At 34.8% G+C, this 72089-nt stretch overlaps 1 protein-coding gene, 1 long non-coding RNA gene and 1 pseudogene across 2 annotated transcripts; 1 reads left to right on the top strand and 2 right to left on the bottom strand.

Moving 5' to 3' along the window:
* Positions 1-22261: 22261 nt before the first annotated feature.
* Positions 22262-23054, bottom strand: LOC111718658. The gene is made up of 2 exons (XR_004231722.1): positions 22820-23054; positions 22262-22355 (listed from the first exon to the last, which is right to left on the bottom strand). It is a non-coding gene; the product is annotated as an uncharacterized LOC111718658 (long non-coding RNA).
* Positions 23055-23189: 135 nt separating this feature from the next.
* Positions 23190-29169, top strand: TMEM17 (transmembrane protein 17). Its single transcript, XM_003758244.4, has 4 exons — positions 23190-23384; positions 25572-25675; positions 25835-25948; positions 26636-29169. The coding sequence occupies exons 1-4, from the start codon at positions 23285-23287 to the stop codon at positions 26939-26941; spliced, it is 624 nt and encodes a 207-aa protein (XP_003758292.1). The 5' UTR covers positions 23190-23284; the 3' UTR covers positions 26942-29169.
* A 2081-nt stretch (positions 29170-31250) lies between these two features.
* On the bottom strand, positions 31251-65080 carry LOC111718655 (annotated as a pseudogene).
* Between the last annotated feature and the right edge of the window lie 7009 nt (positions 65081-72089).

Below are 72089 nucleotides of genomic sequence, written 5' to 3'. Positions count from 1 at the left end.
TATCATGAAATATCACTGGAAATTCCTACAGGATCTTTCTATCTGCTATGTTTAATTCTCAAATCCGTTTTATTAAAAGAAGTCTATTTACTCTTTTATCTGAGTACCATATTACACCATTTTTCATCAAAAGTGGCTTAGCTTGGAGGAAGAGGAAACATATGGCATCTCAGAATTTTCAGATATTGGACCATTTCTAATATTTGACTCTGGTATTTGTCAGGTGTATTGATAGTCCTAAGCTTAGAGAAGGGACCTATTCCACAAGATACACCTTCTATTTCCCATAAAAATGTTCCAAGGTTATTCCTATTTGTTTTAAAAATCATTATTGTAATGTATATGCCAAAGCATCTAGTCAATTTAATCCCAAAGTTCAGTCCAACATGTTTGATATCAAGTAGAAAATTTATAGGATGATTTAGATGATCTCTGAGGTCCTTTTCGACTTTAGCCATCTAAGAATCTAGGACTGACCCAAATGACCAGATATTTTGGTTCCAGAGAAAACTATCAAAATCTCTTCTCCCTTCTAAGGTAAAATTTGATCTATTATAAGTTTTTGCCAATTAAATTTTTAGCTGCCAAATTAAGCTACTGTCCTTCACCCCCCTTCTTACTACTAATCCTGTCATTTTATCAGTGTAGGGAGTGCCTTATGAGGAACTTCTTTTATGAATTCAGATTGACACCTCCTTCAGTCTTAGAAAGACCATTAGAGATTTACAATCTTAGAACCTAGGATTGAGATGTTAATGATCACTTGCCAATGATCATAAAGATAGTAAGTGTTAAAGAGAAAATTAAAACTTGGGACTTCCCAGCTTAGAGACCATCTCTCTATACTATGTTTTCTCATGTAGTCCTCAGAAGCCAAATATTCCTTTGATAGTCAAACACACACACACACACACACACACACATGAATCACATTTACTGGCAACAGAGAATTCCAAAATAGAATGTTCAGTATTTTTCTATAAGTTCTTACATGTTCCTGAGTTTTTACAATGAATTCACGAAGAGACATCAATAGATAGAATAATCCATAGAGATGATTCATTATGTAGTATTTTGTAACTTCCCTAAATTACTAGTTTAAAAATTTCTCTATTACACTAATACTTGATCTTTGTAGTCCTCAACTCTAAAAGCACTTACAAGTGTATTATTTCATTCGATATTAACTCTAATTCTGGCAAAATAATGATAATTATAATAATAGTTAGCACTAATATAGAGTTTTAAAGTTTCCAAAACACTTTTACAATATTATTTTATTTTATTCTCACAACAACTCTGGGAGGTAGGTGTTTTTATTATTCTCATCCCCATTATACATTGAGAAAACTGAAGCCTACAAGATTAAGATTGCCCAAAATCACACAGCTAGTATCTGAGGCCAGGTTTGAACGGAAGTCTAAGTCCAGATGCAGCCAACTATCCATCATCATCCTCACCTTAAGGGCAGAGTTCAAGGTTCTGGTAGGAGAGGATTGAGGAGATGACAAGAGGCAAGATGGCAAGTGGCCAAAAAAGAGGTGGCTGTGATTTTAGCAGGTGGAACAGAACCGTCTAAATATCATAGTAAACAGTGATGGACCTAGCATCAGACCTGAGTTCTAAAGAAAATCAAACAGAAAATTAAAAACAGTAATAGCAATAACAGTTATTTATATAGTTTTTAGAACAGAGTGCTGGATTTGGAGTCAGGATCAAATCCTGCTTAATTAAGTTGCTTAACTTCTGTTGTGATCATATTTCTCTTCTGTAAAATGAGGATTATGAAAGCATCTACTTGACAGGATTGTTGTGAAAAACAAATGAGATAATTTACATAAAGTGCTTGTAAACCTTAAAGTGTTATTTAATAGCTGTTATTCTTATTATTTTTTAATTTATTTCCCATTTGGCTTTCAGTTCTGTGGTTCAGGAAAATAAAAAACAGGTAGTAGCCATTGCAACCTAGTTCACTGAACACATTCTCTTTCTTCACAGAGTAGTAATGTTCATCTGAACCCCTCCCTTGTACTGAAAGTAAAAAGGAAAGAAAAGAAAGGAATATACCTGCTAGGTTTGAATGATTGAACAAGGGAAGAAAGGTAAATATTAACTAGCTTCACTTCCCTCGTCTTCCTTTGTGACAAGCAGATGGTAGAAATCAAGCCATAACCTGCTTTGACAAGAACAAAAGCTGTTCTACTTAGAAAAGTTTTTGCTAGCAGAAGGAATTATACTTCTTTGGGGTTTGAGGAGCTCTGCAAAGTTATTAATGAGAGAAGGAAGAAGTTTATTCTGGAAAAAAAAAAACAACCTTTTTTTTCCCCTTTTTCTTTCTCCCTCAGAATATGGTGGTTGAAAATATACAAATAAATATGGTATTCCAAAAATTCACTGACTTACAGAATATTAGAGCCAAAAGGAAATCCCTTCATTTTACAGATGAGGAAGCAGAGGCCCAGCCAGATTAGGAAAAAGATGTGCCCCAAATCAATATTCGAGTAAGTAGCAGAGCTAGAATTCAAACCCAGGTCTCCAAGATTTCTATCAAGCTCCTCACTAATAATGGAGAAGGCATACAAGTAAGTTCCTCTCACTTTCTTCATGAAGGAAACCCCCAGGGTACATGAGCAAGAAGAGTGCTGATGAAGAACAGAAAGGGAAATATGCAGACCAAGAGGAAGAAAAATCACATTAAGACCTAGTTAGAGACTTGTGTGTCCATGGAGTCCTAAAAAATGCTTGTTGGCTGATTTGCACTGAGTGGTTGGTGCCTTATAGACATTGAAACAATAATAAATATTGAATGTACTACGTGGACCTGGATCAGAGACAGAGTAAAAAGAGAAAGAAGGGAAGAGAAGTCCCAGAGAAGAGCCAAGATTGCTGAAGTTACAAAGCCCTAAATTATAGAACAAAGAAGGTGCTGAGTTGGGATTCAACAGCCAGCCTATATGTAGCCAAAACCATTCCATCTTGTTCATTGGGGAACCCTAGTGTGCATGAGATATCGGAAACAGGGAACCATGTGTATAGAGGAACAAAAAAATGCAGAAGTGTGATTGTATTAAATAAAATGCATCTTATATTTGATGTCTGGAGTACTCAAATGACACGTAAAGACTCTTTTGGTGAGAATGAAATAACCCAGATATTGATGTTCTCAGGATTTTTCTCTCAGGCACAAGTGAAGATTTTTGTGAGAGACTTCCCAAAGTTATAACACATAAATTGTATTAAATCAGAATTCAGAATCCAAAGGGCAATGAATTATTATTCAAAATTATTTTGTTTTATATGCACCTAAACTTTTTGAAGTTACAACACATTATTGTTGTTTATTATCCTAAAGCACTTCAAAAGATATTACAAACTAAAACAAAAACTGATATTGTTTGAAGAATTTTAAGATATTCCTTTAATTGGAAATAGCCTGATGCAGTATAAGAATCATTACTTTAGATAAAAATAAGCTATAATAATTATGAATGAAGAGTCACAGCTTTTCATAAAAATTTTCATTCCAGACCACTGTTAGCCATTAGCAGAGTAAGCCTTGAGAATTATATGACAGATAGCAGCAATGGCAGTAGCAGTAGCACCGTGGAAGAAATCATTTGTAATTTTCCATAAATGTGAATAACAATGGCAACTGATTCAGTTTCAGTCCAGGACTAGTCTGGTGGTTAACTCATAGATAAATCAGTCAATGAATATTACACAGGTGGGAGGAACCAAATTGTCCAACCTATACCTAAAAGGCATGTCCATAGAGAATATATGGAACTGTTAATCTCACTTCTGTCCTCCACCAGAAGAAGGAATACATCACTTCTCCAGGCAGGCCATTCCACTTTTGCCAAGGTCTAATTGTTTGGAAGGTTTTTTTGTTTTGTTTTGTTTTGTTTTATGATATCAAACCTAAATAGACCTCTTTGCATCTTTTACTAATTGCTCTTGATTCAATGGGGGGCCAACAAACATAAATCTAAGCCTTCTTCCATGACAATCCTTAAAATACTTAAACATATGCATTCTATCTCCTTCCATTTAGATATCTTTTCTACAAGATAAACATGTCTAGTTTGTTCAATATTCATTTCATATGGACTAAGGTCTTTCACCATTCCAATTACCACCTCCTAGATACTCTTCAACTTAACAATTTCCTCCTTAAACTATGGTACCCAGAATTGAATGCAATATTCCGGATGAGATCTGATGAGACTGAGTGCAGTGAGAACATCACCTTCCTATTCCTGGAAATTATGTCTTTTCTTAAGACAGAACAAGATCACATTAGCTTTTTTGGTTGTTATGTTACAGCACTGACTCATATTGAATTTACAGTCTACTAAAACTTAAAGATCCTTTTTTAGGATAACTGCTGTCTAACCATGTCTTCCCCATATAATGCCTCTAAAACTGATTTTTCGCTAACACAAGCATAAGATTATACATTTATCACTATTGAATTTCATCCTGTTTTATTTCAGCAAATACTCCAGTCAGTCAAGACCCTTTGAATAGTGATTTCTTTTAGCCAGTGTGTTAGCTATTCCTTCCAGCTTCTATCATCTACAAATCTGATTGTATTATTTGAGCCTTTACTCAAATTTTTGATAAAAAAAAATGAAATAGCACAGATCCCAGGGGTACTGCACTGCAGACTTCTGAATCCATCTGACTATACTGTCATCAGTATATGTCATCAGTAGATATTCATCCAATCTATATTTCTCTATTTTCTGAATAATAATAATATGAGATACTTTATTAAAAGTTTTACTAAAATCTAGGTAAATTCTATTCATAGCATTTCTCTCATCTTATTAGTTTAGTAATGTTATCAAAAAGGGAAATGATATTAGTCTGCCATGACCTCTTCTGGATAAAGCCATGCTAACTCCCTGTAATAAACTCGATGTTCACCCAACATCCATTTAAATGATCCTTCTATATGCCGTGTACTGTGCTAGGCAATGGGAGCACAAATATAAAGAATGAAACAATCATTACCCTCAAGGAGCTTACATTCTGGGGGGAGGGGGGGAAACCAGTACATATGTAACTGTGTAGTAAAGGGAGTAAATATAAACGCAAAATAAGAAGCATAGGACCTATAATCAGGAAGACTTAAGTTCAAATCCAACCTCAGACAGCTCCTTGACCCTGACTGGGGAGGTTACTTTAACCTCACCATGACTCAGTTTCCTTATTTGTAAAATAAGAATATTAATTATATTAATAAGTATATTAACCTCCCATAGTTATTGTAAGGATCAAATGAGCTAACACCTGTAAAAGGTTTTACAAATCTTTGCATTCCTTACTTTTGTTGTTCAGTCATTTTAGTTGTAGTCAACTCTTTGTGATCTCATTTGGGCTTTTCTTTCTTTTTTTTTTTTTTTTAATAATTAACTAATCAAGGTTTATAAACAAGTATAAAATGGCTCAAGATCTCCTTTGCCTCCCAATGGGAAGGGTCTAGTGACCGGGGCAAGATATGGTCACTTCCATGGTCTTTGGAATCCATTAAGTCTGAAATCCCCAGAATGAGACTTCTTATGTCCTTAGGTGACCAGAAAGTTGGCATTTGGGTTTTTCTTGGCGGTGATATCAGAGTGATTTGCCATTTTCTTCTCTAGCTCATTTTACAGATGAAGAAACTGAGGCAAACAGGATTAAGTGACTTGCCAAGAACACAGAGCTAGTAAGTGTCTGAGACTGGATTTAACTCAGATCATCCTAACTGCATGTGCAGAGCTCTATCCACTGTGCCACCTAGCTGCACCCCCAAATGCTATATATGTTTTAGGTACTATTGTTGTTGTTAATATATATAATATATAATCATATTATATTATATAACATATATAAATATCTAAAACAATATGTAATAAAATTTTTATTATTATAATGAAATACAAAGTGGTTAGAAAGGGAGAACCCCATTTCTGATTTTGTACCATGCTACATAACCAAGTTAAGGCTCTTCCTCTCTTAATCATACACACAAAAAAAGAGAGATGACAAGATCCAGATCCACAGAAATATAGGGACCAGCTGGCAGAACAGGTGTCTGGAATAGGAGAGTAGAAGTGTGAAAGAGAATGATGGTTAGGTTTAGCAGTAGAGAAAGTCAGGAATGGGAATGAGTCTTTTAGAAACATGCTTCTGGACACTGCCTTGGGAGAGAAATGAAGGGCAGTAAGGAAAACCCTGACTGCACACAGAGAAAGACTTCTTTTCTTTTCAATCCAAGGGGGAAAATGGGGGAATATACCAAATAAAGAACTAACAGCTTTTTTTGTTTTCTCTTTTGCATTTTTTAAAGTGTAGAACTATGAGGAAGGGAGCAAAAGAAAGGTCAGATTAGCTTCTGAAGAGCAGAATTGTGATGAAATGAAATGTTTTTGCCCAATCATCCACTGATTCTGTGTGCAAGTAGACCATTTTTAAAGATAATAATGCAAATGAAATCCAATGCAAAATTTTAAGTAAAGAAAACAAAACTATCAATACTTGTTTTTCTTCTTACTTCATTTAAAAAATTAGTATTGCAATGGAAGAGTCTAAATGAGTATGTGTATATATAATATATATATATATATATAATATCAATAAAAATGTTAAAATCCCAGAGCCCATAAAGTTCTTAGGACTTCTTTTGTAAATTGAACAAACTAAATGTATATTTCCAAGATTTGGAAATCCCACAAATTTAAAAGAAAGATTTTTTGATGGAAAATTGTACTTAGCCCATAATTGTAATACATTATATTTGATTCTGTAATAGGAGATTAGGTTGTTCTAGAATCAGTAATTATTTTGTAGTTTTTGCCCCTCAACCACTGTTGGAAATTTTACTCAGTGGTCTAGCATCATGATAATTATTTGAATTGCTTTGATGAGCTAATCTAGCTCTACTTAATTGTACCCAGATAGAGAGCTAGACTGAGTCAGGAAGACCTGGATTCAAGTACCACCTGTAACACATACTACTCATATGACTCTGGGCAGTTCACTTAATCTCTCAGTGCTCTAAACCAAGACTTTTTAAACTTTCTCCATTGGAAAACCCTTTTTGTCCAAGAAATATTTATGTGACCATGTCTCTAATCTGAGCTGAGGTGTTTCTGGTAGTGTTCGTGCATGTGTAGTACAAAGTGCTCATGTTGTGTGTTGTGAAATCATGCAATCCAACATGGGTAAATGCTGTCAGATTCATCACAATTTGATTTTGAAATTTTTGTTTGGTCATTGCATCCAGGAACCTTTAACTCTTGCCAGTTTTTTTGTGGCTACCACATTCAGTTATGCGACCACATATGGGGTTGTGGCCCACAGCAAGAAGCCTTGCTCTAAGCAACTATGATTATAAATTTCAGAGCAGGTGCAGATTTGCATGGATAGAGGAGTTTTCTTATCTAATATTCTAACAATCAAATCACAGATTCAGATCACCTTGCCCTATCCCCCCAAAGAAGAAGCATTTCCTTCTCAGCTCTGTAGGTTAAGGGAGTACCAGAAGTATTGCCACAGAATATCAATCTCAGAATCTAAGAACTGGAGAAATCTTTAGAGTTCATCTAGTATTACTTTAAATCACAAGAATTCAATTAATTGAACTTTCTGTCACACCATACTGTTATGGACAGGGATAGGAACTGGACTTGTGATTTCAATAGCATAGAGATCTACAGATAAGGAAATTCTTTCTTTGAAAGAGGGTTGTAAAGAGCTGCTTAGGGTACTTTTACAAAAGAATATTTACTGTAAATGAATAGCAAAAATAGAAGTTACCAAAAAAAAAAAAAAATCCTCCTAAACTAGAAGGCATATAGGATTTCCTAAGTTTTAAATCTTGTGGAAAGTAAGTGTAAGTTAAAGATTGTTGGGACAAAACATTCTCCCCCAAGCCAAAAGCATAATCTCCTGCTCACCTACACAGTCTTTAGAGAGAGTAGGCTCACAAACAGCCTGTGGCACACAAGTAGGCAATATATGGAGCCAACAGGTATTTTAAGACTCCTAGTTCCAAGGTGGTTTTTTTTTTCCTCTTTGAGGGGTCCCCATCAAGTTTGCTTTTGGGAGATGATTAAGTCAGTTGCTCATCTTGTTCAGCTGACCCAATTCTTTGCAAAGCTGTGTCTCAGCTGACAAGTAAATCCACTCCTCAGCTAGGTCAAGCAAGTTGGTCCTCAGAGTTAACTTCTCATCATCCTTAGCTACTATAGTTGCTACTGGCTCTAGTGATTTCTGTTATCAAAGTCAGGCATTGAAGAGACTTCTGATATTCTTCCAATCCTTTCATAAGTCTAGTACATTGGTCCATTTTGTCTTCAAATACTCATTCACTAACAATCAGGCAAAAGAATAAACACCAAATGGAATTGTGAACCGATCCCCATAAATGTTTGTGGCAGCCCTTTTTGTAGTGGTAAGGAACTGGAAACTGAGTGAATCCTCATCAGTTGGAGAATAACTGAATAAGTTATGGTATATGAATGTTATGAAATATTATTGTTCTATAAGAAACAATCAGCAGGATGATTTTAGAGGGACCTGAAGAGACTTACATGAACAGATGCTAAGTAAAGTTAATAGAATCAGAAAATCATTATATGTAAGAACAGCAAGATTATATGATGATCAATTCTGATGGAGGTAATTCTTTTCAACAGTGAGGTGATTCAGGCCATTTCTAATGGTCTTATGATGAAGAGAGCCATCTACACCTAGAGAGAGGACTATGGGAACTGAGTATGGATCACAACATAGTATTTTCATTTTTTTGTTGTTATTTTCTTGCATTTTGTTTTCTTTCATTTGTTTTCCTTTTTGATTTTATTTTTCTTGTGCAGCATGGTCATTGTGGAAATATGTATAGAACCCTAACTGATGTGTACCCACTTTGTTTCTATTTTTTGTACCATATATTTTCATTCTAAAAGAGCTCTAACAACTTCGCTGAGGAAAGAGAATGAGAAAGAGTGGTCAGATAGATAGAAGGAGAACTCAAAGAAAGCAATACCACAGAAACCTAGAGACAAATTGGCGATACTAAAAATTGCAGAGAGGTCAAGAAGGGTAAGGATTGAGAAATGGTCATGAGATTTAGCAAGTAAGAGATAAATGGTAATGTTAGAAAGCCTGCTTTCAGTTGAATTAAGTGTCTGGAAGTCAGATCATAGTGTTAAGAAGGGAGTAAAAGGAAGTAAAAACACCTATTATACATATAGCTTTTTCAAAGAGTTTTGCCTCAAAGGAGAGGAAATACATGAGATGATAAAGAAGGAAGATGATTAGAGTATAAGGGGTTTTTTTGTTTTTTGTTTTTTTGTTTTTTTTTTTTTTTTGAGGATGGGGGAGACATGAGCATGTTTGTAGGTAGTAAGGAAGTAGCCAGTAGACAAAGAGGCCGATTGAAGATAAGGAAAATAATAGGAATGATAAGACAATCCTCTAGAAAGATAGACTGAAGTGGAACAACTTGTGTTTGTAGAGGGTGTTTGCCTTGACAAGAAGGACATTTCTTAATGTGAAATAGGTGAATGAAAAGATAACAAGTGAAGGCAATTAGGCAATAGGAGAGAAGAAGGAGTTCTTGGCAAATAGCCTTGAATTTTTCAAGAGCAAAGTTCTCAAGTGGAAAGATGAGAGTGGGGATAGGAGGGGATGGGGGGAGAAGGAGCTAGAGAAAGTTGGAGGCTAAATAAAAAGGCTAGGAAATATAAAAGAATTGCCCTACTGCAGTTAGGGACCAGTGGAGATTATACCACCTAAAAGTGTACTAGATCCATTCAGTACAGTTTCATGATTTTCTCCAGTTTTGTCCAGTTGCACATTAGTGAGAGTGAATGCAATGGATGGTGAAAGTGATCCAGGATTGAAATTTAGCTGGACAAGATCACCAATGAACAAAGGGGATAAGGAACTTAATAGACGAGGACAGTATAGGGTCAAGCTGGTGAATTTCTGGCCAGTTTTCTAGAAGACAGTCAAACAAATCTTAATTATAATATACAAACTAAATAAATATACCTTGAAGAACATCTTGCTATATGTGGATCAGCTGAAGGAATTGAGAATGATTACTGGAAAGACTTGAGGGATTATTATAGCTGTCTTTGAATGATTGAAAAGCTATCATGATGAAGAGAGAATTGACTTGGGGGTAATAGATGAAAATTTCATAGTGGCAAATTTTAACTTGACACATATGTAGTAAGGTTCTGTGGCTTGAAGAGAGGCACAATATTCATCTCTCACTACTTCTCCTCTTACCCTTCTCTCTTAGAAGAGAGACTTTATTTCCTGTCAAGAAAAGAAGCTAGAAGTTAGATCCTGGCTCCATTGCTCTCCCCATAGACAGAGAGGGGACCAGGTCAGAATTATATCTATCTGCTCTCTTAGATATCAGGATTGTGATTTTTCAGATTCAAGTTAAACTTCTAATCACTGCTTGTTAATAATGGGACCAGGGTCCCAAGTCTTATATCTAGAGTATGATCCCTTCTTATCAAATACAAGTTTCATAATGAATAACAGAAGGTAGCAAAGAAATCCATGTAACCAGATTGATAGCAAAACAAAAGTCAAGTCTTCATAGGAGAATATATGCCCATAATATATAGTGGAGGACGTCTCCAAGGTAACTCAACCAAGAGAGAGAGAAAGTCAAGAAGCTTTCTGAAGTCTTAAGGGTAGAAATCTGAGGATAGGGACATGATGGAGATTGCCAGCTTCTCTCTGTCAGCCTATTCCAAGTCTTTTCCTTCAGGAACCTGAAATGGAGTTGACATCTTCCATCTTCCCTCAAAGAAGGTAGAAGCCAGAAGTGTCCAAAACAATTTTCAACTAACTCTACTCTGCCTCTATTGATCTCTATCAAGAAGGAGAAAGTTCCTTACCAATGGGCTTTGGAGTCAGGTTTTATAAAGATGTAATTCCTCACATTTACAACGAGCCAAAAGAACAATAGAATGTTGTACAAGGTAGTGGATTCTTCCTCACACAAGGTATTTAACAATGTCTGGATGTCCATTTATTAGCTAAGTAATGACCAGTAGTGTAATGATAAGTTTATCAGATATAGATTGGATTAGTCTCTGAAGGCCTTTCCAATTCTAAGATTCTGTAAGTTGTTCATATAGGAGCATTGTTGAAAGACATGGCCTTTTTATTACTCTCTAAATCATAATATGTTATTGAGCTAAAGAAGAAGTTCAAAGTTAACAAAAGATAATACAAAAGAAAAAAAACCTGTCACTAACAGATCAACTTAGTTCTGAACAACTGCAACTATTCTTCTGCATTTAGTGATCAGGTACAAATTTGTCCTTGCTTTAGTCCTTTGTAAGATCTTCCTGTTTGCTACTCTGTGCTGACTTCTCTTGCCTTGCAAGTTTTACACTGTGGAAGGAAAAATTTGATAGACACCCTTGAAAGGATAAGACAGCAGGATACCACTCAGATTTGGATCAAAGTCTTCTACTTCACTGACAGACTGTGAAGTACTAGAATTTATCAGCATTGTGTGCTTTTTAAAGATCAGCATTCCTCTTAATTAAATACCAGAAAACCTGCAGAAATAAAGAAGAAACTTATTATAACAAAGCAATTTGAAATTCTAGTCACAATCTGGAAAAAGTAAAAAAAGATCATTTTTTCTACAGGAACTACTATGAGTCAATAAGACAGGTCGAGAAAACTTTACTAAATGTTCACTATGTACCTGTCATAGTTTCAAGTCCTGGGAACACAAAGAAAGATAGAAATAGTCCCAGTCCTCCAGGAGCTTACAACTTAATGGAGAAGAGAACATGCAAACAACTTTGATAAACAATAAACATAATATTGATGGTAAATTGGGGGTTATATCAGAGGGAAGAAATTAAGATTAAAGAGGTCTGAGAAAAGCTTCTTACAGAAAGTAAAATTTTAACTGGGACTTGAAGGAAGTCAAAGAAATCAGGAGATAGAGATGAGAAAGGAGAGAATTCCAGACTTGGAAGACAACCAGTAAAAATTCCCAGAGTCAGGAAATGGAGTTTCATGTTTGAAGAATAGCACCACCAGTATTGATGGATTATAGTATACATGGAAGGGATTAAAATATAGAAAGAGTGGAAAGGTAGAAAGAAGTCAGATTATAAACGCTTTTAGAAATCAAACAATAGATTTTATATTTGATCTTGGAGGAGATAAGAATTAGACAATGGAGTTACTGAAAGGTGATATGATCAGACCTGAGCTTTAGGAAGATCACTTTGATAGTTAAATGGAATTGAGGAGAGACCTGTAGAGAGTCCAACAGAAAACTAATGCAATAGTCCAGGTGTGAGATGATAAAGATTTATACCATGTCATTGTCCAGAAGAGGAAATGGGAATTTGAAAAAGTAGAAATGACAGGACTTGGCAACAAATTGGAAAAGAGGAGTTAGAGAGAGTGGCCTTTATGTTGTGACCCTGGATAACTGGGATAATGGTGTTGCCCTTGACAGTAATAAGGAAGTTAGAAAAAGGGGAGCATTTTGGAGTTCAGTTTTGATTTGAGATATCTACAGAACATCCAGTTATAGCAGTTGGAGATGTAAATCTGGAGGTTGGGAAAAAGATTAAGGCAGGAGAAATAGATCTGAGAATCATCTGTCTAGAGATAATAAGCGATACCTTGGAAGATGATGAGATCACAAAACTCAAAACTCTTGGGATGAGGCAATTTGTTCCGTGCTTGACTTCTGGGAAGAGATTCACAAGTGAATGTCATTCAGAAATCCAATCTGGTTTGAATTTTGTTTGTATATTTCTACACTGTCACACTGATTTTGTGGTAACCAAAGTCTCAAATATCTACCCTCTTTCTCTCCTTCATTTTCCTTAAAAGTGACAGATATCATCCTTTTGATGATATGCCTCTTATTCACAGGTTGAGGGTCACCAGAGGACAATTGACTACTAGTAGTCTTAAGATTCTAAAGATAGGTAACCCTGAGGAACTATACCTTCTAGTGCTGTAGCTTATGAACCCCCATTATTGTGTTCCCTATTAACAACTGACTCCATTAGCTTTTAGAAAAAAGGATTTACACAGAGGGAATGGGTTCAATAGGCAATACTACATATGTGCCATAAAAGGTATAGCACCTTCCAAAGTCTATGAAGAGATAGGAGGAGATAGGTGAATGGGTGAAGCAAAGGTGAGGGAAGAAGACAAAGGAGGGATCCCTGGAGTGGGGGTGGGGGGAGGTTAAGTAATAGTAAGCCAAGTTATGGAGCAGAATTTAATGGAAAAGTAAGCAGAGATGGAAGATATGTATGTAGGATATGTGTGTGTATATATATATGTATATATCTACATATGTATACATAAATATATCTTTTCTTAAGTATAGCTTCTATGGGGTGGGGAGGATGAAAGGGAAATATGTGTGTGTCTATGTGTCTATGTATGTATGTGTATGTATATATCTACATATGTATATATAAATATATTCTTAACTATAGCCCATGGGGGGGATAAAAGAATAAAGTAAGAAAGGTGTGCAGCAGAGAACAAAAGAATGATTTACAAAGAAGTAAAGAAAAGACAGACACTCATAATATAATTTCTTCTACTAATATATTTACTTTCTTAAATTGGTATTTCTTGTTATATAATTTGAATCCTTCCTGATGTTCTGCTGGGCATATGATAATGTTCTCTTTTCTTTTGTTTAATTTTGTTTTGTATTGCTTTTCTGTTTTTCTTTTTTTCTTATCTGTTTCTTCAAATGTAATAAATTTGGGAAAAAATTTAAAAAAGAAAAAGGATTTAATGAGAAAGTATAGCAACGATAATTGGAACAAAATATTTCCTCTCCTACCAAGCTGAAGAATACTTTCCCCTTATATTTCTCTTATATGTGTATGTGTGTGTGTGTGTGTGTGTGTGTGTGTGTGTGTGTGTATTCCCCCTCTAAAGAGAATAAGCACAAACTTAAAGTAAAAAAATAGTTAAGACCTGTGTAGTGAATACATGGGGCTAAGAAATATTTCATAATGGAGAATCCTTTCCTCCTTCCATGGAAAATTTATCAAGATCCTCTTAGATTTCATTCTCTGCCAGGTAGGCAACCCAGCTAAATTCTGAAGGTCTGTGCCTTTGTTTAATCAATAGCCGGAACTTCTTGAGAAGCTACCAGGGGTCCTGTTCCCATCATTCCTGTTTATTATTGTTGTATACCAACTCCTAATGCATATGCTGTAGTTGACCCCTGCATCTTTGATACACTTTTCAGCTGACTTTTAGCTAAAACCACTATTAAGCCCTTTGATGGGAGATCTGTATCTCTCCAAATCTCAAAGTCTCTTGGGCAATTTCATCTTGCAAAATTCATTTATTTAAAATACAAAGAGAACAACTATATAAGAAAGCTGGCCCAGTCTCATGGGCAGGACATGAGAGGACATATGTTCAAGGTCAAAATTTGTCAGGGTGGGAGACTAGGCAGTCACCCTTCCCTTGGCTGTTCCTTTTGAAGGAGAATTCAATAAAGCCTTTCTACTTAAAAGATAAGAAACAGAAAAAGTTAGAAAGATTGACCATTTTGCATGCAGCCTCAGCTCTGGCTCAGCAGCCTTGTGTCATCAGTTGCCTCACTTCCTTGGGCAATTGATAACTAACATCTTACAGTACAAAACACTGAGTCATCATAGTCAGAAGTAGGCTCATCCCAACTTTCCATGTGGTCATTTGGATGGCGCCCAGGCAAGAAATATCTGCACATGCTTCAAAAACTGGTCATTCTTGGAGTCAACTTCCATTACAAAGAATGAAAGTTTCCTACTAGCACATTCGTGATTTGTTTTTTTTATTTGACTGCTTTTAATTAGCTACAAGATAAGTTTAAAATGTTACCTTCTTTTTTTAAAAAAAAAAGTCCCCATTTCATTCTATTCTTTCTTATACAATAGATCCACTTGGGGGAAGGGGAGGAAACAATCTGTCCACAGTTAATGAACTCAATATTTCTTAAAAACTTAATTTTTAAAAAAATAATTTTTATTTCCAAACATATTTCTTTAAATCCATTACCTTTAACACATATTTTTTTTAAAAAAAGGGAAAAAGTAGTTTAATAAAATTAACACATCATTAAATCTTATAGTATATCCAGTATTATATATTCAGTCTCTACCTAGTCAATGCACAAAGAATAATTATTATTCCAATATGCTTTCCTATAAAAATTAAACCAAAATCAAAGAAGTAAGATGGTAAAGTGAATTTCATTTGTTGTTTACAATGATTGTTTTAAGGTTATCCCTAGCTTTGTTAACTTATGTGACATTAGGCAAATTATTTCATCTTTCTGGATCTCTGTTTCCTTATCTACAAAACAAAGAAATTAGGCCTGGTTAGGGATCTTGGCCAAGTCTCTCTATGTTTTCTGTCCTGATTCTTTTTTTTAATTAATTTTTATTTTCTGTCCTGATTCTTTTTTTATTAATTTTTATTTTCCTCAGTTACATGAAAAACCACATTTTTTGTCATACATGAACATCCTTTTAAAATATATATTTTCTTATGAATAATGTTGGGAAATAAAAATCAGAGCAAAAGAAAAAACTCATGAGAAGGAAAAAAAAAAAAACAGAAGAAAAAGGGGGGAAAAGTGAACATAGCATGTGTTGATTTACATTGTTTCCATAATTCTCTCTCTGAACGCAGGTGGCATTTTCCATCCAAAGTTTATGTACTTGGTTCTGCTTGTTTTGTTCAATATCAGTTCATGTTAATCCTTCCAGGCCTTTCTAAAATCATCCTTTCATCATTTTTTATAAAACAATAATGTTCCATTATTTTCATATATCATTACGTTTTCAGCCATTACCTAATTAATGGACATCTACTCATTTTCTAATTCTTTGCCACCACAAAAATAACTGCTACAAACATTTTTGCACATGTGGATCCTTTTCCCTCTTTTATGATTTCTTCGGGATACAGATCTAGGAGTTGTCCTGATTCTTAGAAGCCACTTTATCCTCATCCCAAATAACTCTCATAAGCACAGTCTCTTTATAATCTTCCTCTCCATCTATAGTTTCTTCCTCCTCAGCTTTATTCTCTTCTTCCTATACCAGTTCCTTTCATCCTATCTGATGTATTTCTTCTTCATATCCTTGGCATTGAGATTGGTCACACTTCCAGTTTCATCAGAATGGTGAAGGAGATTAAGACTTGGGGATATATATGACTTGGACAATAGAAACTAAAAGGAGATGATGATGATCTGCCCTTCAAATATTTGAAGTTACCAAGGAGAAGAGAAATTAAACTTGTTCTACTTGGACCTAGAAAACAAAAACAGAACAGTGGGTAGATGCTACTGGAAAATATATTTCATTTATTGTAAGAAAAATGTAATAATTAGATGTATCCCAAAAGAAGATGGGTTGCTTTGAGACACAGTGAATTCCTTGTTATTGGAGATCCTTAAACGGTTATGAACTCTTGTTGGGAGATGCTATAGAAGAAATGCATGCTTCCAGATCTCTGACTTGCATTCAGGCTGTAAGATTTGATAATTTTAGGTCTATTATTTTTGTTGCATTGTGTTCTATCTTATCTTACCTTCCTTCATGTGACAGAGTTGTTATTCAGTTGTGTCCAACTCTTGTGACCCCATTTTGGGGATTTCTTGGCAAAGATACCAGAATGATTTGCCATTTCCTTTTCTAGCTCATTTTTGAGATGAGGAAACGGGGATAAATAGGGTTAAATGACTTAGTGTCTGAGGCCAGATTTTAATTGATTCTTCCTCTATCTGCTGGGCCATCTAGCTGCTCCATGTGACAGAGAGCTGATTTTTAAATATTAGCTGTTAGTTAGCAAAGATGAGAGATGGTGTGATATAGGAAATATAAAGCTGGTCTTGAAGAACTTCATCCTGGAAACAACTCTTCCAGAGCTTTTAGATAATTCTTAATTCTTAGGTAGTTTTTCTTAATATCAAGCCAAAAGCTTTAATTTCCAATCCTCCCTTTCCTATATGGTAATCCTTTGAATATCTAAAGATTGTACTTATGACTTTCAAACCCATAAATTTTCTCTTCAAGCTTTTACTCTTCAGTTCCTTCAACTTATCCTCACATGGCATAATTTCAAGGTCTTTTAACATTCTGGTAAAGTGGGTTATGTGGCTCAGTGCTGAGAATCTTAGGAATAAAGAAGTTAGAAAGAGAATTTCCAGCAAAGGAAGAGAATGGAGCTGAAAAGGAATAGAAAACAGGTAAAAAGGAAAAGAAAAGTATGAAAGGATTCCCCGTAAATTGTCTTTTTTTCTAAAATCTTAAACATCTTTGTTTATTACAACCAATTTTCATATAACATAGTTTTCTATCTCCTCAGCATCCTGCTTATCTTCCTCTGGATGTTCTCCAAACTGGCAATTTCTTTCCTAAAATGTGGCACCCAGAAGTGGATATAATACTTGAGATGTAACATAACCACAGCAGGATACAGTAAGACGATTATCATCTCCCTTATTCTGGACATGATTTTTTTTTAAATAACTTTTTGTTGACAGAACCCATGCCAGGGTAATTTTTTACATTATCCCTTGCACTCACTTCTGTTCCAGTTTTTCCTCTCCCTCCCTCTACCCCCTCCCCCAGATGGCAAACAGTCCTATACATGTTAAATAGGCTACGGTGGATCTTGGATACAATATATGTGTGCAGAACCGAACAGTTCTCTTGTTGCTCAGAGAGAATTGGATTTAGAAGATATAAATAACCTGGGAAGAAGAATAAAAATGCAAGCAGTTTATATTCATTTCCTAGTGTTCTTTCTTTGGGTGTAGCTGCTTCTGCTGGACATGATTTTTTATTAATATGACAAGATCCCATTTGTTTTCTATCTATGCAATACTTTTTAGAAAAGTATTTTTAAAATAACATTCTTTACTTTTCTTTCATTCATTTATCATACAATAATGTTCAAAGTATCATAAATTAATTTTAAAATGTTGTTGCAAATACTTTTAATTATTAGAACTCTTTTCATTTCATTTTCAAGGGGATCTTATTTATAAGATTATATATACACACACATATATAGATTTGTATACATATATATCCATATACATAGATATACATCTATGTATACACACATATCAGTAACATGGTTAATCAACAATATTTAACTATGTTTTCACATTACTCCCTCTGTGTTTATGTTAAGACTAGGACAGCTCCAAGTATGTATTATTATATGTAATAAGGATTGTTTACCAACTGAAAAACCCTGCGGATGCTAAATGTGCACTTGGGACTAGAGTGTCAGTAACATAAAGAAAAGCTTGTTTAAGTGATCTGCAAGGCAGGGCCACAGCTGTAACTTTGCCTTGGCAGAAGCTATCAAGTAAATAGCATGATCTTTTCAAACAGAGCCATATTATTTCCTTCATGGCATTTGTAATTTGTTAAAACTCTCACTGTGCCATGCCTTTCTTCCTAATAACAATGGCAAATGGCCAATCTCAGTACTCATCTCTTGCATACACAGTCCCTCTATGTGTATTTGATCTATTTTTTAATCTTCAAAGGAGGTATATATTGAAGAATGTGCTGAGCTGTGAATGATTTAAATGGCATACTGCTATTGGTAAGATATTCCTAAGGCTGTGATGTAACACACAAAAAAAGCAGGATAAAACAATTTTGTTTCAGAGTGCAGTAACAATAGTCCAGGTGAAAATATCAGCTGCTGGCTCTGTTAAAAAAAAAAAGAAAGAAAGAAAAGAAAAAAGACCATGTTTCAAAACTGCTGATATTTGATTTTATTAGATACTACATCTGGTGTTTATAGCCTCGTCTCATTTGCCAGGGCCCCCAGGAGCATCAGTCTGGGAGCATAGCCAGTGTCTACCAACTAACTTAGTGTTGAAACAGAGATCCAATAGCTTTCTAATTTCAAATTCAAAGGCAAATTTTTCAGTAACTTTGTTTTACCTATTGCTTATATATGTATATATTGAAACAAAGTCCTTTGACATTATAATAAAATTTGTATTTGATGTAATTTCTTTTAATCATGTTTTTTTCAGAGTATAATGAATCAGACTATCTCTATACTTTCTGTATATGCCACACAGGAAAAAGCTAAAGTGAGACAAATGTTGTAATAATTTTCTATTTTTATAGCAAATTAATTTTCAGAAAAAGTGGGAAACTTATAATGATCATACCAAATAATATATGTTATTTTAAGCTTGTCTTATGCCAGTAAACATTTTATCCTAGTATGATGGGTCCTCAGGTTTCTGTTTATTAAACCTTTCACATGTGTCTGGTAATCAACATTTAAGATGTTTTTGCATTGCAAAGCATACTATATAAGATACATAGACCTAGTGTTAAATTCACAAAGAAGTAAATCTATAGGGGAAAATAAAATTTACTTGCTTTCAATAAAAGGTGAAAGAAAAGAGATCGCCTTCTATATAAGAGGAATATAGCCTACAACTCACATAGCACAATAACTTAATATTAGTGTAGTTTAAAATGCAACTCAATAAGAATACTTATTGCTTGTGAAGATTAATTTGCTGGAATCAGACATAATTCATTTGACAAAGCTAAACTTTTTAAAAAGCACTCTACTGATCCTTCTTTGTCAACTTTAGTGCTATTTTTCACATAGTTTGATATGCAACAAAAGCTCAGCAACTGATTGATACAGAAAGTGAACAGCATGGTAGGTAGGTGCAAGAATATACCACAGATCACAGAACTTATAACACAAAACATTTTAAAGGGAATAATTTTCTAATAAAATGTTCAATGGAGTAGTCTTTGAAATCAAAACATTAAAGAGGTTCTTAAACCACCTAATGTGGTGTGAAAAGATTTTTATTCTAATGTGGTTTGACTGTGTCTGTGATTTATAACCTGACTTATTAGTCTTTGTATAGGGTTGAATAGCAAATATTTTGCCATGATTTAAAGTGTTGATAATTATCTCTTGCTAATTTGAAGAATTTAAGGTAACTCAAGATGAGTGAGCGCCATTATAATGTGTATGATGTGAATCATTTCTAAAGGCATTTTACTAAATTTATTCAAGTTATTTTCAAGATTCTGAAAAATAATCTACAACTACAATTTCTACAACTATCCATTTTATAGTTGTAGTTGGGAGATAGATCATACTTTTAATGTTATTCTTCAATTAACTTTTAAAATATGAATTTAAAAGTATCTTCATTTTAGCATTATTTCATAGTAATGAACTAGGAAATCAAAATTTTAGAGCTGGAAGGGAACCAGTGAGACAATTTAGTCCAATCCCCTCATTTTGTAGATAAGAAACTGAAATGCAGAGACTGAAATGCAGTGACCTGGCCAGTCATTCAAGTAGTAATAATAATCATAGGTAGCTTTTATATAGCATTTTGATGTTTGCAAAGCATTTTACAAGTATTATTTTATTTTGTCCTCACAACAGCCCTAGAAGGTAAATGCTATTATTACTCTTACTTTATAGATGAAGAAACTGAGAGAAGGTAAATGACTTTCTCAAGATTACACAACTTGTTAGTATCTTGGGCAGGACTTTAATTCAGATCTTCCTTTCTCCAACTCCGATGCCTTCTTCATTATACCAACTAGCTGCCTAACAATAGACCTGGGATTTGAACCAATCTCTGAGCTCAGGTAAGCACCAGGAGGCCTAGACATGAAGCCCTGCCACAAACAGACTTTTTGTCATGAGAAAACTCACTGTTGCTGTTACGCCTCACTATTGTTGATACACTGACTCTTTGTCTAGCCACAAATATATATATATATACACATCAAAGTTTAGCCACATTAAAGCAGGTTCCTCCATTGGGTTGGGATGGCATGGGGGAGCGCACATGTGTCTAATTTCCCTTCTTGTTTGCAAATCTTTTCCCTCATTTTGAAATTAAACTTCTGTTTGATTCCTGACTCTCCTGTCTCTAGCCTACTCTGTTCTGCTCTGACCACGCATATGTTAGAAATGGTTTGCTCCAGTTGACAACATAAAGCTACTGTAACACATTGCTTCCTGGGGAGGGGGGAAGATTTTATCCACTATACACTGCCTCTTAGTGTCAGTATTTTCATTATATCGAATAGCCTAAATAATATTTGGACATTTTAAAGCAACTTATACTTTTAGAGTATAAATTTTTTATCTGATCTGTAATTTTAAAAAATATTTTTTATTTGCTTACATATTATAAAGTGTTGGGTGGAGTGTTGTTTATTGTTATGTATATTCACATAGTTCTGCTGAAATGTTTTTCCACAAGTGGCAAAAATAGAAATCTCTAGCATCTCCCCTCCCAACAAATAATATTAGTAGACTAATGTTAGTAGATTAAATTATATTAGCAGGTTAATAAATAATAGTCTAGAGGAAGCAATTTTTAAGTTTAAACCAAGATCCTGATGACCATTCATTAATTGGGAAAAGAGCTTTATAACTAAGGCTTGATTCTTTTTCCACCAAATATCAGTCCCATAATAAACACCATATAAACCCATTTATCCAACTTGATAGCTAAACAGAAATCAAAGTAAACATAGCACAATATATGCCATACAATATAGACTGAATGAGCTCTTCCTTTGGGAGTCATATAACTGAGTTCAGCCTAGAAACAGAGACTGAGATCTTACCCAAGGGAAAATTCTCCAAAGTCTCTAGTGTAGTAAGTTGGAAATAGGGATATGATTGAAATTCTACACACTGGCTTCTACTCAGAATCTTTCTCCCTTCATGGACTTGAAGAGGGTTTGGAATTATATAACTTCTTTCTCGAAGCTAGAAGCAGAGGAGACTCACGTTTCCATAGTCATGGAGCGTCAGTAGTTAATCTCTACCAAAGAGGAGACTCATGCAATTGGCCCTATACTCAAGGCTTCCGAATATAATTGATTTCCTTTGCAATCTTATGTATTTCATTTTAGGCATTTAAAAGAAGAGTACCATGGGCTTCGCCAGAGAGTTACACAAAAAGGTCAGGAATCCTTGTTTTAAAGTAGCATTATAGGCTAGTACAGTATTATAGTAGGCATTATTTCCAAATAAAGATACCACAGTAATCTCAAAAGATTGTAAAAGCACAACTTTGGCAAATAGTAAAAGCTCTTTTATGTCTCAAATGTTGAGCAAACAATTCTTATTATTGCAATACACTTTTCCCCTAAAATATTAGAATACTAGGACAGCACCATTGGCATAAAAAAGCAAGACATTTAATTTGGTAAGGTCATTACTCTTCTGCAAATGTTTCCCCTTCTCTGTTGCCCATCGTTTTCGTGTTCTCTCTGTAAAGAAGTACAGTGGGGTCCCATGATTAAAATGCTTCCATGCTTTTTGAATTCCTATCCCCCAGGCTTAGAATGATGTCTGGCACATAGTAGGTGCTTAATAAATGCTTATTGGCTAACTGCCGATAATAACCCTTCCCTCCCCAATTCCCAGCGTTTCTGTCCTTTCCTTGTATTTTCACACCGTTATGGAGTTTACTCCCCCGAGAAGCCTGTATGGGGAGGAGGGAGAGGGAAAGAGGAGGGGGGAAGGAGGGGGGAGGGAAAGAGGAGGGGGGAGGGAAAGATGAGGGGGAGGGGAGGAGGGGGGAGAGAAAGAGGAGGGGGAAAGAGGAGGGGGGAGGGAAAGAGGAGGGGGGAGGGAAAGAGGAGAGGGGAGGGAAAGAGGAGGGGGGAGGGGGAGACGGGACGGAAACTGCTGCTTCTCCAGCCTGGAAGAAGAAGGGGAGAGGGACGCGTACGGGAGCGAGGCCTTCCTCCCGGCCCGAGTCCAGGAGGCAGTTTCCAAGGCCCGTCACGGTGGTTTTTAAGGGGCTGTACTGGGCTTCTATTCACCGAGCCTGGACTGAATAGGGAGCATCTGATGAAGGAGACAACTGGCCTCCTAGGACGACCCAAGGCCTCTTTATTCGCCAGAGACTAAATGTAGGGCCCTACAGGTGACGGTGAGAGAGTAACATGTCTGGCCCTCGGTTTCCTCATGTATAAAACGCATCGAATTAACTAACACAAGACCGCCGATCTTCCAGAGTCCGACCTAAGGAGACGGCGGACCCTAAGTGCGCAGGCGCTAAATCCCGCCTGTGGCCCCGCCCCACCTGGGTTGCCATAGGAACCACTACCTGCTGCCGTGGGGGAAGGGAAAGTTTCCGAGGTTCCACTGGGAGCTAAGGGCGTGTGGGCTACTGCGCACGTAGAGGGAAGCAATGGAGTTGCCCAATCAGGTCCGGCAGCGGCTGGCGAACTTCAGCCGGACGGTGTTTATAGACACAAACCGGACCGGACCGGAATTCTACGGCAACCCCGGTGAGTGGCGAGATCCTTAGAGAAAGAGGCTGTGACCAGTGAAGAAAAAGTGGGTGGGGAGAAGGCTAGGGCGGGAAATGACGTCAGGCGCTTGCCCTCACTAAAGATGGCGGCTCAGTCTTCAATGAGGTCTGGCAGGGTCGGGAGAGGAAGGGAAGTAGGAGAAATCTTTTCTTCCAGAACTCTTCCCCATCCGTTGATAATGGGGCGTAGACCACTGGAGGCGCCCTTACTGGGAAAGGAATAAATTAATCAACCAACCAATCAATTAATGATGCCCTACGGTAGATGGAGTCCAGTGGTACCCGACTCTCCCCTCACCTTCCCCCACACACGCCTCAAGAGAGAGCCCAAAGACTCCAGGTTCAACTGAGGGACCTTGGACAAGTCCCCAGCCAATTCTTTTTTAAAACTACAAATTATTCCCTAGCGCACGCACACAGATCCCTGGAAGAAGCCTCCTAAGCAGACTAAACCCTAAGTATGCGCCAAAAAGGGAAAATCACATCTCAAAACTGCCCTTCTGGGAAAAGATGTTTCTGGCTTGGTAAAGTCGGGATAAGAATAGCACCTCCCTCGCAAGCCTGAACCTGGCTTTTTTCTGCATCATGGGTTGTTTGCCGCGCTCCCGAATTCTTCGTTTTAACAGAAAACAGCTCTTTCTACCTTTTCTAAGTTTTCAGTGCTGTGAGAAGTCGCTATTAGATGTAAAAAAATCTAAGCGTCTAAGTTGTTATCACCACAGCTTTTTAGCATACATCCATGCAAGTCCAAAGGGATTATTAGATTGAGCTCATAGTAGGTTATTGATACATGAATTTTTTCAAGGACTGAAGTTCAGAAAATATTTTTGTTGTTAAGACTAGAAATGGTATTGTTTATTTTAAAATATTGTTTACAGTTATTTAAAAGGTTCCCCTATGGAAATATACTTCGGAGTAGAGGATATGGAGCCAGGTTTAGAGCCAGAAAGAGTCAGATTCAAATCCTACCGCCTACAAATCCTAGCTTTGGTTCCTGGGGCAAGTCATTATCCTAAACTCTCAGGTTCCAGGACAATCTTTAGACTTTAAGCTGCAGATCAGGAGCTGATCCAGCACTGGGAGAGGAAATTTCCTCACTGAGGGGTTCCTTGTGCCAGTAAATTGATAACTAGTGGAATGGTTTTTGCAATTTGTTTCTCCAGCTTTTTTGACCGATGAGGAAACTGAGGCAAACAAGGTTAAGTGACTTGTCCAGGGTCATATGACTAGTAAGTATCTGAGGTTGGATTTGAATTCAGGTCTTCATGACTCCAGGTTAAGAGATCTATCCACTTCACCACCTAGCTGATAGGAACAGTCTTCTCTGCACCCCACCTCCCATAAAAAAACAAAACAACAAAAAAAAAAAACTCATAGAAATATAATAAAGGGGTAATACTTTATTTTAAATGTTTTAAGCCTGTAGAATATTAAGCAACTAAGGAATATGGATTATTTCAAAATATGAACCTTTTGCATATGAAATATGGCCTCATATTCTGGAATTTAAATAACTTTGTACTGGATTCTATGTTACCTCCTTTAGTACTTCCTTTTTTACAAAAATGAAAACATACTCTATCAAGTGATACAGCCAACATAGATAGTTTTTGGGAAATGCAGTAATTTCTTGTCAGAATAAACTTATCATTGGTATAATCCTTATAACAATATGGGAATCAGGACAACTACATTATGAAGAGCTTGGTTTTATCCAGTGATGGTATGTATTTCTCACATTTTTCCTTCATATCTTATATATATGAAGGCCACACATTGGCTACATGAGCAGTGAAAGACCCAATAGACAATAATTACAAAGTGATAGTATACTATATTGAAAGACATGTTATTCCATTTTCTTGGCACTCAAGATAGCCAGCCTTCTTTATGTGGTAGATGCTTAATATGTATTTATTTAATTAATAGTAAGGCCAATATTCCTTCTTTTGATAGTAGTTCAAAATTAGCACAAAATTTGAAATTTAAAAATCATAACCACTTCTGCTTACTATACATCATTTTGGTCATCTTCGAAAAGGAGAGACAACAATCCCTTATTAATAATGTTTATTTTGTGGAGAAAAGAGGGCATTTATGAAAGTTTCTGCAATATTGTAGTTGAGGTTTTTTTCTTTTTCTTTTCCCTTCCTTTCTCCTGCAGATAATGAAATAGTCTCCAGTTTGGCATTACAGATATCTCTTTATTTCAACATTTATTTCTTTCCTTTTTGGTGGGTGTGTAATATCATCATGCTCCACCTGAAGGTGAGTATAAAATCTGATTATGTTGTTAACAAATATTAAGGTCTGCATCCCTATATCTTAGGCTGAAATGTCATGGGCTTCTGTGAATTAGTTATAACATTACTGCCAGGATGATGTAAAATAATAGTAACATGTTGTCACTTTGGTTTTTGTCTGCAGTATCCCATCTTGCCTGATTATTATAAATTCATTCTAGTCACCGTCGTTATACTAATAACCTTAATTGAGGCCATCCGGTTGTATTTAGGATATATGGGTAACCTCCAAGAAAAGGTAAGATCTTGTTTCATACTGTTAGTCTTATTATCAGTGCTATATTTAAATTCAAGTAGACTTTCCACTTTGCCAATAAAGCACTATTTTTATACCAAATGGAATCTTTGGAACCTGGATCTAAAAACGAAGAGAAAAAGCTTTCATCAATTTTCCCCAGGTTAGATGAGACTCTCACTCATTCTAGTTAAACACTTTCTATCCAATAGTAATAATATTGGACATTTATAAAACAACTTAAGTTTTATATAAAATTGCTTATTTGATCCTTAAAAAAACCCTCTACAATTTATTGTCACTATTTATGGAGGAGAAAACAGGCTCAGTTTAAATGACCTGCCAGTGATTACACAGTTGCTAAGTGTAAGCAGTAAGATTCAAATCCAGTTCCTTCCTAAGTCTATTGCTTTTCCTGCTTTGTTGTTATATTAATTGGATATACTTTTATTTTAACTTCTGTGCTATTTTGAGCTCTTCTTAAATGGTTTAATTTCCTTTCACTTTATCTTTCCAAATGAATTATAAGTTCCTTCAGAACAAATTCTCCACCTATACTATTTTTCATCCTTCATATTGCCTAACATTGCTGGTCCAGAGTAAGTTCTAAATAAGAACTTATTGGCTCATTGTGATTATACTCTTATTAAAGGAGTAAAATTCTTGTTAACAATATTTTTACTGTTGCAGGTTCCAGAGCTGGCTGGCTTTTGGCTCTTGACCCTTCTGCTGCAATCGCCCTTAATTTTCTTCTTGCTTTTTAATGAAGGTCTGACAATTCAACCCCTGGAACGAGCAGTCAACATCATCTTCACTTTCTTCCTAACTTTCCAGATTGTTGTAGCATTTCTTGCCTTAAAGAAAATGGCAAACCAGTTGGCCGCTAGATTCCACCTCCAAGATTTTGACCATTTTGATAGAGAAAAGAGGAAGACACATGATTCTAGGTTTCTATCACAACATTTAGAGGAGTTTCATCCCACAGCTGTTGAGTAGGAGTCTATAAAAGAAACAGGACAGATTGTACCAGAAGATATCAAGAGCTGGGAAAATAATCCTTGTTGAGAAGAAAGAACAAAGCAAATGCTGTATTATATTTTTGTCTTCCTTAAAGAAATTCTGTGGTGTGAGAAAACAGGCAGCTCTAGGCTGGCTTTATTTCCACAATGCCAGAAACACAGGTAAAAAATGAAAACTAATTCTAAAATATAATTGTTATCCAGATCATGCCAAATATTACAGTTTGAAAACAGATTTTTTTTTTTTAGTTAACATTTTTAGTCTTGCCCTTCTTATATATTTGACACATTGTGGCTATAGCCTTAAAAAAAATCTGTTCAATATCCTGGAGTAGTAGAAGGATATCTCTATAATCCACATTTCTATCATATTTATCATTTTAATATCAATACAGTTTTGTGCTTTTCTTTGGGACTTCTCATTTTCTATGGCACATCTACTAGTATTTCAGCTATCTCTTTGGGCACCGTTTTTTCTTTAATGAAGCATACAGAAGTACATATGCTTGTCACTATTCTCTGCTTTTAGAATATTTGTAGGGAAGACAATAGATAGGGTTTTATGCCCACAGTAATGTTGAGTACTGGCTACAATGCCCATCTTATATATAAGAAGTGCTTGGGGGAAAGAGGACAGCATTAATATTGTAGAATAACATTTATGATAATGTTATTATTTTCTAATTATGTCATGTAAGATTTTGTCCAGTGTTGTGAAAATGTTTTCAAAATAATTTTAAATATTCTTATATTAAAGCATCAGCCAACATTCATTCTCTAGTGTAATTCTTTAGGTGTTGAGATATTGGTGACTTCTTAAGATTTCATTTTTTTTGTCTTCATAGACTAAGAACTCTAATGTTAATTCACCCAGGATTAGTTAATTAAGAATTAGTTAAACCAAGGATTATTAATCTGGGATCAATGAACCTTCAAAAAATATTTTGTTAAGTATTTTTTAATATAAGTTTTTTCTTTTGTAATCCTATGTATGTGCTTTTAAAAAACAATTTTTAGAAGTGTCCATAGGCTTCCCTGGACTGATAAAGTAATATATGACAAAAAAAGATTAATAATCCCTAGGTTAGTCCTAAATGAACTTAATTATGCTGTATGAAGAAGCAGGAAATTTGATTTGTGAACTAGGATATCTGTTTGTCAATTTTTAGTTAAATGAACCATGCTTATATGACTAAATCAGCATATTCCCTTCTCACTTGAAGAAATCTACTTGATAAATCCAATTAAGATCATAAAATTGCTTGATGACTATACAACTAAAAAATGAGAAATTGATGATTTTAAAGAGTTATTATATTTTCATCAATGCTTTTATAAAAATATAAAGTTGCCTTTCTTTATTAAAGGAAGCAGAGCCTATTATCTCTTTCAAAGACAGGGTTATGCTTACACTGACAAATTTTTCTTTGAAAATTTTTTAATGTAACTCATGCAAACTCATTTAATTCCAAGATCTCATCTCATTTATTGTTATTTGCTTCATGGTTTTCAATTTCTTCCCCTTCCACTAAAAAAAAAAAAACTTTAGAGTTTCTGGGTAGATATATTAATTTTTTTATCTGCATCATTTTGCTTGAGATCAGTTTAACTCATGCAGTCTCCCCCTCAAGAAAGAGGGGGAGGACTGCATTTATCTTTGTTTTTATTCTTAAAGTTCATTTTTAAAAATTTATTGAAGCCTTTTACATTATAGTTATTTCTGGAAAAATTCTTCCTCTAGATAGAACAAAGGAAAAACAATTATGCAAAAGTACCTGACAATGCATTTTTCCCTGATAGCCTTATTCCTTTACTGTAAGAAAGGAGATATTTATGTTTTATTATCTGTTCTCTAGGACCATTATTTTTTCAATTACTCAAGAGTTTGGCCTACTTTTAATGACCTTTTCATTTATATTGTTATAGTCAGTATCAAATTGTCAAATATTATCATACATTCCACATCATCAATTGATAGGATTTTATCAGTAGAAATGATATTAAAGAGGAATATCACCATCTGTTTTACTGTTGTACTCTAAAGATCCATGGATGATGGAATCTTTATATCTGACATGCAGCTGAAACCATATATAAGTATTCCATTAAAAAATAATCTCCTTGAGAGAAAAACTCTCTTACTTCCTATTTGTTTCACAGCACTTTTCATATAACAAATGTTTAATAAATGCTTTGTTTATTGGATATTTTATGCTTTTGGTTCTATTTATTTTAGTCCACATCAATTCAAGCATATATTCAAATTATGCATATTTGTCATTTCTACTTGATAGTGTTTCATTCTGTTTATTTGCCATGTTTTTTTTTTTTTCAACCATTCCCAAACTGATGTTTTATTTCCTATTCTTTTCTAAAACAAATTTTGATATATATTGAGTCATTTTTTTTTCTGACATTGATCTCTTTAGGAGATCAAATATATATGACATATATTTGTAGTACAATTTAAATACATTACTGCTAGACATTTCTACTTTTGTTTTTCATTGTTTCTTTTAAGAATCTTAATCTTTTGCTCTTCTAGATGAGTTTGTTATTTTTTTTTTGCTTTATAAATCATCCTTTAGTAGGCTGATTTGTGTTCTGAATTAAGAAAATCAGTTTAGGTAGTATATTGGCTCAACCTGCTCATAAGCAATTGATAACTCTCCATTTATTTAGGACTATCTTTATTTCCATAAGTGTTTTGTAATTTTATTTTTATAATTCCTCTGTTTGTCTTAGCAAATAGACTTCCAAATATTTTACATAGTGTATATAATTAAATTTCTCTATTTCTTCCTGTGGAGTTTTGTTGCTAATATATAGAAATGATGATAATTTATGTAAGTTTATTATGTCTTGCAACTTATTTCAATTAATTTTTAGTTGATTCTCTAAGCAAACCATATTTTCATAAAGTGAAAATTTTGTTTACTCTTTTGTCTATTCAATTTCTTTTCCGTACTTCTTTGTTAAGTTAAATTTTATTTTTTTCAATGAATAAAACTAATTTTTCTACTTTCCTTTTACCCCCACCTCATTCCCCACTTCTGGCAGAAAAACTCTTGGTACAAAGCTTTTTAGTCAAAGAAAGACAAATCTTTGCATTAGCTATATCTAAAAAATATGTTTCATTCTTTACCCTAAATCCTCCACTTCTCATTTGGGAAGTATAGCATGCTTCATCATTAGTATTTTTTGCCCCTAGTCAAGGGACAAAGTTTATTCTAATAGTAATGCCATTATAAAGCAGACTGGAATTCTAAGAGAATTCAGCCGAGAAACAGAAGCAAGGAAATACATTTATCCAGCTTTCAATCATTGATATGCTAATTGTATGGCTCATAAGTAGGAAAGAGGAATGGTTTCTGGAATTTGGTTTTTGTTGACAAGATTACCAGTATGTATAATAATGCATCATTAGTATTCTTTAAAAAAAAAAAATTAACATGTATTTCAACATATTTAACATGTACTGGACTGCCTGCCAGCTTGGGGAGGGGGTAGGAAGAAGGAAGGGAAAAATTTGGAACAAAAGGTTTTGCAAGAGTCAATATTGGAAAAATTACCCATGCATATGCTTTGTAAATAAAAAGTTTTAATTTTTTAAAAAAAATGAAGGTGAAATAAAACAAAGTTATTCATGAAAAAAAAAAATAAACATGGCTTCAAGAACCTTGAATTTTTTTTTGGGGGGGGGGAGGGGAGAAACAGACATCTTGAGACCAAATTAAATGGTACATTGGCCCTGGATTCAGAAGACCTGAATTCAGATCTAGACTGAGACACTTAGGTGTGACTCTAAGCAAGTCACTTAACCCCAATTGCCCCCCCCACACACACACAAAAACCTAAAAAAATCAATCATTGTTGATCAAAGTTTTTAAATCCTTCAAAATTGTTTTGCAAGGGTTTTATCTAAAATCTTCCATTATGCATTAGTTTATACAAATATTCCAGGTTTCACTGACTCAAACTAATCTTCATCATTTTTAAAGTATGATAATATTTCATTATATTCATATTCTCTAATTTGTTTAGCCATTTCTTAATTGACGTTTAGCCATTCCCTTTTTGTTTCTTGTTCTTTGATGTTACAAAAAGAGTATAATAAATGTAAAAATATTTTGTATTTATGGAGTCTTTTTGCCTTTTTTTGCTTGTTTTTATTAACATTTTTAAAAAAGTTTACTGATCATCATAAAAAATACTAGTAAGTAAGAGATCTAAATGACCAGGGCTAAGGGGAGACATAACATTGTGCAGCACATAGGGCAGATTGATGCATACATGCATCAGATAGCTGCACACAGAAACAAGAGATAAAAAGAAAGTGTGAGACAGGAGGAGAGGAGGAAGAGGACCACTGAAGAATAACAGCATTGAATGGATTGGCTTCCTTCATGGTCTGGCTCTCATCAGCCAGTTCTTTTCTGAAAGAACATGGTCATAAGGACAAAGGTCAGCTGCCATTACTGGCTGGGTTTTGACAATGAAAAGCTGGATATTACTGATTCTATGATGAAGGCTAAATTTTTGTCCCAGGCTCCTGCCATTAGCAAGCAGGATTTGGATGTTGACCCCTGACTCATCAGTGGTGTCATTTCCACCTACTGAGTTGGAGGACTTGTGTTTAATAGCTAGGGGGTAGTAACTGCCCAGTTTCTGATCTCTGGACAATGAAAACTTTGAAGGTTCCCTTGAGCTTTACAAAGTCCTCATGTTGTTGCTTCTCCACAACTTGAACTCCATATGAAAAACTTTCATAGCTCTGGGAGTGCTTTACTTCTGCAGGTAGATTCCAAAACTGGGCATGGAGTGGGTCTGGGTAGCTTCTCAGCTCATCATTGTCCGTGCTGAATCTACTCTTCTAGAGCCTCAATACTATTTGCACATCTTGGCCAGAAAATTGTCATCTTTCTCCTGCTACCTGGTCAGACTCCTACTCTAGGGCTAGTCCAAGATGGTATCCACCCTCTGCAAGTGGTTTGGGTTTGCTAGTTTCATCAGAATTCTTGGCCTTTTGGTTGGCAGCCATGTTCCTTGGTACGCTTGAACAGATCTTTCACCAACTCACTGGGACTTTTTTTTTTTCAACAACAATTTGTTATCCACATCTTTCTGAACTTCTATTATAAAACCTTTGACCCTTTTCATTATCTTCATCTTCTTTTTGGACATGAACAAGGTCTCTGAATAATGTCATCTTATCACAAGGAATTATACCTTTGGATGATGAAACAGGTACTGACTAGGCAAGTAAAATGGTGTTCATCTCTTCCATCAGCATAAAAGCTGCTGAGGGCAATCTGCAGGTCCCATCCAACTGACTAGAAGAAGTGAACCTGATTCTCCGTGGTCTATGTCATTGCCACAAACTCCTTCAGTTCCTCCTGCTACTCTATATATTTCCCTAGCTTCTAGTATTATAGCAATTTTGATTGACTAGTGAGTTTGAAATTCAGTAGCTGGGTTTGGGGATTTATCAGATAGGATCTGATTTTTTTTTTTTTTTGCTTCTCTATGATATATACTTAATCTATATACCTTTTCTATTTCTTAAACAGCCGTTTTGATGATTTCTGCTTTGTAGTATGGTTTGAGGTCTGGTAGTGGTAGGCCCTTTTCCCCCTCTTTCCCCCTAAAAATATGATTTCCCCAATTGTTTCAATTACCTTCTTTGTTGATATTACATAATTTTTAAAAATAACACATCATGAATCAACAAATGGATGGTTTTATCTCCATTTTGCCTATCTTTATACCTTCAGTTTATTTCTTTTGTCTCTATTGTTATTGGCAATATTTCTAACATGTCAAATAAAAGTAGGGAAAGGGTTCATACTTGCTTTATTGTTATATTATTGAGGGAATATTCTAATATATTCATATTTCATGCAATGCTAGCATTGGTTTTAGATACTTTTATTTCATTAAAAATATCGTTCTAGATCTGCATTTTGCAGAAAATTTTGGCATAAATTATGATTACATTTTAATGGCCTCTGGATCTATTCTAATTTTGCAATTTGGTATCTAAAAATAAATGTAATTATATTAAAAAATATATGATTTCCCTTCTAGATGAATTTCATTTTTAATTTAGCCTTGTATCCCAAAGAGATCTTAAAGGAGATAAAGGGACCCACATGTGCAAAAATGTTTGTGGCAGCCTCTTTTGTAGTGGCAAGGAACTGGAAACTGAGTGGCTGCCTATCACTTGGAGAATGGCTGAATACATTATGGTAAATTAATGTTATGGAATATTATTGTTCTATAAGAAATGATCAGCAGGATGATTTACTGATGCTAAGTGAAGTGAGCAGAACCAGGAGATCATTGTACAAGGCAACAAGATTATATAATGATCAATTCTGAGGATATGGCTTTCTTCAACAATGAGATCATTGAGGCCAGTTCCAATGATCTTGTGATGAAGAAAGCCATCTACATCCAGAGAGAGGGATTGTAGGAACTGAATGTGGATCACAACATAACATTCTCACTCTTTGTTGTTGTTCGCTTGCATTTTGTTTTCTTACTCATTTTCTTTCCTTTTTGATCTGATTTTTCTTATGCAGCAAAATAATTGTATAAACATGTTTACATATGTTGGATTTAACATATATTTTAACATGTATAATATATATTGGATTATTTGCCATCTAGAGAAGGGGATGCAAGGAAGGGAAGGAAAAACTTGGAACACAAGGTTTTGCAAGGGTCTGTTTTAAAAAATTATCCATGCATATGTTTTCAAAATAAAAATCTGTAATAAAAAATAATAGAAGTAAAAAAAAACAAATTCATCTTGTTAATACTTTGTTCTAATTCTGTAAAGTAACCCTTTGATAATTTGCAGGACATTGAATAAGCAGATTAATTTAGTTAGTGTTAATCATTTTTATTATCCTGGATCCACCAACTCTTGAGCAATGGATATTTCTCCAAATTACTTGGTTCTATCTTTATTTGTATTGAGAGTGCTATTTTTTTGTTTTTGTTTTTGGGGAATTTTTTTTTTTTTTTTTTTTTTTTTTGGTATTTATGTTGTTCCTGTGTTTGTTGTAGCAGATAGACATCCAGGTATTTTATACATTCTGGAGTTTATTTAAAGTGGAATTTCTCCTCTCTCTTTCCGATAGATTTTGTTGATAATATGTAAAAATTATTAAGATTTATGTGCTGATTTTCTGTTCTATTACTTTGTCAGTTATTATTTCAATAACTTCTTATTTGATTATCTATTGTTCTATAAATAAAGCACCATATCATCTTCAAAAAGTGGTCATTTTGTTTACGCTTGTGTTTATTCTCCCAATTTCTTTTCCTTGTCTGGGAGAGCTAATTGTGATGTGTGATGATGATGGACATCTTTGCTTTACTTTTCCTCTTACTGAAAAGGCCTCTATTTTATCTCAGTTATATAAAATGCTAGCTTTTTTGTTTCAGTAGGTACTATTTATCATTTTAAAGATGAGCCTTTTTTTTTTTTTTTTTTTGCTTTTTAGCGTTTTTAAAAGACACAGGAATTTTATTTCATCAAAAAAGACAATATCTGTTGATACAATCAATAGATTTGGGATTTTTTGTTGCTAATAAATAATCTACTATAGTTATAATTTTCCTGATATTAAACCAACTCTGAATTTCTGGTATAAATCTTAACTGGTCATAATATATTATCTCTTTGATGGGTAACTTCTTTATTAATATTTTATTTATAATTTTTGCTTTGATTTTTATTATTGATATTGATCTATACAAATAAAGAAATTCAGAAAACAGACATATTAAATATACCAGTTACCAATCAAATTTTTTTATGGTCCAGTTGAGGGGCTGACAAACTGTGGCCTGAGGAACAAAACTGACTTGCTGAGTACTTAAAAAATTTTTTTAAATATAAAAAACACTCTTTGTTTATGGGCCATACAAAACCAGGCCATTGGCCAGATTTGGCCTATGGGCCATAATTTGTAGGTACCTGGTACAGTATATTGGCATTCTTTGTAAAGATGCCATGTATATTTGAAAAATCCTTATTTTCCTTTATGTTCTCATTCAGTAATCACCAGAGATCTGTGTTTGACTCCTTCCTCTCTCACCACCCCTGCTAATTTTACCTTCTTAATCCTTCTATTCTTCTCTCTATTTCTGCCCTCTGATATTGCCACTACTCTGGTACAGCCCCACATCATTTGCTGCCTGGACTATTCCAGTAACCTGCTGAGGGTCTCCCTGCTCTATGTTTCTCCTCACTCTAATCAGCCTGCCACTCAGCTGTCAAAGAAATCTTTCTAAAGCAGAAATCTAACCATATTATCTTCTTATAGAGTAAACTCCAATAGCTCCCTCTTATCTCCAGGATCAACTATAAAATCCTCTCTTCAGCATCCAAAGTCCTCATTCCATCTGTACTGCCAACTTCTCCAGTCTTCTTGTATCTCCTTCACTCCGTGTCCTCCATAATATGTTGGTAACATTCTCCTCTTTGCTGTTCCTTGAATAAGACTCTTCTTCCTGACTGGGCATTTTCACTGGCTGTCTCCCATGCTTTGAATACTCTGCCTCCTGTCTTCTCTGGCTTCCTTTAAATTAGAATCCTATCTTATTTAAATAGAAAGCTTTTCATGATTCCCTTTATTTCCAGTGTCTTTTCTTTACTAATTATCATATATCTATATATCTTGTTTGAATATATTTATATGTCTACTCTTTTAGATTATGATCTCCTTGAGAGCAGGAAACTGTCTTTCATCTTTTTTTTTTTTTTTTTTTTTTTTATCCCTACCCCTTCCCACAGTGCCTGGAACATAATAGGTGCTTAATAAATATTTTTCAAATGACTGTCTAAAAATTTTAATCATATCCTTAACTTCTTTCCTGTTTATCTTATAGTTAGATTTATCTGGGGATCTAAGACAAGTATTTTGAGAATTTTACTTTAAGAATTTAGTTAATATATCATTTGGAACACATATATTAAGTATTAATATTAACTCATTATTATTGGTGTTTTTAGGCATTATATAGGTTCCCTTTTTTAACTTTTTAAATTAGATCTTTTAAAAATTGTTGCCTTGTCTGAGACCATGATTACTTTTTTGAAAATTCTTCTTTAAAATTTTTTTTGAAAATATAGATTTATTTCATGAAGTATTACTCAATTACATGCAAAAACATTTTAACATTCATTTTAAAATTTTTGAGTTACAAATTCTCTCTCTCTGTGTCCTTTCCTCTACCCTTTGAAAAGGCAAGCAATATGATAATGGATATTTTCATATTAGCCATGTTGCAAAAGAAGCCACATACACACACACCAGGCATACACATCCAAGAAAAATAAAGTTAAAATGTATGTTTCAATCTGCACTTAGAGTACATAAATGAGATCATGATTACTATCCCTGCTTTTTTTAGTTTACCTGAAGCATGAGGTTTTGTTGTAATAAATTTTAATTATGTAAGACTTTTTGTTTCATTCTATTGCCTATAAACAATATATTGTTGGATTCAACCATCCTCCCCTATGTGGTGAGTCTAATCCATTCACCTTTACAATTGTTGTTATTAACTGTGTATTTTCTTCCATTCTATCCTTTTATCTTTCCCTCCCTTTATTTCTTGCTCCTTATTACAAGAAGATATTGAGAGGTAATGTTGTATACAACACCATTCATCTGCATTTGATGTAATGGACTTCTGTCTCTATTCTTTTCCTCTCTTCCAGTCCACTATCACAGATTATTACCCTTTATTTCTTTCCTTTTATCCCCCCATTGATGTTCCATCCTATGAAGATGGAGTTTGTTTTGCTTCTGACTAATCCCCTCCTAAACCTATCTTCACTTTTAATCTCTGTCTCCTCTCCCCATCCTCATCTGATTCCCTATGTTTAATTTATTTCATACCAAATGCTTTGTGCAAGTGTGTGTGTGTGTGTGTGTGTGTGTGTGTGTGTAGCCCTCTTTTGTACAGTTCAAGTAAAAGTAATGTTTATGTGTACCTTATCTCCTCACACCTTCCTTTATAATTGTATAGACTTCTCATACATCCTAATTATGTGAAATAAGTTCATCCGTCTCCCTCCCTCCCTCTTTCTCCCTTAGTGTATTTCTTTCCCTTCCATTTTCTTTTTCTCTTAAGAGCATCAAGATTTAACAAAACTGCTCCCAAAACTTCTTTTTTACACTCCCAATATGACCCTCGAAGACAACAGAATTCTATGGGGCTCTTTTTTCTTCTCCTTCATTAGAATACTAATCCTTTATCATCATATTATCCTTTCCAATTGCTCAAAGCTATTATTTTTTTGTTTGTTTGTTTCACTTGACTTCTGTATTTTCATTTCTAAGTATTGTAACTCTTGTCCCTTCATCAATAATACTTGGAAGTCATCCACTTCATAAAAGATCCATTCTTCTTCCTTTCTCTACTTCCTTCCTTTCCCCTCCTCCCTGTCCCCCCTCCAGCCCCCCTCCCATTGTATTTAGCTTTTGCTAGGTAAATAATTCTTGATTGTAAATCTTTAAAATTTTCCTTCTGAAATGCTGTTTTGAAATTCTTCTTTCATTTATAGTGTTGGCTGCTGCAAGTCTTTTGTGATTCTTGACTCTGTGTGTGTGTGTGTTTCATCTTTGAATTCTTTCAGTTTGCAGTATTTTTCTTTCACCTGGAAGTACTGAGACTTGGGTATGAAGTTCATTTTATTGTTTCTTTCAAGAGATGACTAGTAGATTCTTTCTGCTTCCCATAGCTCTGAGTATTTTCCTTCATGATTTCTTGGAATACAGTATTTATAATTTTTTATGATTGAGGTTTTCTGATAGTCTGATAAATCATAGATTATCTCTCTTTGGTCTGTTTTCTAGATCAGCTGTTCCTTTTTATTTTTTTCAAAGAAGTTACTCTATAGGGGCAACTAGGTGATGCAGTGAATAGAGCCAGCCCCAGAGTCAGGAGGACCTGAGTTCAAATTTGGCCTCAGACACTTAGCACTGCCTAGCTATGTGACCCTGGGCAAATCACTTAACCCCAATTGCCTCAGCAAAAAAGAATGGAAAGAAGGAAGGAAGGAAAGAAGGAAGGAAGGAAGGAAGGAAGGAAGGAAGGAAGGAAGGAAGGAAGGAAGGAAGGAAGGAAGGAAGGAAGGAAGGAAGGAAGAAGTTACTCTACATTTTCTGAGTTGTCTTTTTTCCAGTCCTGATATTTCTGTTCTTATTCTCAAGAAACTTCTTATTTGAGTAAGATTGTGTACCTCCTATTCTGTTTAATTTCATTTTTTTCCTTTCAGAGTTCTCATTTCTTTTCCTATTCTTTATTTGTGAGCTTTAATTTCATATTTGTGATTATTTTTCAACCCCTGCTTCATTTCTTTCATGAATTGCAATAGAATAATTCTACAATTGTATTATAATTCTTACAATTATAATTGTAAATTATAATTCTATTTTTAAAAAAAGATAAATCGTTTATTTTCTTTGGAATCCTTATGTCAGATGATTTCACGTTATTCTTTTCTGGGTATATGTCTTGACGCTTGTTCTTGACTCCATACAATTTCTTTATTGTTTTCTCTTGCATTTATTAATGTTTTTCAGCTTTGCTTCCTGTATTGGGACTTTGTGATAGAGCCAGATTGTGAACTTCAGGATGAAATGGTGGGGTCTTTTTTTTTTTTTTTTTTTACTGATTTTCTCCAGTTTTGTCTATCCAGCTTCCTATTGGGCATTTGGAACCACAGATATTTTAAACTTAATATATCAAAAACTCAAATCTTTCCCCTTTCCTAATGTAATGCCGAAGAAACTGAGACAAGATAGAGATTAGAGAGTTATAATAATTTAATTTATTGGAGAGTAAATTGAAAGACTGGATCGAATTCTCATCTCCAAGCATCCAGTCTCAAATGTGGGATATAGAGATTCTTTATAGGGTGACAGAAACAATGACATAATGGGGAGGCACCAGAGATGGGAAAGTTATTTGATATTCTAATGGGATAAAGTATCTGATCTGATATTCTAATAGATTGGGATGGGGAGCAGCATCTGATATTCTAAAATATAAGGTCTTTTATCCTTATCAATTATTCTGATGGTCAAGAGGAAAGGGTGCCTGAGGTTTGGGGCAGAATAACTGAGGCAGCTCATAACCTAGATATCTCAATTCTTCACTCCCTACATCCAATCAATTAGCGAGTCCTGTCTTTCCTTACCTTCATAACATCTTTTATATATACTCCCTTTCCTCCTCTGATATACCATCTTCCTGGTAAGGGTATTATAATGTTATACTTGGACTATTGCAGTAGCCTGCTGGTTGTTATCCCTGCCTCTCCACTTGAGTCTGTCCTCTGTTCCGCCATCAAAGTGATTTTCCTAACATACAGGTCTGACCATATCACTCTCTTACTCAGTAAACTCCAGTCACTCCCTTTTACCTATTGTATCAAATATAAAATCCTTTAAAGTCCTTCATAATCTGGCCGTATCTGGATGCTCATCACTGGAGTATGATTGTGATGAAACATTATTGTTCTATAAGAAATGACAAGCAAAATGGTAACTTTTATGTATTCATGCAAAATGAAGTATGCATTACCAGGAAAACATTATATATAATAAAAGCAATATTGGATAATGATCAACTGTGAAAGATTTGGCTACTCTTATCAAGATGGTAATCCAATACAATTCCAAAGCACCCATGATTAAAAAAAAATGCTATTCAATTCCAGAGAGAACTGATGAATTCTGAATGCAAATTGAAGCATAGAAATTTTTTATTTTAATTTTATTGTTTTATTTTATTTGAGTTTTCTTTGCAACATGACTAATATGGAGATATATTTGGCATGAGCTCACCTGTGTAATTACCTTCTCAAGGATGGGGTAAGGTGGAATGAAGGAAGATAATTTGGAACTCAAAATTGAAAAAAAAAATAATGACACAAATTATTTTTTATATAATTGGGAAATATTTAATGAAATAAATAAAAAGAAAACTTTTTTAAAAAGAAAAAAAATTAACCTGGCCCCATCCTTCTTTTTCAGTCTTCTTACGCCTTTCTCCCTAATACCTATTCTGTGATTCAATGACACCAGCCTCCTTTCTATTCTTTGAACAAAACATTCCATCTATTTACTCCATGCATTTTCACTGGTTATCCCATACCTTAAATTCTCCATCCTTATCTATATCTCATGGCTTCTCAGGCATCTTTCAGGTCCCAGCTAAAATCCCATCTTCCTCAAGAAATGTTTCTGATTCCACCAGCTAGTTCCTTTCCTCTGTTGATTATCTCCAATTTATCTATTTGCTTGTTTATATATAATTTGGTTGTTATTTCCTCCATTAGACCGGGCTTCTTGATAACAGGGATTGTTTGCTTTTTTTAGTATTTGGTATTTAGGACAGACCCTGGCACAAATAATGCTTAATAATGCCTCATGACTCGGTGGATCTGTATTTTCCAGTGTCTGATTAATAAGCATTGTGTTCCTCAAGTATTTTAGGAGCAGCTAGCTGGTGAGCTTTCTCCCTTGTTAGTCTGCATTGGTAGGGGTGGGAACGGTGAAGGGAATAAGTATTTATATAATATAGAAAATGGTAAACTCCATGTGTGCAGTTGTTTTAACATTTTCTGATGAATAATGATATTAAGGGGATGTGCGGATTTGCACATGAATTGGATTTGTGAGGCAATTGCACAAAGTCATCAGTCTCTCTTCCTGAGTAATCAAAGTCCAGTGGTCCCAGTGGTTCCAAGATGCATAACTTTGATGTCTTTGAGGCTTGGTCAGGACCAAGCTGTGGCTGTTGGGACAAATTGTCCATATCTGCCCATTCTGCACCAATATGAGGCCTGTTAGTCACCCTCAACCTGCCGTTACCCATCTGCCAAGAGGGTTTTATTGGCATTTATTATTTATTAGTATTTATTATTCTGTGGCCACCGCATATGCTACAGCTTCTAGGAGGGAGCTACAGGTGAGAGGTGGATGAAGGTGAACTGTGTCAAAGGTGCCAGTCCTTCCTGAACATCCCAAAGGTGTAGTGAGTTCTACATATAAAGAGTGCTGTTGTGTGATGCAAAGAGTAGGTAGACATCTCTAGCTTCTTCTGCCCTCATCCTTCTCCAGGGGAGACTTTCATACTTTTATTCCAGCCAGAAAGAGAAACAGCAAGTGGGGCTGGAGACTGACCTGCTCTCTTTAGAGAAAGAGATTACTGGGCTAGAATTTATCTGTTCCCTTGAAAATTGTTAGTCTAAGGCAGAACTTCTTAAACTTTTTCCACTCAAGACCTTTTTTCACCCAAGAAATTTCTATGCAACTCCAGGTATATATAAATTAGATATACAAATAAACATTTACTGATAATAAATCATAATTTCATGATTCCCACATTCAGTTAAGTGACTCTACATTGAATTACAACCCAATTCAATAAACTTTGGTCTAGGAGGTATATGATCAATTCTATCTAACTTCTGATCACTTCATCTTTTCTGAGGAGGAAAGACCTCACAACCTCTTTGCCACGTAATACCAGTTCCACAATGAAAACACATAGAAAAAGGCAAAAAAGCCTCATCCATATCAGCAACAAAACAGAAAATCAGAGAAAGTTTACATAGGAAAACATACACCAGACAATGCAAAGGAGTTCCTCCCGTTGGGAGGGAAACAGCTCGATCAGCTCCTCTCCTATTTTCCCAGAGTCTCTTCCTTTAACAATCTAAAGTGGGGTTGGCTCTGGAGGTGGGAAGTGCTTGAAATGATTCCAAGCTTGAGGAGTCCCATAGAAGACTCAAAACTTGATGAGTCCCCAAAAGTGAATCTCAAAGGAGACTGGACTTGAAGAGTCCCAAAGCCTTTGGACAGTCCAAAAGAAGATTGGTGATGGCTATACCAAAATTTTTCAGAAGAATTTACTACTAAGAACCATATGAAAGTATTTCAAATCACTAATAATAAAAGATATGTAAATAAAAACAATCCTGAGATTTCACCTCACCCAGAAAATTGGCAAAGATGACAATAATAATAACTGGGATTTATTAAACACTTTACAAATATTATCATATTTGAGCCTCACAACAACTCTAGAAGGTAGGTACTATTATTGTTCTAGTCTTACAGATAAGGAAGCTGAGGCAGATAGGTTAAGTAACTAGTTGGGGGTCATATAGCTACTAAAATCCTGTTATTTACTAGTAACAGACCAACTTGATTTGAACTTGGGTCTTCCTGACTCCAGATCCAGTAATCTATCCAATATGTCAACTAGCTGCTCTACCCAACTACCCTTTCCAAAAGATGGTAAAAGTTAATAATGAAGGGTTTTGAAAAATGAGGCATATTAATAAATTATTGGTATAGCTAGATTGGTTTAACCAATCCCTATTGTAAAACACTTTGCAATTATACTGAGAAAATAACTAAAATTTGTATATCTGTTGTCTCAAAAATTCTACTACTAGGCATATGATCCAACGAGGTCAAAGACAAAAAGAAAGGTTGCATTCATTCCAGCCCTTTTTACAGTAACAAAGAAGTGGAAATAAACTTAATCCCCATAATTTAGGAAAAAGGCTAATAAAATTATACCATGTGAATGTAATGGAATATCATAGTATGTTAAGATATTCTGAATGTGAAGAACTCAGAGCATCAAGGGAAGACTTAACTTGAAATGATTCAATGAAGTAAGCAGAACCAAGAAAACTATATAAAGTTAAAACAATGAAAGTGGAATGAAAAACAGAAACAGAAAATACTGAATGCTATGTGATTATGAATTTGTCCTTTAAGAAACAATAAGAAAATGCACTTCTCTCCCTTTTTTTGCAAAGGTGGGGGACTAGAGAGGAACACTGAATATACTGTTAAATTTAATTTAATGAATTAGTTTGCTTAGTACTCCCCTCCCCTTTTATTTATTTATTTTTTTGTTAAAAGGGATGGCTCTTTGGGTAGGGGTAGGAGAAAAGATATATTTAGAAATGAAAGTAATATAAAAACAAAGATAAAAAATCTTTTACATACACACACACACACGTGCGCACACACACATGAAGTTAAATTATCACCTCTTTCTTCCTGAACACAAATACTTTTCTTGTCATTATTCTCACTAAAAAGGTAGGAGATCTGAGTTTCTATATTTCAGGATAATTCAACAAAATCCAGACAATTTAATGGCTAAAAGAACCATAATAATGGTATCATATTTATGTATTTGCTAATTTATATGAAAATTTTAAACTAGAAACCTTTTAAGGGATAATATACAATATAAAATAAAATGTACCCTCCTAATGGCACACTAGTTGCTAGCTATTTATCATATTTATGTATTTGCTAATTTACATGAAAATTTTAAACTTTTAAGGGATAATGTACAATATAAAATAAAATGTACCCTCCTAATGGCACACTAGTTGCTAGTATACAGCACACATCTTTCTGGAACAATCTTGGAACACATTTATTGAGTATAAACTGTATATGGACCTCATCATGTCTGAAACTTTCAGTTTCTACAAGTTTGGAAACAGTAGCCACTTTCTACCATTTACATGCCCACCCTCCTACTCGCAACAATATCTATGGAAGCTGGGGTGTCAAATTCTGTTGCAAAATAAGGGCAATGAAATTTTGACAAGAACAGACTTTTGGGACCTTAGTTATCTGTCTGTCTTTGTATTTCTAAGTGGCTAGTGCAGGGCATCAAGTCTCCTAAGGAGAAAAAAAAAAAATTTTGAAAGCTCCGAAAGGAGAAAAGCACAGAATTAAAAAAAAAAAAAAAAAAAAAAGATTTTTGAATTAAGGAAAAACTGATAAGGGGCAGGAAAAAGGATTAGGCAAGCTGGTAGCAGTCAGCAACTGACAGTGAGATGTGACACAATAAAAACTGGGTCATTGAGTTGGGACAGCCCTAGGACATAAAAAGACTGAAATGAAGTAAAGCTCTGGATTACTTTGTTCTTGAATATTGAATTTTTTCAGAAGCATAGGGCATGAAATATTATAGTGATAAGCCAAGATTGGAAACATAGCCAAGAAAAAAAAAAAGGTCTTTAAGGGATTGTTTAAAATGTGCTGAAAGAATAATTTGGTTTGGTGTTAAACTTCCCCGAAAGTAAATTGACACAAAGATTTTGCATACCAAATAAGCAAGGAAGACAAAAAACAAGGAGGAAAGCTAAATAGCCCTATAAATTTGGTAGCATTAAAAGTGTTAGGTTTTGGTCACCAGGAGATTATCAGACTCCATAAATAGGATATTTTGCATGTACAATTAAAGCTTATTTGATTTATGTAAGTACATATATTCCATTTGTGGGAGACTATAAATCCTGCATTTTAAAGTTAAATAAAAAAAAGAAAAAGTGGGAAATGAGGACCAGGGAATATGATAGATAATAAGTAATTGTGAGGTTTTCTATAATCTCCCTTCACCCACCACCAATATTTTATTTTAAAATTAAAAAATTTTAAGAGCAAAATAAATTAAATTCAGTGTTTAAGGCAACATGTTATTGAATGAAAGCAATGATACTGAGTTTCAAAATACTGTAATACTTTGAAAAAAAAGTCAAGGATTGCAACAACTTTTAAAAAATAAAACAAACTAGAGAACAAAATTGTTGTGGGATAGGATAGCTTTTATATTCTATGTAAACATATTTTGCATCATTCTACATAGTCCAAATGGTTCAATTCAGTAGCTATGCATTGTTGTCAAAGAGACATATTTTAAATATTTTTTTTTCTTTTCATGGAGTAATGCTGTACAGTATAAGCATTAATTGATTAATTCATTTTTTCATTCATTCAGAATACATATAATGCACAAAATAGCCACTAGAGGAGATTCAAAGACACCTAAGATATAGCCCTTGTTTTAACATTTCAATATAATAAGGTGATAAACACTATTGCATAGTATTATGCAATAATTATGAAATAACTTTAAAGCAGAGCAGAATATTATAAGAAAAGTATGAAGCATTATATGAATTCTGAAAAAAGTAAAGATCATTTCCAACTGGGAGGTCAGAAGGCTTTAAATCGGAGACAAAATCTTTCTCTGTTGCTTCATAGGTAGCATGTTATTGACTCTGGCTTCTTGAAGATTATTCCTATGAAGCATAAGGTCTATCAAATTCTACCATGTTGGAAAGACTTTGTATAGTGTCCTGGTAGCATACTATGACTGGCCCAGCCCAACAACAACAATGGGTGCATGTGTGTGCTTGTGGTGAGAGTGCAGATCACATAGTAATAACTATTACTGCTCTGTTTCCTATTCCCCTTGGCCTTTAGAGATGTAATCTGCTATACCACTAGTTATAATAATTAGCTTTTTTTAACCCTAGGGACATCCTATTGAACAGACCTTCTGGTACACACAATTTCCTTCTCGGTTGCTTATATTCAATTGTTATATTTAATAATAGGGCCATAATAATAGGGCAAACAATTTATATTAAATAAAGTTTATATTATGGAAATTTTGGATCAGAATCAGCCTCCAGTTAGGAAAATTAATAATATTTAGGAAGAGTTTTGGTTATCACCTTGATTTATATTTACATTTATCTCTAGTTTACAACTTCTGACTTCTTTGTGGTTAAAGCAAAATTCAAATGACTAAAAACATTAGTTAAGAAGAATACTTTACAGGTCTGTTAAGGGTACCTCCTAGGGAATTCTGAAGAATAACAGACTTCTGGGGAAATTTTTCTAAGTCCTTTAGGTAGTGGGAATATCCAGTGTTGTCAGCTTGAATTTCCTACTCTGAGGTACTTGTAAGGCCAATAGTGATTCTTCACAATCAATGTCTGGCAAAGCTCAGTTTTCTTTTTATTTATTCTTTTACCTTTTGCTCCCAGAACCTTTTTCTCCTGCCTGACCCTCTGACCAACCTAGCTTAGGGTTTTATACAAGTTGCATAGGACTCAAGCAATTCATCACCCAACAGATTTCCTGGTGTAGCTACTTGTAATAGCTTTTCAAAGAGATGTACAGGACTTGTTCATAGCTAATTCTGATTGATAGATTAAGTTAAGTAGTGCTATCACCTGACAAAGGTAATTAATTTTCAGAGGGGTAGGATAATCAAAGGACAAACCTCTCCCCATCCCAGCTCTCTTTTGTATAAGATCTGAGAGGCTTATCACTAGTGGATTGGCCACTTAATGATGAATTCTCCAGCCTTGGGCTACATATATGTCATCTGTATCACTGAAGAAGTACCCCACAGGATGGGGGGAAAACTGGGACACTAATACATTGTTGGTGGAATTATGAACTGATCCAGCCATTCTGGAGAGTGATTTGGAACTATGCTCAAAGAGCTATCAAACTGTACATACCCTTTGACCTAGCAGTGTTTCTACTGGCCTTATATAACAAAGAGATTTTAGAGGAGGGAAAGGGATTCACATGTGCAAAAATGATTGTGGCAGCCCTCTTTGTAGTAGCAAGAAATTGGAAACTGAGTGGATGCCTATCAGTTGGAGAATGACTGAATAAGTTATGGTTTATGAATGTTATGGAATATTATTGTTCTATAAAAAATGAAGAGCAGGATGATTTCAGAGAGGCCTGGAGGGAATTACATGAACTGATGCTAAGTGAAATGAACAGAACCAGATCATTGTACACAGCAACAAGATTATCTGATGATCAATTCTGATGGATATGGCTCTCTTCAACAATGAGATGATTCAGACCAGTTCCAATTATCTTGTGATGAAGAGAGTCATCTACACCCAGAGAGAGGATTGTGGGAACTGAGTGTGGTTCACAACATAGCATTTTCACTCTTTTCGTTGTTGTTTGCTTGCATTTTATTTTCCTTCTCATTTTTTCTAGTTTGTTTTGATTTCTCTTGTATTGCAAGATAACTGTACTAATATGTATGCATATATTGAATTTAATATATATTTCTACCATGTTTAACATATATTGGACTATTTGCCATCTAAGGGAGGGAATGGGGGAAGAGGGGTGAAACTGGAACACAAGGTTTTGCAAGGATTAATGTTGAAGAAATTTTTAAAATTAAAAAAAAAAGAAGAAGAAGAAGAAAAGAAGTACCTCACACTGACATTTCAAAGGTTTTCAAAAGACCAGAATGGAGGTGAGAAGCTGACTAAATTTAGAGATCACAATAATTTATCCTTTGATATTCAGACATAAGTATTTTATAAAACAAGCAGGTTTCTATAAACAGTAATACCATCAAAATGGTATTGTTTTTAATTTTTCAGATTTTTAATGGGTCTATTTTTAACTGATTGGAAGATGGTATCATTGATTCATTTTTAAAAGTGTCTTAGTCCCTTAGACCTTGAGTTATTTATATCCTGACTTGCAACTGCTTTTATGACATTGTTCAACCTTATGATCCAAAATAGAAAATATTCAGATTATACACATATTTTACATTAATTCTATAATTGTTTGATTTAGTAGCATCTAACACTATTATAATAATGGTCAGAAGCATTAAGGTTTTACGCCATCAATATTTCAGGCTGAAAAGAGAAATTCTGGAGGAAAGTCATATTCATTGTTGAGGTTCCAAGAACTTTTGCATTATTATGATCAATCACTTAATGATGAGTGAAAGGATTGATTTCTTGCCATTGTTGATTATTCCAACTCAAGAATGCACAAGGAGCAGAGTAACAATAAATATTTTTATATTTTATATTTTTGGTATGGTCTGATCTGGTCCTAAGAAAAATGCTTAATAGTGCAACACATGAATTTAGCATAGATAATAAGAGGATTGCAGACCTTGCTCTTTTAAATCAAAGAGCAAAAGTCAGACCCAAGGTCAAAATGAAGGAATCTGTGTTGTTTGATGCAACTACTTTAAAATGTGACTAATAAAAATAAACTATAATCTTGGAAATTATAAAATAATAAGATTTCTATCTTATTAATAATAATAATTAATAATAAACCACAATGGCTCATCAAATTGCAGCCATCCCCTGAGACCTATCCTGAAGCAACTGATCAAATTTACCTTTCTTTTCTACAGAGATTATTGGAATGGGCTTAAATACGTATGAGAGTTTAATTCAGCCAAGTATTTAAGAATGAAATTGTAATTTAATTTAAAATGTATAACCTTATATACTGCCTTAAAGTTCTTCTTTCCCCACCCTAAAAGATAATCTTTCACTTTAAAATTTATTTCTAAGATATATATTTTCGAAAGTCAGATTCAACAAGTACAGTGAAATATTAACAGGTAAAACATCTTAAAACACAAATAGTACAATTGATCATTTATAGGATACTCTAATAATCTTTAATATATAATATCCTACAATACAGAGCAACGTCATCATCTCTAATTCATAGAATGAAACTGAAACTCAGAATGCCAAAATTGAAAAAATAAAAATGACCTAATCTAATCTCAAAGTAACAGGAGTATAGTCTATTCTATTCTGGGGATAGTTGGTGCTGCTAATATCTGTCCATAAATACAGCCATGGACTTTTCAATGAATATGTATATCCTTTCCTCTTGTGTTCTAAAGTGATGTCCAATAGGAAAATATGCATATTCACTTGCATCTGAGTCTTTACAGCATAAAAAAAAAGATTCTATTTTCGAGGATTTGATGGCACACTTGCTTTACCTTATGCTTTTGTTAACTATGGTCTAATGGAACTAAAGCTTTGGGTTTATACAAGCCTGATTGAATCTCTGGGGCTCGTTTTAGTTCTTGACCCTACCATAGTTCTCTGGGAAGCAAGAGATTTGGGATCATATCTAGCTTTCCACAATGAAAAGGAAAAAAAGGCCTTAATATCCCTCCCCAGAATCCAGAAATGAAAACATCTTCTATTGGAGATCTCCATTAACAGGACAAACACAAAAGGCTCAGATATAAATCCCATAAATAGTCAAGAAAACTCTGCTACTCACTTTCTAATGGATATCTATCTTTCCAAGAAGCCTGTTGGTCCTCTGAACTTACATTACTGTCCTAAGGTTGAGGCTCCACCCTAAGGGAAAAGTCTTATTAAAGATGCAGGATTGCCCCTCTATATTCTCACTCTGTTGCTTACTATTCCTCCACCTCAGCTCCCATTTAGACCAAGAAATGGTGTTATTCAGGAGGGATTAATCTTTAAATTAGGCATTGCCACTTTGCAGATGTCAGTTTACATTTCTTTTAACTCCCAGTATGGCTCAGGAACTCTTATACTCATTTCATCCCCTGCTATGTTTGGGGCCAAATAGTTTCTTAGAGGAATCTGCTACTAAAGTGTAAGTTTTATTTCCAAAGAACTGACTCCAAGTCTATGAATGTAGCTCTTCTCTTCTCTGCTATCTCAAATGGGATTGATGTTATCAATTCTACCTCCATCTCAAATCATTCCCATTGTCTCTATACTTATACAACCACCATCCTTGTTCAATTTCCCATCATCTTTTGCCTAAACTATTGCAATAACATTCTAATTGTTTTTCCACTTTCCAGTCTTCCCCTTCTCTAACCTGTCTTTTATGTAGGTTTCAAAAATAATCTTTTTAAACATTTTTTCAATTTTAATAATATTTTATTTTTCCAAATACATGCAAAGATAGTTTTCAACATTCACCTTTGCAAAATCCTTTCTCCCTTTCTTCCCTTGTACTCCCTCCCTAGGATAGTAAGCAATCAAATATAGTTTAAACAAGTAATTCTTCTATACATGTTCATCATGATGCACAAAAGAAAAAATCAAAAAGGAAAAAAACACAAGAAATAAAAAAAAAAAAAACCAAGCAAACAAACAACAACAAAAGGTGAAAATGCTAAGCTTTGATCCACATTCCGTTTTCATAGCTTTCTCTCTAGATGTGGATGGCAATTTTCATCACATCTATTGGAATTGCCTTGAATCACTTAATTGTTGAAAAGAGCCAGGTCTATTCCAGTTGATCATCACATAATCTTGTTATTGTGTACAATATTCTCTTGGTTCTGCTCACTTCACTTAGCATCAGTTCATGTAAGTCTCCCCAGGCCTTTCTTAAATCATCCTGCTAATCGTTTCTTATAGAACAATAATATTCTGCAACATTCATATACCATAATTTATTCAGCCATTCCCCAAGTGATGATCATCCACTTACTTTTCAGTTTCTTACCACTACAAAGAGGACTGCCATAAACATTTCTGCATGTGGGTCCTTTTCCCTCTTTTGTGATCTCTTTGGGATATAAGCCCAGTAAGAGACACTGGCTGAATCAAAGGGTGTGCACAGTTTGATAGCCCTTTGGACATAGTTCCAAATTGTTCTTCAGAATGATTGGATCACTTCACAATTTCACCAAACATGTATTAGTGTCCCAGTCTTCCCACATCCTCTCCAACATTCATCATTATCCAAAAATAATCTTTCTAAAGAACATGTCTGACTAATTTAATCCTAACAGAATCACAAGATATTAGAAGAAATCTCACCACATATCCCAAAGAAATCCCACACGTGGTCACCCAGTGTCAGCATGAGGATCTCCAATAAGAGGAAAATCACCATCTCTGAAGCAGCCCATTATTCTTTTAGATAGCTCCAAAGTTTTCCTAACATCAGATCTAAATTTTCCTCTTTCCTCTTTCTACCTATTTTCCTCGTTCTATAGTCTTGAGCCTAGTCTAGCCCAATTTCTTCAAATATAGCCCTTCAAATACCTGAATATGACTATCATTTCCTTTCTGTGCCTTCTCTTCTGCAGGTTAAATATTCATAATTACTTCACCTGATTGTCAGATGACATGAACTCAAGTCTTATCATGAAAATTCTCACAAAATTTCTGCAGTTTATAAATGTCCTCCTTAAACTGGGGCAACTGAAACTGAACATAATATTTTGTATGTGAGCAGCCAGATGGCTCAGTGAATACTTCTTTTCAGGCTTCAGATTCAGGGTCTGAAGTCAGGAATATCCAAGTTCAAATCTGTCCTCAAACACTTAATAATCATGTGACTCTGGGCAAGTCATTCAATCCTGTTTGTCTTAATCCACTTAATTCCATTGGAGAAGGAAATGGCAAACCACTCTAGTATTTTTGCCAAGAAAAGCTCATGGACAATTGGTCCATGGGGTCACAAAGAGCTGACTAAACAATAACAATAACAACAAAATTCTGTATATGGTCTAAAGCATATTGCAAAAGGACTGTCTCCTCTTTATTACTGAAAGCTATTCCTCTCATTTTTTTCCCTTTTTTTTAAGCTTTTTTTTTTTTTTCAAAATATATGCATGGGTAATTTAACAACTTTGACCCTTGCATAGCCTTGTGTTTCAGTTTTTCTCCTCCTTCCTCCTCTCCCCTCCCCTAGATGACAAGCAATCCAATATATGTTAAAATATATGTTAAATCCAATATGCATAAACATTTATATAATTCTCTTTATGCCTCTCCTAATGTTGCTCAGAATTATATTGGATTCATTTGACTGTCATATTATTTTGATGATTCATATTGAATTTGTAGCCTGGATTTTTTTTTTTTTAATAGACAAACTATCATGCTTTTCCCATCATGTACTTACAAAGTTAATTTTTTTCATACCATAATGAGAATTTCCATTTATCTCTATTGAATTTTATTTTTATACAATTCAATTTGATTCAACCCAGTGCCCTATTTACTCATTGAGATTCTTTTGGATACTTAGTCACTCAGTATGTCAACTATCCCTCCCAACTTTTTCTTGTAAAAATTTGTTAATACTATTTATGCCTTTATTCAAAACATTAATCAAAATCTTAAATAGCACAATTATTTAATTGATATCCTTAAAGATGCCATGCTGGTTCTTTTATATTCACTGCTTTGCTATGTTTTCCTAGAATTTTCCCAGAAATTGAAATTAAGTTTGCTAGTTGATGGTGGATGACTCTGAATAATTAGGATAACATTTGCCTTTTTCTAATCTTATAGCATTTATCTTGTTTCTTATGATCTTTTACAAATTATTGATGATGTCTTAGCAATCACATCTTCCAGTTCTTTCAGAACTCAAGGATGAAGTTTATCTGGATCAAGTAATTTGAATTCATGAAAATCAACCAGATCTTCTCTTACTATCTCCTTATTTACCTTGAACAGCAGTTCCTGTTAGCTATTTTTGTTATCATTTCCAGGCCAATAGGTATTCTCTTTGAAAGAAAAATCAAAACAAAATAAGATTAGATTAGTTATATTGTCAGTTGTCCTCAGTCCTCCATTCCTAATGTAATCTTCCTTCTTCCCCCAATATAATTTAATTCCAGCTCCTTTTTGAAGACTTCAGTGTTCTCCACCAGCTTCAGTTTATTCTGTACTTTAGCATTCCTGATGTTATTTTGAAGAACTATGCTTTTATATTTATCTTGTTACCTACATATGCTCCAGTCTTCTAATCATATCTTTATTTTTAAAAAAATCTTGGTTACTAAGTTCCCTGTGTACCTCAGTATCTATAAACAATCTCTGTTTTTCCTCATCATTGGAATTGTTTGTCTTTAGGTCTTCAAAATTTCATTGACAGTAGGCTGACTCCCTCATCTAGAATGTCTTCCTCTGCAGTATTTTGTAGGACTTCTTAAACTTTTCTCACTCCAACCTCTTTTCCCTTAAATTTTTACTCCACCCCAGGCATATTGATATATAAGATAGATATACAAATCCAGCTGATAATAAATAATAATTTCTCAAGTCTCACATTGTTATGAGACCTTGTATGGGGTCACAATCCACAGTTTAAAAAGCTTTGTTTTATTGCATGGAATTCTACCTATTCTACCTCTGAATCCTTTGAAATCCTCTTTTCCAAATTTATGCCCAACTTTCCTCTATCTAAATCTCTAATAGGGAAGGATATGGTCAATTTCCCTAAAGGTTCCCATCATTTTTACTTTGGCAACCTATTCCTCTCTGTTACTGAGAATCAGTTCCTATATAAAATTTCTCCTTGTTGGTTCCTTTATCTTTTGAAAGATGAAATGTCATTGAGGTAAGTTAAAAAGTTACTAGCTGTTGACCAGCTTTTAGCAGAGAAAATGCAAGAGGATACCTGGATAATTGAAGTGTACCTTCACGATAGAGACAGTTTACAGGCTGTGAAGTCCAAAAGGCATCAATTTAAGATCTATTTTTAGCACATACTGGCTTGCTATCCTGGACAACCTAAGTAACACAGCCCAATTTGGGACCAACCTGTAGTCAGTCAGTGCTCACTAGTTAACTCCCGTGTTTTGATCATTACAGGAAAATCCAAAGGAGTACAAAACTTGGTACCCTCTCAAAAGAGCTGACATGATGACTGAGTTGGAGGGACAGAACATATGCATGTTTAATTATTGAAAAATACTTTCAATATACTTTATTTACAAATAAGCAATTCAACATGTTTAAATTAATGAACACATACATCTAGAAGAAGGCAAAATAAAGAAATTATCATTCAAAAAGCCATATGGAGTTTCTTATCTCGAAAGATTTGAGGGGTTGCTATTCTTTTTTAAATAAGGTGAACTTTGGATCACTGCTAGGTCTGTGCCAATTGAGTTAGCCAGTTTCTTTTCATTTACTATTTTTCACTTGTTTTTGTATTTGTCCAAATAAATTTTTAAATGAGTTGTTTTGTTCCATGGAATTTTTTTTTCCATTTTACAAATTCTGTTTTTTTAAGGAGTTATTTTATTTTTGTTTCATAAATTCTGTTTTTCTAAGTTGTTTTCTTTTTCCATTTTATTAAATCTTTCTTTTAATGAATTATATGCCTTTTCCAAATCCTCTTGCAAAGTTTTTATTTCCTTTTCCCATTTTTCTTCTAGCTCTCTTTTAAGATCCTTTTGAATTTCTTCTAGGAGAGTCTTGTGGTCGGAACCAGGTTATATCACCTTTTGGGTCTTCATCTGGAGACAATTTGCCTTTAGTCTCCTTAGGGTTTGAAATCTGTTCTTCTCTTTCACCATAAAAGCTGTCCATCTTCAGAGTTCTCTTTACTTTTTTATTCATTTTTTTTTTAAGTTAAGGTCTGCTTTTAGGGCAGGGGAGGTTTTCCAAGCTTCCTCTACAAACAGCAGCTTCTTCTGTTAAGTGTTAGCCATCTTCTTTTCATCCCACCCCATTCCCTCCTTACCAAATGATCTACCACTATGAATGGTTTAAGAACTCATCCTACCTTGGAACATGACAATTTCTTGAAAGTCCCTTCTAGTTCTATGAGTTTATGATCTGACATGCATAAGACATGTGTCCAGATTTGTAAACCCCAAAACACTGCAAGTTGCCATACCTCTTGTTTGAATACATTCAATACTTATCCCTAAAGGGAACAAATACAAAATACTCATACATCTTATTTACTCATGAAAACAAAAGAGGATTGTGCTCCAGTGATTTGAGATTGTACAGAGATAAGGAACATAGGTCTTAATCATTCAAGTTTATACTAAATACAATGGCAGCATTCAGAGGCAGGGATTTTATTTTGCTTTGTTTTTCTTAAACACACACACATGTGCGCGCGCACACACACACAAACACACTAGGGAAGTTATTGTGTTGAATATTCTTATCACATAAGATCTTAATAACATATGCAGCTTGCCAAATTTATTTTAAAGGCTTAAACCTCCTAGGTTATAAAAACAGCTCCAAATCTGTGTGAACTGCTGCCTTTACTCTATGGAACAACATGAGCCAAAAATTTGCCCCTTTTACAAACAAATAGAATTAAGCCTATGATCTGGAGGAAGAAGAGAGAAAATGATAAAAAAAAATTTTTTTAAACAGTCAAGTCTCCTCCTAAAATGCTCATACTGGTGACAAGGTATGATTTTTTTTGCCAGAAAACTTTTAGTATCAAGAGAGGATCCTCACCAGAAACAAAAACAATCGACTAAGACAAAGCCAGCTGCAATTAATGACATGAACAATATTCAAGTCAGATCTGAATGTGCATAACAGCATGGAGATTTTGATGATTTCAGTTGAAAAAAACTCCACCTCAACCCATTTGGAACCAAAAGCAGAATCAGGCCAATGGAAAATATGTTAGAAATTTGTTGGAACTATAGTACACTAATTCAAAGGGGAAAATTCCTTCACCTTCCATTTTAACTATTTGAGGAATCAGTGCTTTAGAATTAGTAGATATAGTCATAATTCTAAAATTTTCATAGATGATTATGGGCCCTAGGTGAACCTGCTTACTAAAATGATTGAGACCCACCAAAGGCTCCATTAAAAAGCCCTAATTTTGAAAAATGAAATGAAATGTTTGGAACCCACTAAAGATTCCAATAAGATTTATTTTTTAAAAAAACATTCTGGGATCAAAAAATATTAACTGGAATCCACCATAGTCACATTAATCACTCCCCAAGTCCCAGTAGACAATGTCTTAGTAAACATATCTTTTAGTTCTTTCAGAACCCAAGAATGAAGTTGATCTAGACCAATAATTTAAATTCATTAAGATCAACTAGGTATTCTCTTACTATCTATTTACCCTAAGTGGCAGTTTCCTATTAGCCATTTTAAAAAAATGAAATAAAACAAGCATTTCCATAATACAGTATAAAAATTAAGATGATTGTGCACAAAACCACAAATCTATTATATACAACTTGCAATTCTTTAAAAATACATAATAAAGTTATCATGTAAATTTCTTTTTCCTTTTGTTTTCCTGCAAGCCATTTTTGTTGCCATTTCCAGTCCAAAGGACATTCTCTTTAAAAGAAAAATCAAATTAAAATAAAATATGAACATCTCTGCTGTTAGTTTGTTATCAGTCCAACTAGTTCAAAGCAGTAGCCCCCCCCCCTTTTTTCTTGGGAAGGCCATTGGGGTTAATGACTTGCACAAGGTCACATAATTGGGAAGTGTTAACTATCTAGGGCTAGATTTGAACTCAAATCCTCCTGATCCCAGGACCGATGCTCTATCCACTGGGTCATTTAGCTGTCTCCAGTAGCTCATTCTTAATGTGAAAACTTGGTTATAACATTGCTTTAGGAAGAAGCTGACTTGCAGATACAACTTCTGTACCTCAAGTCATTGGATCAGGGTGCCCATTTGAGGCAGGTACCATTGTTTTCAATACTCCAATGTCAAGAGTTAGTTGTTTGATGGACCAAATAAAAAACAAAGATTGTAACCATCTTTCTGTTTAGCTGTAGGACACAGACATTGGGCTGTCAGGTCATTGCTATAATGAAAAAGAAGAAGAAGGAGGAAGAAGGAGGAAGAAGGAGGAAGAAGGAGGAAGAAGGAGGAAGAAGGAGGAAGAAGGAGAAGAAGAAGAAGAAGAAGAAGAAGAAGAAGAAGAAGAAGAAGAAGAAGAAGAAGAAGAAGAAGAAGAAGAAGAAGAAGAAGAAGAAGAAGAAGAAGAAGAAGACACAATTCTGATAAACAGAAGCTTAGGTGAAACCTTTTAACTTGTCAGGTTAGTACTATGGTGATTTTCCATTTGTCTTCTTCCCTGAGCTTACCAGATTTGTTTGGATTTCCTACTTTCTAACATCAAAATACAGAGGGATTTTAGCACAGAGGTAGATTTGTAGAATTGGGTTCTTTATGCTTTACTAACAATGCTAGCACGAATTCCAGTCATAGCAAAACGACCAGTCTCTTTTAGGATTAACCTAGATTTCACAGGTTTTTCTAATCATTTCTCAGAAAAGTGTGACCTATGTCAAAAGTCAATTTATCCATATGTAGATTGTTTGTTAGAAATGCAAATTTATCTTTCCTCTATGGAAATTCAGCCAGGTTAGTACCTATGACATCTTTTTTTTTTTTAATTCTCTATTTAGCATCTTTTTTTTTTCCTGTAGCATGCATGTCAATAAATAAATGCAAAACCAACTTGCTCTTATTTAATATATTTCTGTTAAGGATCCAAGGATCCCAAGTGTGATTTCTGTCACTTATTTACAAAATAACCCATAATGACAAAAAGGAGGGGAAAGTCCTGAATACTAAGTGACAAGGACAGAGCACTGTTATGGCAGGGCAGAGGCCCAAATGGAAATTTCCTAACAGTTGTACCTGCATAGTGTTCACCAAAAAAAAGTGTTTAATTGTAGTTCTCCATAAGCACAATTGGGAAATGCTGATGTCATTCAGGTGTTGTTTTTTATACTTCAACCCATTCACACTCTACTGCAAAAATAAAAGAAACCAGCTCATGGTATGATTGTAGATTAGCTAGTTAACATCAGTTTTATAGCTTCCTTATAGCCAAATGAAAATAAAAATGTGAATTATTTCCTAAAAGGTTGTTCTGAGAATCATGTACTATGCTGTAATGTCTTAAAATGCTTTGAAAAGTCATAAAAGTTGTATATCAAGGTAAAACATTAATCTTTTTAAATGATTGATTTTTTTTAATCCCTAGAATTCTTTTTTAAAGAAAAAGTAAAAATTTTGAGAAAAAGATCAATAACACAGCAACAAAAAAGATAGGCTGAGTTATTCCTCGTATATCTAATACAACTATTTCAGAGGGTGGTGAAACCCAAAACCAAACCCAGCCTGACCTGGAAGCATTTTACTGTTTTGAAGAGAGATATTGAGAAGATATAATCAAAGTGAATAGATGAGCTAGACAGGCACTTTGAGGTCTCAAAGGAAACAAAGTAGTGACTCCCTTGGGGAAAAGAAAATGGTCATAGCTGGGGATACCAAAAAAACAAACAAACAAACAAATAAAACAATGACTTGCTTAAGGTCCTTATATTCCTCTAAGATCAGTTCTAGCTGGAGTCTTCAAGTATCATCTAACCAGTCATAGAAAACAGAAAACAAATCAACTATTCCTTTTCTTTCTACCTGCTTAAAGATCCCTCACACTTCATATGTATTTCATCAGAGAGCCTTCAGGGATGGAGACAGAGCAAATGCCAAGTTTCAAAATGACTTTTCTCCTGCAGTACATTAACATTTTATTCCAACCTGGACCCAAAGGCTGCCCAGAGGATTCTGAGAAATGGATCAGGGCCATGCTGATTTTTTATCCATTTTTTTTTTTATCCTGCCACCCCAATCATTTTATTCCCTTAGTATCCATTTAACTGGGATGAAAATGTTGGCACAAATTACCTTTCACTTTTGCAGATTTATGCACTTGTATGCATTACAGCCCAGCCCAAATAACTGTTCTCCCCAGCACTCCTGGGCCAATTCAGCTTTGCCAGGACAATTCACTTTGATCCAGCTCCCAGAGCACATTTCTTTTTTCAAATTAGCAAATTTTAAGCAATTACTGAAACACTGGCCATGTTTCAGAACACTGAACAAAGCATTTATATGAGGACTAATTTGACTAAGCATTAAGTCTACTCACTAGAATGGAAATATAAAAATAAGTTACTTTAAAAATTAAACATTAACTTTATAGGGTTTGGAGGTTTTTTGATTGTACTAGACTTCAGATTATTTGAAGAGACACATGAGTAGAAGTGTAATATGAGACAATGGTCAAGGAGAGCCCCAAGATATTTAGCCTTGGTTGAGTCACCTATTAGTTAAAAAAAAGAATATTTTGCAAGCATTATGAAAAGTTACAGGCTTGGATCTTCTGCGAGCTGCCATAAAACAGCATAAAATACTTATTTGTATTTGTAACAGATTGCTGGAGTATTTATTTAAAGAGACCATATTCTCCCATAGAGAAATTTTAATTCCCCATTCATCATAAAGAGTGAAATTAAATATCCATGTAAAAGCATATGCCTAATATTGCTCTAAGTATAACCTGGCACTATTCACAAGTTAAAAAGAATATCCAATCATTTTTTTCTTGGCATTTCCCAACCACAAAGCCATAATTTAACAAGTTTCAACATTCTATTAACCTTGGATATCAAATACTATTTATTAAGGGCTTATGTATGCAGGACACTGTGCTAGGGGCCATATTAGACAAGTTAAAGGGACGTGGTAAATATTTTTTTTCCTATCTTAGTAGACAATAGAAAGACAGTCCACATAAAGTAAACCTGTAATTATACAATGGATAGGAAAACAATGCAGTTGCCAAGGCAGAACCTCATAAATCAATAAATTTATACAGTGGAAGGAAGAAGACTGAAGGAAAAACATATACAATCTTTTACACTATAACCAAAACACTTGAGTTGCACAAATATTTTTTTTTAAATCTAAGTTCCATATATTTCCCCTGAGAAACAGTTATCATCAGTTCGTTATGTTGTTTCTAGCAGCTAGGGAGAAAGAATGTATGTAATGTAAATGTAACATGTAAAAAACATTTTTACTTGCTGGAGGAGAGAGTGAAGCTGATAACTTTACTCAGCTCAGCCTCACCTAAATTCAATTCTTATGCAAGTCAGGATATCACCCTTTTGATATTATTGGTCCTCTTCAAGAATGAAGGACAAATAACAGCAACAAATAAATTAGATAAAAAAAGGAACCAGATGCTGTATTACAATAGAGGGAAATATAAACTTGGGTATTAGAGAAGGTTAAAAAAAAAAAAGCTACTACTGTCACCACTACCCAAATACAAAACTGGAAAAGTGGGTTTCTTGCAAGAAAACCATGGAGACCTCAGGATTATGGTGAACCTGTCACAATGATGCTATTAAGAATTATGCTATAGAATTTTTTTTAAAAACCCATAAACAAGAACAGAACATAGAGACATTGTAAATCACAGAGAATTGCAGAGCTGGAAAAGCCCTACAAGTTCATCTAATCTACTGCCATTTCTATTATTTTACAGACAAATAAATGGAGACCTATTGAATAATTTACTCAAAGTTACACTGCTATTATAACGCCAAAACAAGTTCTGAACCTAGATTCTATTACATGATGTTGCTTCCAATCTTCCTTATATATTTATCCTAAAATATGTTGTTGTGTTGTTGTATAGTTTTTGTGCTTTGTTGTTCAAAAGATCTATAATTAGAGAAGAGCTACTGAAGTTATTTTTAAAAATTAGGAAATGATTACATTGAGAAGTCAACATCAGCAATCTTTACAAAATCTTTAGGAAAAAATGGGAGTTATTTCATAATCTTTAAGCATTATCTTGCACATAGGTGCTTAATAATATATATTCATGTTGTCTTGAAGTTGGTGATCAGATGTTTACTAGGTATTTAAATAGTGATAGCAGTTAGTGGTTCAGTTATAAAGCACTTTCTATTGCAAAAGATATCAGATTTATATTTGCAATGGACCAACTGTGAAACCTTATGAAATTTAGACATCTAGAATGATTTAGAAGTAGGATGGCTAACTATCTGCTAGGATGATTTAGCTGTCATGGACTGAGTGTAGAAAGACCTATCTAGTCTTATGATACATATTGGTGCAGAGTTATAGCTTCCTCTGAAATATCAATGTGGCCTGGTCTGCTAATATGATATGTTGTTCATTTCTTTCATTTATATCTGACACTTCATGACTTCCTTTGGGATTTTCTTGGCAAAAATACAGGAATGGTTTGTCATTTCCTTTTCTGACTAATATGACATAATGAAGACTATATCTCCTCCAACCGAAAAAGAAAGAAAGATGTTATATAACTCTTTCTCCTAAAATCTTATATAACATTTATATGTTATATAACATCTTTAGAAAACAATTTAAAATATACAAAGTATTTGTCCTCATACCAGCAGTGAAGTAGTTCATATCTATATAATCAACTTAATTTACTTCATTTTCTAGTTAAGGAAATGGAGATTAGAGAGGTGGAGATGTAGGAAGATAGTGGGGATCTAAAATTTGGTTTCTTGACCACTGTCATCACTCAGTGGGTATAGTTTTGGATTTGGCCCCTTCTTCCATCACACATGCTTGATGAACTTTAGGTGCTTCCCTAGAATTCCTATACAGAATAAATCTTCACTCCAAATACATACGTTAATTTGAGACTTGGCCTAGCTATTCCCAACAAAGATGAAAATAAATTGGGTGGATTGGTGATAGGTGTGTAGTGGGTGGGCAGCATTGCCACATTTACATAATTCCCTTTATATCTGGAAACAGAGAAGGACATGTTGGATTTTTACTGATTCAACTATTTGATCTTTTCCAAGAAATGGAGCAGGAAGGCAGCATCTAAATATCACAAGTGCTAACTGAATTAACATTGCTGTTTTATTCTGTAGGTGAGCTTCTATCAAGTGCTAATTTATTATCTTTTCCCTTTTTTGTGAAGGGAAAGATTTCTCTGATAAGACTGCCTATGGATAAAAACTGGACTTATGATTTCATCAGTATAGGGAACATCTAGATGAAGAGACTCTCTTTACCAGGGCAGGTCCATCCTTTCTCTTCAATTTAGTCTTGGAAAGTTACCTGGTACACCAAGAAAAAAGGGAAAAACATTTAAAGTCCCTACTATATGCCAGGCATTGTGCTATTTTACATTTTTTTCTATTTCAAAATTTTTAATATTAATTTTTAAAAATTGTGAGTTCTAAATTCTTTCCCTCCCTGTGCCCCTCCCCCATTTGTTGAAAAGGCAAGTGATATGTTCATTATACAAGTAAAAACATGCAAAACATATTTCTATATAACTACCTTGAAAAAAAAGTAAGAAAAATGAAAAAAATATGGTAAGCTCTTTATAAATATTATTTCATTTAATCCTCACATCAACCTAGGAGACAGATATTATTATGTGTTCATTTTAAGATAGTGAAATTGAAGCAGACAATAATTAAAGTGACTTGTCCCAGGGTCTGAGATTTAAATTCAAGTCTACTTAACATCAGGGCAGCTGGGTCCTGCCCTAGATAGAGCAGCACGGCTTTGGAGTCAGGATAGCATTTTCCTGAGTTCAAATCTGGCCTCAGACACTTATTAACTGTGTGACTCTGTGATTATGGATAAGTGATTTGACCAGGGTCACACAAGCAGTATGAGCATCTGAGGTCAAATTTGAACTCAGGTCCTCCTGGCTCCAGGGTAGTGCTCTCTCCATTAATCCACCTATCTGTCCAATTTATTACCTTTTAAGACACAAACTTTATTTATCCCTAACCTTTCTTTGTCCTTCCTCTTGAAAGTGAGAAGAAATTTTATAATGAATTGAAATTAAGTATTGGAGAGAAACTCTCATTCTAATTTGTGCCTTCCCTGTGTGATCTTTGATTAAATTATTCTACCACTTTGGGACTTCGTTTCCTCTTATGTAATATGAGGGGTTTTGATGATAATGAATGAGGTTTGCTTTTTTAAAAAAAATTCTAAATCCTTTGCTCATAAAAGAAGCCTTGAAAATAAACTACATCCCTATTTTCCTGCAAGAGGTACAAAGCTTGAGAAATATTTTGGCCCAAGATTCCTTCCTACTTGCTCAGTATACTTTAATCCTTGCCCAAGGTGATGGGCTCTTTATGGGCACAGAAAAGAAGCCCTTGGTCTCTAGGAGGGTGGCCTTTGAAAAACCAGAGGGTTTCATAAGGCTAAAGCTAGGCAAGTCCTCAAAGACTTGTCCAGCTGACAGGGAAAAATCCAGAGTCTACATAACTGACATTTACATAATGCTTTAAAGTTTGTCAAGAGCTTTATCTGTTAGCTCTTTAACCACCTGATGTCTCTTCTAGTGACTCACTTGATATCGGTCAGCAAAAGAGGAACAGGCACTTGCCTTGTACCATGAATACCCAGTGGATAGAAGTGCCAGGGAAGTTCTAAGATTCCACTTTTCCCTTAGGACATTGTTGGTTGGTTGATTGTTGCCCTTCGTTCTTGAAGAGGAACAAAAATCTAGTTACAATGTGTCCGACTATGACTGATCAGACCAATACAAGCTCAAAATGCTCTGCCACAGATCAAACATAAATTGTCCCTATGAACATTCGGGGGAGCTTCTTTAATTTTTTTCATCTTGCATTTTTTTTTTGGCTAATTCAATTCTGCTTTGCCCAGAGAGCACAGCATCTTCTCTGATGAGGGCACGCCACGGTGGGTGGTCCTGTGCCAGTGTCTCCCATGTCATAAATTGATTCTAAAGTTCTTTAGAGATACCTTGAGAGTGTTCTTGTATTGCTTTTTCTGACTACCTTATGAATGTTTGCCCTGTGTGAATTCTCCATAAAATAATTTTTTGGCAAGCGTACATTTGACATTCCAATAATGTCTCCAATAATGTATCATGGAGCTGTTCTTCCATTTACTGTATTGTATATTTACCATATCAGAAATCATCACTGAATCCCCAGCTATCGCACCTCCTCCCTGTCTATATATATTTTAGTGAATCTTAATCTTGTGGGCTCCCTGTAATGGAGTGGCCTTCTCACAGAAATAGATGCGCTTGTTCAGATACTTTATGCAGTATTTACTCCTAACATAGTAACAATAAAATCAATGAATGATACGTAATAAAACACCTACTGAAAAGTTACACTCCCACAGCCTTTTCCAAGTTGCTTAGCACAGGTTGCTTAGCACAGTTTGAATATGTTATTCATGGCTGCTTTCCCTATGGAAAGTCAAGGAATGCAGACATTACAATAGAATTTCCACTGAACGTCTAACTTGCACTTCCAGTTGAATCAGTCTTTAGATGAAGACTAAAAAACTTGGATCCTGGGATTTGTGGCATGAGGGATCTTGGGATAGACTTCGGATCTTGGTGAGAGATGAAAGAGGCTTGCTATTTTTCTTGGTATCATCTTGTTGTTGGCAGAAACATATGGACTTATGTTTAGAAGAATTGCTCATGTTTAATGCATGAGGGGGAGATGGGGAGGTAGGGAGAAAAATTTGGAACACAAGGTTTTTGCAAGGGTGAATGTTGAAAATTATCTTTGCATGTATTTTGAAAAATAAAAAGCTATTTTAAAAAAAGAAAGAAAAAGAGAGAGAAAGAAAGAAAAAGAAAGAAAGAAAGAAAGAGAGAGAGAGAAAGAGAGAAAGAAAGAAAGAAAAAAAGAAAATCGATGGACTCTCAGAGAATATTTGAGCTGCCTTGCTGCCCTGACAATTAAGTTGTCTCTCTGACATAACTGTGACCCTCATTTCCTTTTTTGACTCTCTAATTAGCAGCCAAATTCTATTACTCCCTCCTCAAACTGATGAGGTTTAGATTTGAGGAACCAAATGAAATTAGGGTTTCTGGTGGTCAGGAAGTTCAATGAGGTCTAATGGCAGCACAAAGGTAGAGAGTTCTGGGGATTCCCTTCTGATGGCGCAGAGATCCTCTGTAAAGAAATTTACAGACCTGAAAACCTAGATTCATAAAAGAGGTTTATTATGGGAATTGGAAGTAAAGTTAAAGTCTGGTTAAGTAAATAGGTGAGGGTAAAGAGAAGAGGGCACTGGAAAGAGTATTCCAGGGCAGAGAGATCCTGGCTATAAAGGGCACTGCCAAGGTCCATCTGCAAAAGTCTTAGTTGATGGAAGCTCATTATATTGCTTGTTTGGGTGGGGGTTGGGAAGCCCAAGCAGATCATCAAAATGGGGGCTGGGAGAGCTGGAACAGATCAGAACCGGTGGGGGCTGTGAGAGCCAAAGTTGGCTCAGATCTCATGGGGGCTGGGACAAGCCCAGATCGCCTATTAGAATTCAAAGGAATACTTTTGACCGGGATTTGTGAATCAAAGATCCTGAACTGATAATTCATCAGCCAGGATGGGCAGGGAGTAATCTGAAAGGAATCACAAATCAGTCTGAAAGGAATCACAAATGTAGGTTCTTAAAGGGACCACAACCCACTTCATTCCCGCCTCAAGCAGTCAAAACTTTAATTCATTTAAGAGAAAAACAGGACCTGGGGCAAGGTCTCTTATTGAGGCAGAATTGAAGGAGATTTTCTCTTTCAAGGATTTTCAGAGTTTTGGGGTCCCCTCTTCAAAACCCTAACTCTATAGATATATGGGGAAGGAAGTGATGGCAAGCAGTTGTTTTAAGTCTCATAACAACCTTGTGAAGTAAGTATTCAAATATTTTTAATCTCCATTTTACATATGAGGAAATTGAGGCTCAGAAAGGGTATGTGACTTCTCATGGACATACAGTTTCAGAAGCTGTATTGAAACCCAGGCCTTTCTGAGATCAACTTCATCCTATACCCGCCATTACGCCTTTTTAAGACCCTCTTAAGAGCAGAAAAAAGAGGAAGGATTTGCTTCTTCTGGGAGGTAGTTTTTCTCTTGCCAGGCAGGCTGAGAGCAGAGAAGCAGAAAATATTTTGCTGATGAAAACAAGTTCCACATATAACTTCTCTTATTTCCAACATAAATCCTGATCAGCAAAAATAAAAGCTCCTCCCTACTTGTTAGTATCTGAGGGCAGGTGGGAGGGGTTATGAGCAGCTCCCCAGAGCCCCTGACCTCAGCATTGACTCCAGTTTCTCTTCCACTCTCCCTAAATCAACATACTCTTACACTTTTGCATGACTGGCTGATTGCCTGGATCTCTGTTGACCTTCTGAGATATGTCCCACCTGAACCAGGACTTCGAGACCCCAGCAGAAGTCAGTGAGATATGAGATAGAGTCATACAGGGATAGGACTGGCTGAAATGACCTCTTGCTATGACTATATAAGCTCATTAAATTTTCAAATCCTTTCTCACCCTTCCTCAAGGGCCAAAAGCTGAATTCCTTTGCCCTCTCCAATGCTTCCTTATTCTACATAGAAGCTTTTGAAGGTCCAGAGCCAACAGAGCTGGAGTCCCACTAAAAAGCTGATCTCCAGTGAATTATACTTTTCAATTTAGGGGCAGAGGGGAAGGGAAAGTGAGAGAAGGAGAGAGAAGAGAGAGAGAAAGGAAGAAGAGAGGAAGGGGAAGAAAAAGGAGAGGAAAAAAGAAGAGAACAAATGAGAGGGGGGGAGAGAGGAGAGGAGAGGAGAGAGAGAGATGCACACACGCACACACACAAACACACACACACACACACACACAGATTTAAGGAAAACTATTAAACAGGTGGGCTAGAGAGAAATTCTTAACTCAGTAGCAAACATTTCATCCCAGTATATTATCAACCAAGTTATTAGTTGATAATTAAAGTATTAGTGGGCTTAAGGTCTTCCAGGAATATTTGTGTTGTAATGCAAATAATCTTAACAAAAGCCTTTTAGTCAAAGGAATGAAGCTACAATGATTAAAAAATTCAGGGGAACCAATTATTTGGGGACCAGGATAACCATTCAATGTCCCTCAATTCATACCATCTAGGTGGCAATCTATTTCACCTGCAATCTCTTATTGTATTTTTCTTTTAGGCAACTCTATACCCTAGTTTAGAGGGGATGAGAGTAATATGGATACATTTCAGTCTGTGGTCTTAAAAAAATGACTCGACATTTGTAGTAACCTTCCCACTCAATCCTCCAGTCCTCCAGAGCAAGACATTCCCACAGACGTCAATGATTTTCAAAGGATGAGTTAAAACTTACCTGCTTTGCTATCATAGGAACAAAAGATTTAGAATTGGAAGGGATCTGAAAGGACATTTAGTTCAACTACTTCATTTTATAGTTAAAGAAATTGAGGTTCTAAGGGAGGGGTGTTATGTCCAAGGTCACAATATTAACCATCTGACACCCAACTAATAAGTAACACTCTGTTACATTTTAGGTGTTTGGATTATTCCTCACTTATTCAGCTATAGTCATATAAGACTTCTCAGAAAAGAACAGCCCTCAGTGGGTCAGGCAACCCAAACTGAAGAAGCAGTATTCTATTGTAAATAGAGTTCTTCATTAAAATGAACTTTTTCCTTGGAAAAGAATGGAGAACATTTCACTGACCTTTGAATTTGTCAGATCTTAGGTCAATCTATAAGAAGAAGTGAGGGAAAGGATGCAAGAATGAGAAGAACATGTCAAAGACAAACTTCCCTACTTCACAATTTGACCTATGAATAGGCATCAAGCAATAAATCAATAAATAAGCATTTATTAAAAGTGCTTGCCCTGTGCCAGGTACATCAGTAGTAATGAGTGACAAAGCTTCTGAAAAAAATCACAAAATATTTAATTTGAGCCTCATAACAACTTTGTGAGTTTTGTGCTGTAGTTATTCTTTATGTTTTACAGATGAGGAAAATGAAACTTAAAGAGGTTGAGTGGACTTGCCTCTGTCACACACCTAATAAGCAGTCTGAGGCAGGATTTGAATCTAATTCTTCCTGCCTCCACAGACCTGCACTTGATCTACTAACCAGTGGGTTAAACCCAAATAGAAATGGGGACCGCTAAAAAAACAGATCCTTGAGTGGTACATATCACTTATTAACATTAACTATATTTTATTTTTTTTTTGTTTATTTTGTTAAATATTTTGCAATTACATTTTAATCTGGTTCTGGCTACACTGGGGCTCATTGCCTACAACTTTTAGAAAGTGTTTAACATCTCTATACTAATCACATACCTCTTCCTCTGATTGGATGGATCTTCCCTTTGCCCTGACCATTTATGTCTCATTCTTCTCCAGGATTTCTTTTACCATGCCCCTAGATGGGATATTTTTGTTTCTTCTCCCCCTACTACGCACACATGCACACACACGCACACACACACACACACACACACACACACCTTTCAGCTTTCTTTTTTTGTGTTGTCTTCCATTTCTGCTTATATTTATACCCTCAGAATTTAGCAATGTGTCTGAAACATTATATACTTAATAAATGTTTGTTAACTGATGACATGATCTACATCATACCATCAAAAACCATCCGTGGATAATTAAAAAAAAAATAAAAATGCAAAGTTTCTTTATAGAAACATGCTTTATTCCAGTATTGATACACTGTGGCACACTATAAATCTTTTGTCATGTGAGTCATTGATTTTTAATTTTTTATCAATATACTTTTTTATAGTATAAATATTGATAACTTCCAATACATGAGAGGTCTCTTGTAATAAAGCAAAACTAATAATAATGACCTCATATGAAAAGGTCTGTTACATTTCACATCTGTAGCACCCCCTCACAGCTCTTTATTTTAAAAATTTAATAGAAATCTCTTTTCTTTCCTTCAACCTCCTACTTCATTGGGAGAAAAAAAGAGAAAAAACAAATTTCTTATAACAAATGTAAGGTATGTGTGTATGTTCTATTTTGTGTTTTGCCTAAGTAGATTATGTGTGCTCACATGAGTCTGTCTAGCTATAGCTCCCAGGGAGTCAAGAATAAGTAGTCTTCTCATCCACCTTTATTTTATTCCTGCTAGGAAGGAAATCAAGAGGTTGAAGTCAGAAGCCGTCTACACTGCTGTCCTCACAGAGAAGAAGTCGGCTTACAATTTTAACTATCTGCTCCCTTAAATATCATTCATCTAAGGGTAATAAGTTTTAAATTCAAGTTACACTTCTGATCACTATCACTAAATGAGAAAGAAGTGTCCACAGCTAATTATCTAAGATTTGTTGCCTTTTCCAATAGATGCCAGCTTTACAATGAATACACATAACAAATAGTTCCATTTATCCAAGTTGATAGCAAAACAAAAATCAGAGTAATTACACTTAGGAAAACATATACCAAATAATACAAAATGAAGGAGTTTATCCATTAGGAGCAAGATCCAAAAGAGAAACCCTTACCTTTCAGTCAGGCAAAAATTCCTCGTAGTCAAAAGTGTAGTAAGCTGAGAAGGATATGATAAGGATTCCCATTTTCTCTACATGTTAGCTTCTCCCTTTACTTCCCTTCAAGGATGTGAAGAGAAGTTAAAAAGACATATCTTCTCTCCTGAAGCCAGAAGAGTCCATATCTTCCTTCTGTGGTAACAAAAAGAGCTGCTATAGAACAAGAGAACATTGTACATAATAACAATAAGATTATGTGATGATCAACTGTGATGAACTTGGCTCTTCTCAATAATGTGGTGATTCAAGGCAATTCCAATGGACTTGGGATGGAAAATGCCAACTAGAACCATGGAGACTGAATGTGGATTGAAGCTCAGTATTTTCACTTTTTTGTTACTTGATTCCTAATTTTTTTCTTTTGGTCTGATTTTTTTGCATGACCTAACAAATATGAAAATATGTTTAAAAGGATTGCACATATTTAACCCGTATCAGATTGATTGTTGTCTTGGAGAGGAAGGAAGTAAAGAAGAGGAGAAAAATTTAGAACACAAAGTTTTACAAAAATGAATGCTGAAAACTATATTTACATCTATTTGGAAAAAAATAAAATGCTATTTTTAAAAGCTGCTATAAATATTTATATTTAATATAAATATTAAATATAAATAAATATAAAGGACCTTTTCTTTTTTCTTTGAATTCTTTTGTATATAGTAGGTCTAGCTGTGTTAGCAGGTTGAGGGGCATACACTCTTTAGTAACTTTTTGTTTATAATTCTAAATTGTTCTCCAGAATAGAAATGTCTATCAACAGTATATCAATGTGCATATTTTCCCACAGTCCCTCCAAGATACTTAATTTTCCTTTTTTATCATCTTTGTCATTCCTATGAGCATAAGAATCTCAGAACTGCTTTAATTTGTACTTCTCTAGTTAGTAATGATTTCAAATATTTTATACAACCTTAAATAGACTGGGTTTCTTCCTCTGACTATTTTTTTTAGTTGGGGAATGCCGTTTTCCCAAACATTTTAATTCATTTCTTTTACACCTTGAAAATGAGATCTTTATCAGAGAAAACAGAGACACAAGCTACTGAGATAAGAACTCATTATTTGACAAAAATTGCTTGATTAATTAGACAACAGTATAAAGAAGTTAGATTTAGAATAATAACTCACACCTTGCACAAAGATAAGCTCCAAATGGGTACATGATGGAGATATAAAAGATTATATCATAAACAAATTAGAGAAACATGGAAAAAATTAGTTGCAAGATCTATGGATAGGAGAAAAGTCCATAATCAAACAAGGAATATAAAGGCTCACAGAATAAAAATAGGTAATTTTGATTACATAAAATTTAAACGTTTTTGCACAAATGAATAAAGCTGAGATTAAAAGAGAAGCAAATGAGGAAAATTCATTGCAATCATTTCAGTGGTTGTGCTAAGTGAGATATCTATATATCCTCAGTGCTACTTTCTCCATATTGGAAGAAATGGGATTTCTCTCCTCTCTTTGAGCTAGTGACATATGCTAGGTGTAGCTAGATGGTGCAGTAGATAGGAAGGAATACCTGATTTAAAATCTGGCCCCAGATACTTATTAGCACTTTGACTATTAGCAAAGTAATTTAAACTTTGCCTCAATTTCCTAATCTGTAAAACCTTTCTCAGGGTGATTTTAAGGATGAAATAAGACGATATTCTGAAGTGTTTTTCAAGCCCTACATAAATGTTAATTATTATTTTTATTTTATGCTCTTTTCCCAGCTTAAGAGATGAAGCATCATCAGTGAGGCTCTTTGCTAAGAAAAGAATCTATTGCCATCTGCTTTGAAATACAGCAAGGCATGTGATCTGAAGAAGATTTAGGAAAATGGAGGAGGAGGGTGGCTTTCAAAGGCATCAAGTATGTTTCTATAATAGCCCATAACAGAGAGAAATTCCCTGATATTCATACCTAGAGCATCTAGCTCACTGTTTTTTCCACATAGGGAATCCCCCAACCCAAAATATCTTTCCTGTGGATCTTTTCCATTGCCTGAAATTCTATCATTAGAAATTTATGTGTTTGAGCCTAAAACTATCCTCTTTAAAAACAAAAAACAAACAAACAAAAAAACTCTAGAGAACTAAAATATTAAACTGGATTATACCTTTGTATGATTTAGTTAACTAGAATCTTTTTTTCTAAATCGTTAAATAACTGAAGGTAAGAGTTTAAATGGGAACATAAGAGTAATTTTGGAACCTATGGCACTAACTAGGAAGAATAATGCTGGATAGGACAATGTAGATGGGATGGAGGGAAGAAGTATCCTGGTACACATAGGGGTGGAACAAAGGGAAGAATGAAGTCATTGAGAAGAAGAGTCAGAATTTCAAATTTAGAGGTAATTCAGCCTCTAAGTGGACAAAATCATCTCTACAAGAATCCTCTCTCCTCCAAAAGACAATCATAGAAGGAAGGGTGGAGAGGACCTCAGAAACCCCACAGTTTGGATGAGAATCTCATTCTTTCTTTCTTTTATCTCTATTGCTTTCTGGGAAAAGTCGGGCAATTGTCCCACAGTCTGTTTAGAAGGAATCCTGTGAGTTCTAATGCAAAATACTAAAACTATGGTGTTTGCCACCACTTGGGCTGTCTGTTAGCTGGATCAGATCTTGTTCTTTATTTTTATCACAATCACTTTCTGGGAAAAGTCAGGCAACTGTTCCAAGTCTGTTTAGAAGGAGTCCTGTGAGTTCTAACGCAAGCAAATAAAACCATGGTGTTGTTTGCAACCACAATGTCCTGTCTGTTAGCTGCAAGAAAGCAGGGATGATATGTCCCACAGAGAACTTCTGTAGAAAGCTGGAGGAGACTTTAGAAGGCAGATATTTTAAAGTCCCCATGGTTTGCTGATGAGGAAATCAAGACTTGGAACATTTTAGGGGATTTGAACCTAGTTATTTGATGTCAGGTTTCCAACCCCTTCCTAAAAGTCAACAAGCATTTAAATGCACGGACTTAATATGTGCCAAGCACTGAGCTGAGCACTGCACTGAGCTGAGCACTGAGCATACAAAAAGGCAAATACAACCCCTGCCCTCAAGGAGATTGCATTCTAATGGGAAAAACAACATGCAGGTCCTTTGGTCTGTTGTAAGCCCTTTGCTCCCCTATCTACCTTCCTTTGAAAAAGCATTAAGAAGCACTGAGAGAATCAGATTACCCATGCTGTTGATAGCCTGCTTGAACTCCATGTACAATGGAAATAGATGTAGGCTGCTTACTGAGTTTTTTCCCTTTCTCTATCTGTAACGAACACAGGCATGTGCTTGACATGTTTGTGTTGACAATCACATTGTTCACCCTCCTTCCCTCCCACCTGCTAAACACTCCCCCCACCCCCACTCCCACATTCCATAACAGGCTAATTAATTGTTCTCTAATGTTCAGCACCCTCTGCTGTTGCTTTGTTTCCAATTTAATCAGTGGCCAAAAAAAAAAAAAAAAAAAATCCACCAAAAAAAAAATAA

Source organism: Sarcophilus harrisii, chromosome 2 (genome assembly GCF_902635505.1).
Source record: "Sarcophilus harrisii chromosome 2, mSarHar1.11, whole genome shotgun sequence".
Lineage (NCBI taxonomy): Eukaryota > Metazoa > Chordata > Mammalia > Dasyuromorphia > Dasyuridae > Sarcophilus > Sarcophilus harrisii.
The sequence above is the reverse complement of the archived record's forward strand: the minus strand, read 5'-3'. Positions and strand labels throughout refer to the sequence as shown.

Bases quoted from the DNA above. Each gene is read 5' to 3' on its own strand.
- TMEM17 (XM_003758244.4), top strand. From the start codon at position 23,285: ATGGAGTTGCCCAATCAGGTCCGGCAGCGGCTGGCGAACTTCAGCCGG. The intron at 25,676-25,834 runs GTGAGTATAAAA...TTTTGTCTGCAG, and splicing joins TCATCATGCTCCACCTGAAG to TATCCCATCTTGCCTGATTA. The intron at 25,949-26,635 runs GTAAGATCTTGT...TTACTGTTGCAG, and splicing joins TGGGTAACCTCCAAGAAAAG to GTTCCAGAGCTGGCTGGCTT.